General features: G+C 42.1%; 1 protein-coding gene, 1 long non-coding RNA gene, 1 other non-coding gene and 1 pseudogene across 3 annotated transcripts; 2 read left to right on the forward strand and 2 right to left on the reverse strand.

Moving 5' to 3' along the window:
- Positions 1-17,212: 17,212 nt before the first annotated feature.
- Positions 17,213-22,970, reverse strand: LOC130712730 (tyrosine--tRNA ligase 1, cytoplasmic-like; annotated as a pseudogene).
- A 1,935-nt stretch (positions 22,971-24,905) lies between these two features.
- LOC130712732 (uncharacterized) lies at positions 24,906-25,826 on the forward strand. Its single transcript, XM_057562552.1, has one exon. The coding sequence runs from the start codon at positions 24,906-24,908 to the stop codon at positions 25,824-25,826; it is 921 nt and encodes a 306-aa protein (XP_057418535.1).
- Positions 25,827-34,308: 8,482 nt separating this feature from the next.
- LOC130716306 (small nucleolar RNA R71) lies at positions 34,309-34,415 on the reverse strand. Its single transcript, XR_009011925.1, has one exon. It is a non-coding gene; the product is annotated as a small nucleolar RNA R71 (small nucleolar RNA).
- A 10,220-nt stretch (positions 34,416-44,635) lies between these two features.
- LOC130709928 (uncharacterized) lies at positions 44,636-46,738 on the forward strand. The gene is made up of 2 exons (XR_009010233.1): positions 44,636-44,889; positions 46,416-46,738. It is a non-coding gene; the product is annotated as an uncharacterized LOC130709928 (long non-coding RNA).
- The last annotated feature ends 25,351 nt before the right edge of the window (positions 46,739-72,089 follow it).

A 72,089-nucleotide genomic window follows, 5' to 3' on the forward strand; every position in this document is an offset into this window, starting at 1 on the left:
ACATCGTATGGTTCTCCTTCCTTGGGTAAGGCTAGTATTGGTGCGGTAGTCAGTCTCTTCTTCATTTCCTGAAAAATCTCTTCACATTTCTCCGTCCATGCAAAAGGTTGATTCTTCTTTGTCAACTGCGTCAACGGTGAAGTCAACTTTGCATAGTCCTTCACAAAGCGTCTGTAGTAGCCAGCTGTAAGACCTGGATTTACCGAGCAAGTTAATTTCCGACTCACGTGTAGGATCAGTGTAAGCGTGACAGGAGTTTGCTATTCGAGAAAGATTAATGAAGAAGAAAGTTCAGGAATTGCTTGAGGAATGTTTCATAGTTGTTTTAGGAGTTAGTGCGAGTCGTCTGCACACCTGCCTTATGGCAAGAGTGTCCAGAATAGGCTAATTTCGCTTTTAAAGCAACGTTTAAAAGAGATTTCAAATCCTTGGGAAAATAAAAAGTTCTCTTTATTTCAAATCCTTCGACCAGTGTTTCATTTCGGAACCCTGGAATGTACGCACGATAGTATTCACTTCTCGGATGTCCGACGACGCTAATTTCTTTGCTTCGAAACCCTAAAATCAATCACTGAATGAAGACTTTTTCTATTCGAAGCTTTTAACGAAGTTTCCGTCCGCGTTGTCAGATTTGTTTCGATGTTTCCAATCTTTCTTCAGAACAAAGTTTTGTCGTCTGACCTTCACAGCAAAAAGTAGTTTTTCGGGACAGATTAACTTACACCGCTTTTGGGATTTTAGAGATCGTTTTTCCCTAATTATAGAGATTTGTTTTGAGTTCTGGAATTCTGTATCCAGAATCTCTCTTAGAATTCACCGATGAACGTGCTTCAAAAATCGGAATCGCGAAATTTTCATTTTCCCGCGATTTCACCTTCCTATAAATAGTAAAAAAATCAAATATCTTCCACATTTCCCCATTGAAGCCGCGGATTGAGGAGAGAAAGGAGGAGAGGAGATTTTCGCCGAAACTTGACCGATCTTCGCGCAGTTCGTCCCTACTTCAAGGTATCGAGGTAACTAGCTTGATTCTTACCTCTGATCGTTCTTTTTGCTGCGTTTCTTTAGTCGTTTCTGTGCTCAAAGTTTCGAGCTTTTCGTAAAACTATCCGTTTTTCTTGATTTTTCGCTTGGGTTATCTTTTGTACTTGCCCAAGAGCCTAGAACACTCGCCGATATTCGCCGATTTTGATCGAGTTGTCAAGGATCTGAAAAACTGATTCAAAACCCTTTTTGCGCACCGAAACTTTAATGTCGAAAAGTCGCAATCCGACTTCGTGCCTTTAGGATTAGTTGTTACAAATGTCGTTAGGAACATCGCTGTCAAATTTGTTTTCCGAAGTGTTAACTTTGAGGTTTTGAGCTTTTATTTTGGACCAAAACGCCCCTGAATAGCCGTATTTCGATCCGATCGTCCGAAATTTTTTCCGATAGTTTTTTTGCCTTAGTTTTACCCTAAAACTACCTTGTAATCAGATTAGATCGAAGAAAAAGAGCCGGAGCTCTTTTCTCTTTTTGGCCGAGAGCATGTTATTAAAGGGGGGGAGTTTTTCGTTTTCGAAAACTTGTCTTTTCGTACCCGATTGTTGTATTCTGAAGCTTTAATGCTTTGTCTATCGTTAATTAGCTGTATTGTGATCGAGCTAATCGATTTTGTTTGGATTTCTGCTTTGTTTTCTCCGAGGTTCAGTTGAAGGAACTTTTGGTTTTTCAGAGCATTTGTGTGAAGAGAACCTTGACCAAGAGACTGGAGCAGCTGGAGGTTAGGGCAACTTACATATTAGCTAAGATTGCATGATAGGCGTCGATAAATTCGACTTATGTTTTACTTTGATATTGATTATGATGATGAATTAATGTTATTATGTTTTTCATGGCTTATGATATTGATGTTGTATTGAATTGTGCGTATTGACGCGACTTCGGAGCGAAGAATCACTGAACTGATTCCTTTTGATCTTTCGGGTTGAATGAACAACCCTAGGCAAGTCCAAACTCAAGGTTACATTTGGTGGGATTTTGGCAAACTTAGAATGAATAGAATCTTGGAAACTAGAGACCTTAGAGAACTTAGTCTTCAAAGAATTAAACTCATAACCTGACTAATTAAATTCGAAACGTTTTCATTAACGAATGAACCATAGGGAACCTAAAGGGGAAAATGATTGCGAAAGACGGGGAAATGTCGACAAGTCTTGAAGTACTGGGAATTGGCGAAAGCCACTGAGGCGATCTACGGTGATGATTGAAAGTCACCGAGTACTTTGGTACTCTTGTTGTTGGAGTTGTGTTGTATTGACCGACACTAAACTATTGGTTTTTGAAATTGGGTTTTAAGCTAAACGCTTGTGTTGTGAGGACGATTCGATGTTTGGCTAACCATATTGCATCATGCATCATTCGGTGAAGAACGAGAATGCTTCACCACTAGTGAAGAACGGGAATGCTTCACGAAGGTTGGGGAATTGCCTTCATCGAAGAACATCTGGGTGTATCTTCGGCATAGCGGGCTGATCCGACTATGCATGGGTTTGTAAGCGACACCCGAGCGGAAATGGTTAAACACTAGGCCGGTGTTAGGACTGACTCGATGGTGCCCATCCCAAACAACTATCCGGATCATATCGAATTGCATTTCACGCATACATTCACCCTGACTGGAATTGTGTGCTGTTTGCATTACTGAATTATTGTTAGAGCCGATAACTTGCTAGGAATATGTTTATATATATATATATAATAACATATATATATATCCCCCAATCATATGTTGTTTGTATATCTACTTTATTCCGTGAGTTGACCCTAGCGCCTTGGCTTTGGTTTCATGTTTGTGTTTGGGCGGTCGGCCTGCTGCCAGATGTCGACGGTGGATTGGGTTTCGATGGTCTCTCCCTCGGGGGGGATCAGGTTTGAGTTGGTTTACCGACATGCCCCCACCGCTTGGGTGATCTATCTTGTGGGTCATCAGGCGACGCACCGGGGAAAGGTCGTGGACGACCGGACTGACGAGCATGGACGTCTAACGAAGGAAGCTTTACGACGCATGGAGCTGAGCTTCAACTTGCCGACTTCAGTTCGCTGTGGACTAGGACTCTGACTCTGACACTTATGTCGATTACTACGTCGGGAGCGACGAGGAGGAGGAGGAGGAGCTTGAGCAGTACTGGGAGGGTAGGTTTAGGCAGGCGTCATATTTTGTGTAGAGCTCTGATTTGTTTTGCTTTTGGGACAGGGTAGGTTCCCGACGCGTGGCTTTTTGTGTGGTTCTCGTACTGAGGGATCACAGTGAGTCATTCGGACCATAGGGGTCTTTGTTTAGGCCATTTTGAGGCCGACTTCTTCTAGTGGTTTGTAATTATAATTTTCTCACTCACACTTCTGGAATCTGTATATATTTGCCTACGGGCACACTACTTTGAGGTCACTGCGAGTGCGCGTGACGATGACGTGCAGCTGAGGCTGTACATGTATATATGTTTGTACATCGTTTAGTTAGTTGCTGGGTTATGTCTTTATTTTCTATCGCCTTAATTAAAAGGAATCAAACGAAAAAAAAATTACCTGTTTTCCGCGTAAAGTTTATTTTTAGTTACTAAAGTGACACCTGGAAATCGGGGTGTTACATTGTGGTATCAGAGCTTAGTCGAGTCTTTTGGGAGCCTTTGGGGAATAGGTCTTCTGTGCTAGGTTGTGTGACTCTGTAAAGAGTAAAAACTTGATTGTCTGCAGAGCGATTTTCGCTCTAGTTGATTGCGTTACTACTTAATCTTATTGAATGGTTTGTCTAGTACTACCTTATGGTTAGTACTAATTGGACGTTTGATGAGATATAGGATGGTGGACCCTAACCGGATGGCGGAGGCAATAGCTACACTGATCGAGGCAATGATGAACCAGGCTGCAGAAGATGCTTACATACGCGCTGAAGAGACTGCACATGAGTATCACCAACCACTGATGCCGACGGCAATGTATCAACAAAGAGGAATGAACCGAACAGGAGCTGGGGGACCAATGAGGTCAGGTTTCCAAGGCTACAACTGAAGGGAGAGCTACCATCAGTAGGGACCGTATCAGCGTCCCGAAATCCTTCGACCAGTGTTTCATTTCGGAACCCTGGACTGTACGCACGATAGTATTCACTTCTCGGAAGTCCGAGGACGATAATTTCTTTGTTTCGAAACCCTAAAATCAATCACTGAATGAAGACTTTTTCTATTCGGAGCTTTTAACGAAGTTTCCGTCCGCGTTGTCAGATTTGTTTCGATGTTTCCAATCTTTCTTCAGAACGAAGAACGGGAATGCTTCACCAATAGTGAAGAACGGGAATGCTTCACTAGTGAAGAACGGGAATGCTTCACGAAGGTTGGGGAATTGCCTTCATCGAAGAACACCTGGGTGTATCTTCGGCATAGCGGACTGATCCGACTATGCATGGGTTTTTAAGCGACACCCGAGCGGAATTGGTTAAACACTAGGCCGGTTCAGTTCGCTGTGGACTAGGACTCTGACTCTGACACTGATGTCGATTACTACGTCGGGAGCGACGAGGAGAGGAGGAGGAGCTTGAGCGGTACTGGGAGGGTAGGTTTAGGCAAGCGTCATATTTTGTGTAGAGCTCTGATTCGTTTTGCTTTTGGGACAGGGTAGGTTCCCGACGCGTGGCTTTTTGTGTGGTTCTCGTACTGAGGGATCACAGTGAGTCAGTCGGACCATAGGGGTCTTTGTTTAGGCCATTTTGAGGCCGACTTTCTTCTAGTGGTTTGTAATTATAATTTTCTCACTCACACTTCTGGAATCTGTATATATTTGCCTACGGGCACACTACTTTGAGGTCACTACGAGTGCGCGTGACGATGACGTGCAGCTGAGGCTGTACATGTATATATGTTTGTACATCGGTTAGTTAGTTGTTGGGTTATGTCTTTATTTTCTATCCCCTTAATTAAAAGGAATCAAACGGAAAAAAAAATTACCTGTTTTCCGCGTAAAGTTTATTTTTAGTTACTAAAGTGACACCTGGAAATCGGGGTGTTACACCAGCAAGTCCAACAAAACTTCTGATGTCGCTTGCTGTCTTAGGTTGTTCCCATGACATGATCGATTCAATTTTGCTGGGGTCAACAGCCACACCCTGACTTGATATGACGTGACCTAGGAAATTAACCTCTTCCATCCAGAACTCACACTTCGAGCCATTAGCATATAGCTCCTTCTCCCGCAATACTCCTAGCACTTGACGCAAATGCTCTTCGTGTTCTTCTTTACTCTTCAAGTAAATCAGAATATCGTCAATGAACACCACCACGAACTTGTCCAGGAATGGCCTGAACACTCTGTTCATGTAGTCCATAAACACTACGGGTGCATTTGTAACCCCAAACGGCATCACGAGATACTCATAATGCCTGTATCGAGTTCTGAATGCGGTCTTCTAGATATCCGCCTCCTTGACACGGATCTGGTGATATCCTGACTTCAGATCTATCTTCGAGAAAACAACAGCACCCCGAAGTTGATCCATCAAATCATCTATCCGAGGCATCGGATAACGATTCTTCACGGTCACTTTGTTGAGTTGTCGGTAGTCCACACATAGTCAGGACCTTCAATCCTTCTTCTTCACCAACAGCACTAGTGCACACAAATGCACACAATCGTACACCTTGGGGCGCAAAAATGGATTCCAAAGCTCACTCGTCCTTCGATTGACATTCCATCAATCGATCTCAGAGTTCAAACATCTTAATATAATCAAACACTTAGTCTCAAGTATCACAACAATGATACTAACTACAGACAATCTCATAGCCAAACAAACATCATAGCAAACAAGTCTACCCTTAGTGCTCTGGTTTCTCAACCGAAGCTCTGATACCATAATGTAACGCCCCGATTTCTCGAGTGTCACACAGTAACCAATCACGTGTATTTTCACAAAGAATTTTCGCCGTTCATTTAATTAATCTTCAATTAATGACAAAAACTCAATTATTGCGAAACTCTTGAAACTTTACGAACGAATTTGCGGAATAAATAAGTCTTGCATTTCTGATTAAAAATAACCTTTAATTAAAACGAGGAAAATAATCCAAAAACATAACTCCGAATCCGAGGACGAAGCCCTATACTAAAATACATAACTGATCTCGAAACGGAAATAAATAAGGTTCCAATAATAGAGAAAAATAAAAGTAAAATCCGATGTAGCTCTCATAGGACACTCCCACATGTGAAAATCTCGACTCTACTCCTCATCATCGCTAGAAATGTAGATGACCTCCGAAGTCTCGGTAGCTCGACTCTTCCATGGATAAGCTAGTTCCCCCTCAGATCCGGAGAGCCATCCACACTGCCTCTTCTTAGGCGGACGTTCTTCACTCGCATCTGGAACAGGCTCCAATGCGGGCATATCTCCATAGTCATCAACTGGGCTAGCTTCCTTTGGCTCCGGTGGTGAAGACTCCACTATATTCTTCTCCTTAACAACGGTGACTCAGCTGTAGTGTCTTCCGAAGGATCTTCTTCCTCCTCGTCCTCCCAGGACTCGAGCGGCTTCTCCACGGTAGTCTGATCAAATCTAGCAGGCGGGTGAGGCAACATGACTGCCCCATCTCCAAGGGTCTTTCTCTCTACGACTCTCCCATGTATGTCCCTTCCTATGAGCTTCGCATCGCCGGCGTAGACTCTCCGGACTCCGGAACCGTCGGTCTCCCAGAGCCGGTCATCCTCAGGCTCACTCAGCACCATCTCCCAGATCACGATAGCTTCCACTGTCGTGGTGGTCACCATCTAACCCCCCCCCCTCCCCCCCTCGCCCAAAATAAAACAAGTAACAAACAAGCGGGGTCAGGTCAAACAGCAAATGCATATAATCATAATAAATAATCAACATTTATAAGGATTATTGTCTCTTATAGGATTTCATCATTGGTTAGTCAGTTAGGCTAACGGATTCCTCACTTCGCACAACCCACCAAAACACCTTGGCCAATCTCGATCATCCGCAGATGAACAATCACAAGGGGACCCACACAGTCAACCCAAGTCACGTGGAGACCTACCGGTCCATCTACAAATCACTCAGGGAGACCCACACAGTCAATCCCTATCCCATGACAAAATCATGGTTATCACGTGGAGACCTAACCGGTCCATCCACCAAATCACCCTCGCGTGCAAGCCCATCGTTCTCATGGACCATAGTCTACCTGACCTATGTCCGTTTAATTTAAGGTTCACTTGCAAGCGAGTTAATTCTCTTTCTCTTATATTGAGGCTCTAAGTCAAGTCATCCTAGAGTCTTTTAATCTCCTCACACAACTAAAAATATCAACACAACATTCACAGTGCATAAAAGGGAATTACAGCTAGGTGAGCGATCCTTTTTGTACAAATAACCAATTAAATAGTGTGAAGTCATTTAAGAATAGCCATATACATAAAATCATGCATATGATGTCACAACAGCACCACAAGGCAAGTACCAAGGCTCATGAAATCAAGCTTAACAGCATATAACTCACAGCATCTCCTAAACACATGTTCCTAAACAAAACTTCAAAACATTTTCGCAACTCAACATATTGACAACTAAAACAGAGCTACAGAATGCATCTTTCAACCAAAAATCACGTATGATACCTTTCTGGAAAGCTATTTTAAATATCTACAACTATCTAGTTAAAGATTTGTTCATTTGAGTCCTAGAAGTAGGTGATATTAGGCCTTAAAACTTACTGTCCGGAACAAGAAAAACAGCAGGTGTAACAGTTACAAAAAACGACCTCTAGACCACATTACTAAACCAAAAATTATGATGTTTATATGTCTGGAAAGCTATTTAGAAAATCTACAACTTGCATTTTAATCGCTTTTTCCTTTGACGACCAGAAATAGGTGAAAATGGGCTCTGAAGTCCGCTGTCCAGTACAGGAGACTGGCAGCGAAACTTCCACCTCTAGTTTAAGTTATAAACCCTTTCAGCCCAAGGCTTTAAGCTATGTTCCAGCAATAAAAATCAAATCACATAGGTCTCATATCATAAAAGTACAGCAATCAAACCTTCAACCCAAACCCTCATGCAAACCCTCAAAAATCAAGATTTTTCACAACCAAACATAGCAACAAGTCCCTAACAAACTACCCAAGTCCTAGGACCAGCCCTTACCTTGATTAAGAGTGATGAAATCAGAAGTAGGGTGATGAAGAAAGAATCAAAAGCTGCTGTCCAAGACCCTCTCTTCCTCCTCGCGGTCTCACTCTCTCTCGCGAACTCTCCCTCCTACGCGCAAGCTTCGAGCGGCGGTGATGGCGGCTAGGAGCGGCGGCCTCCTCCTTGTCTCTCTCGACTTCTCTCTCTTTTCTCTCTGTGTTCTCACGTGAAATTTGTATAGGGTTTCTAATTCTGAATGGTGATGAAAAATAGGGTTTTCCCCCTATTTCCCCATGCAAAACCGGCGGCCACACACCCTAGTGGGCTAGGGTTTGATTTTCTTCTCTTCACTTAAGCCCAAGCCTAATCAACCTTGACCCATTAATCAGCTCTTAATCAGGTCTGAAATCAATTAAAAACCTAGGCCCATTTACGTAAAAACACATGCTAAATCGGAATTAAAAGAAAAACAGCTCAATTAATTCGCTGGTACTGTACAGCCAGAACCCCCGTCACTATAACGCGAATATCTCGAGCTACAGATGTCGGAATGACCTGATTCTACTTCGAGAATTTTCTTAACTTAAAGGGCTACAACTCACATGAAGGACGTTTTCCCAAATGAGGTCTTTAAGTCCCTCTAAAAATTCACACAAGATGACAGCCAAAATCTGTCAAAACTCAAACTTAACCAAAATCTCATTTTATTCAATCCATCATCAAAGCATTACAAAAATAAGGTCTAGGGCCTTACACCAATGATGTGAGCACCTTGAGGTTTCTTGACAAGGTTCCAAACATCATTCTTGGAGAATTGATTCAATTCTTCTTCCATTGCCAGAATCCAGTCTTTGTCTTGAAGAGCTTCATCAATTGACTTTGGTTCAACTAAGGATACCAATCCCTTCAGACTAAGTAAGGTCTCCTCAGAGGGTCTGAATGCTGATCTGGTTCTGACTGGTTCATCTTTGTTTCCCAGAATCAACTCCTTAGGGTGAGAGACAACAATTCTGCTCTTCCTCTAAGGCTGTGAATCAGAGGGACCAACTTCCTCTGGAGAGTCTTCCTCTGGCTCAGCTTCCTCTGGAGCTTTGCCTTTATCAGAAACATTTAAACTCATATCTGCAAACTTTCAACTAGCTTTGACTGATCAGAGTCAAGCTTATCATCAAATCTAACATGAATAGATTCTTCAATAGTTTTAGCATCAGTATTGTAAATTCTAAAGCATTTGGAACGTTCAGAGTAACCAAGTAATAGACATTTAGAAGATTTAGAATCAAACTTCTGTAATCTATCCTTAGTATTCAGAGCATAGCAAACACAACCAAAAGGATGAAAGTAAGAAATGTTAGGTTTTACTTTCTTCCACAATTCATAAGGAGTCTTATTCAGAATTGGTCTGATAGAGATTCTATTCTGAATGTAACATGTTGGGTTTACTGCCTCAGCCCAGAAGTGCTTTGCCATGTCTGTTTCTTGAAGCATGGTTCTAGCCATCTCTTGAAGAGTTCTATTCTTTCTCTCAACAACCCCATTCTGTTGAGGAGTTCTAGGGCAAGAGAAATCATGTGCAATTCCACAGGAATCAAACAGACTCTCAAACTTGTCATTCTCAAACTCTCCACCATGATCACTTCTGACACGCATAATTCCGCAAGCCTTCTCGTCTTGCACTTGGGCAATAAAGGTAGAGAACACAGAATGAGACTCATCCTTGCGGGATAGAAATTTTACCCATGTCCAGCGGCTATAGTCATCAACAATGACCATCCCATATCTTTTGCCTTCTATAGACTCAGTTTTCACTGGTCCAAAAAGGTCGATATGCAGAAGTTCCAACGGCCTTGAGGTGGAAACAACATTCTTTGCCTTGAAAGAGACTTTTGTAAATTTGCCTTTCTGACATGCTTCACAAAGAGCATATGAAGAGAACTTCAGAGTGGGTAAGCCCCTGACAAGGTCAAGCTTACTCAGCTGAGAAATTTTTCTCATGCTGGCATGCCCTAACCGTCTATGCCATACCCATTGCTCTTCATTAACAGAAAGAAGGCACTTTACTCTCTGAGTTTCCAACTGAGATAATCTGATCTTATAAGTGTTGTTCCTCCTCTTGCTGTTAAACAGAACAGTGTCATCGATCTGACTTACAGCCCTCCAAGACTTTTGATTGAAGATAATATCAAAACCCTTGTCAGCTAATTGACTTATAGACAATAAGTTATGATTTAAGCCATCTACCAATAGAACATTATCAATGCATGGACTATTATCAACACCAATAGTTCCAAAACCAACAATTTTACCCTTCTCATTGCCTCCAAAGCCAACTTCGCCTCCAGGCTTAAGTTTTAGCTCTTGGAACATACGCCTTTCTCCCGTCATGTGATGCGAGCATCCACTGTCCAGATACCATGATTGGTGTTTCAGTGGAGCGATCAAGGATATCTCATTTTCATCGTCAGAGTCTGGATCTTCCTTTGATGCTGATTCAGAGTTAGTTGCTTCTTTTGACTCTGCTTCCTTGTTCTTGACAATAGCCATGAGTCCTTCAACAATTTTTCCATCAGAGTCAACATCCTTTGACTCTGATTCATCAAAAGTCACCATGAGGCCTTTCTTAGCTTTGAAATGCTTCTTTGGCTTCTTGTCCTTTTTCAGCTTAGGACAATCACTCTTGTAGTGCCCTGATTCTTTGCATTCAAAGCATGTGACTTCCTTTGATGAAGACTTCTTCTGACCAGAAGAAGATTCATTATTTCCTTTATTCTTTCCAGAGCCTTTGTACTTGCTCTGCCTGTGCTTCCAGATGCGGTTAAGCCTTCTGGAGATCAGAGTCAGCTCATCCTCATCAGAATCTTCATATGCTTCTTCAGATTCTTCTTCTTCTGCTTGTAGAGTTTTAGCCTTTTCAGATTTTGATTTCAAGGCTATAGACTTCTTCTTCTGATCTTGATGTTCAGCACGCTTCCGTTCATGACACTTCAGTATGCTTATGAGTTCTGCCAAACTCATCTGATCAACATCTCTTGTGAGCTCCAAGGAAGTTATCAGAGGCATCCAGCTTTTAGGAAGGCCTCTAAGAATTCTCATGACATGATCAGCAGTTGTGTAACTCTTGTTGAGAGGTCTAATTCCAGCAATGAGTAGCTGAAATCTGGAGAACATGTCCTCAATGGACTCACTGGATTCCATCTGGAAGGATTCATACTTTCTGATCAAGGCCAACGCCTTTGACTCCTTCACCTTCTTGTTTCCTTCATGGGTCATCTTCAAGGAATCAAAGATACCCTTAGCATACTCACGATCGGAGATCTTTTGATATTCTTCATAAGAAATAGCACTGAGAAGAATAGTTCTAGCTTTATGATGTAGTGAGTAAAGCTTTTTCTGCTCTGCAGTCATCTCTGTTCTGGAGATCTTTTTGCCATCAACATCAACTGGACGCTCGTATCCATCCACTATTGTAAGGCCCGAGTTTTTAAGTTCATGCTAAGTGAATAAACTTCTTATTCACGATTAGGGTTGATGTAATGTGAAGGGAAACCTGAACGAAAGTTTATTAAATGAAATATATTTATGAAGGAGAAAGTTCAGGAAAAGTTCAAGGATTTCATTATGATCGATAAAAGTTATAGCACGAACGTTTTACGCTTAAACCTAGGTCAGAAACCCTAGTATATAGCTAATTTCCACTTTTAGGCACGATGGCAGTTAATTCCAAAAATCTTCAGAGAAATATTAGAACTTCTCTTTTTCCATATATCACAATCTTTTCGAGGCGAAACTCTAGGATCTACGAACGTCCGATTCCAATCATCGGAAGTTTACCGAAACCGAATCCCTGGTATTTCAAAACCCTAGAATCACCCGACTATGGGGACTTTATCTATTCAGAGCTTCAAATGAATATTCTACACGCGTACACCCATTTCTCTTGATGATTTCAATCTTTCTTCCGAAGGAAGTTTTCTATTCCGACATTCGATGCAAAAAGCAACTTATCGGGTAAAATAGTTTTATACCGACTATGCATTAGTTGCCAAAAATACAAGGAGACCTCTTTATAGTTTTGGAATTCTTTTGCCAAAACATATCTATTAATTCACGGAGAATGACGCCGGAAAAATCAGATTCGCGAAACTTTCATTTTCCCGCGAATTTCCAACCTTTATATATAGCAAAGAAAGGAAGAAAAACTCAAATTCTCCTCCATTTTCTCTCTTCAAACCCGCGGCCAAGAACAAGGAAGAAGGAAGAAGAGTTTTTGTTCAAACCTTGCTTGATCGTCGATCAATCAGTTGCTGCTTCAAGGCTTCGAGGTATAGTCGCTAATCCTTACCTCTGATCGCTTTTTTCATAGCTTTTCTGTAGAGTTTTCTGAGTGGATAGTTTATGGGTTTTTGCAAAACTATCCTGAATCTTTCATTTCTGATTCTAAACCTCTTCTATATGTGCCCAAGATCACTTCTGCTGGATTAGATTTTCCGTTATGTCGCCGGAATTCCGCCAGAATCAATTTGAACCTAAAATACCCATTTTTGGAGTTTTTGGTGTAAAGCTTCAACCTTTATGCTGAAAACTATCGCCTTAGCTTAGTGCTAGTAGGATTAGTTGTCATAAACGTCGTTGGTGACGTCCCTGCAAAATTTGGTTCTTGGGATTTCAGTTTTGAAAATCCTAAGTTAAAAATCATGACCAAAATACCCCTGCGACAGTTTTTGATCCGATAATTTTTCCGAGTTCAGAATACCCTTAGTTACGGCTAATGAAAGCATAGGAACCAAGTTTGATCGAAGAAAAATCGAGCCCCATAATTGTGAAAAGTGGCCGAGCCTATTAGAGGGGGAGGAGGAAATTTCCTTTTCCGAAAACTTGTCTTTTCGCGCTAGATTATCGTACCTTAGAGTATAGATTACTTCGAGTAACCTTAGTAAGTATCGATAGCTTAGTTTACGATAGATTCTGATAGTATTCTGTGATTTTATTGTAAAGGTGCTTTTGAGGATTTCCCCGAGGACCAACACTTTGAGTGCGAGGAAGCACTAGTTGATCATTCTGGAGAACTTTCAGGTGAGGGCTTCTCACTGAATCTCTAGTTAATGCTTAGGGCCGATGTTTCGACATTGTTTACTGTTTATGCACTGGATTGTGTGTGATTGGAAAATGTTTTCTGAGGCTTCGGCTGACAATGTAGATGATTCATCTACTGAATGTTTTTGAGATTGACTTACATGCTATGTGCTATGTGGGTAATCTAGGATGTGTGGTGCATGCTTTATATGCTAAGTGCTAAGTGTTTATGATGCGATTTATTGATATATGACATGTTGTTGATTGTGATGATTTAAATATGCTCTGTACTGGAAATCTGAGATTCTGAATGGTGAGAATAGCGGGCAGGTCATGCCGATTTTATTTTGAGAGTTTTGAGAAAGTTTGATAGGACGAATGAGATTCGGGCCTTGTATAGGGTTTATGGATCGAGACATTCTCTGGAGTCATTTGGGGATTCGAAGATCCCGAGAACTTATAGGATTCGCGATAAGACTAAAGGGATAATTATTTTGTAAAGAAAACTCATAAGACATTAAACAACCTCTAAATCTTTAAGTAATGGTATAAATCTCGAAAGGAGGCTTTGGATGCAAATCATAGTTTTGGAAAACGAGAAGTGTCGTCGGATCCAAGTGTTGAGTCTGTTGTTGATGTGCTGTTGGAGCAGCGTTTGTTGTTGTGCTGTTGGAGCAGCGTTGGTTGTTGTGCTGTTGGAGCAGTGATGTTGTTGGGCTATCCTAGGGATAAGTCCGGGAAACCGTTAGTTTCCGAGAGTATGATACTCTGTGCTCGCTGAGCAGTTGTGACCATCGGATTGAGATGAGCCGGATGATTTGGAGATCATCGTGGGTTATGTGTTGGCGTGAAGTGTGTCTTTTGTCGCAGAATCGACTTTACCTTAGGGTAAGCTTTTAGAAACTTTAATTTACCTAGAACACGTGGCGACGTGTCGAGTGAGATCGGAGACGTTGGTTGACTAATCATCCTGCATTCATGCAACATTAATGGGGTATTAACACAGGACGTACTCTGGACCTCGTCGGATTCCAAAATGGTCATAAGACCCGGATTTCCGTGAAAGAGCGTTTGTAAACGTCTCTTGTAGCAGACCGAAATGGCAGACCTACGGGTTACGGCTGATCTGACTACCGCTGCTGTTGGAGTAAGAGGCACGCGGGCCGAAATGGTCCCACCGTGGCTGGTGCTAGGGCTGATCCGTTGATGTCCATCCGTTCCGGATTGCATATTGGTTGACTGGGTTAACCTGCATACATATCATGCAACATGCATACTAATTTAGTTGTTGAGTGTGATTGGTAATTGTTAAACCTATTTGGAACATGCTAATTGCTATTATTGCGTTTATGTTATTGTGGAACATGCAACCCTAGGAATGACATCTCTAGCTATAAGCCTAAGTGGCTATCTATTACTTGTACCTATTGGGTTTATTATCTACATAGTTCTTTAGAGTTGACCCTCGCGTCTTCTGTGTGTGTTTTGGCGGACAACGCCTTTTGTCAGATGAATATTGCGGATTGGTACACCATGGTCCACCCTTCGGGGGGGATTAGGTATGAGATGATCGATCAGGACGACCCCGGGTCGTGGGTGGTTGACCCCGCGAGCCATCGAGCGACGTATTCGGGGCGCATCATGGAGGATCACGTGGATAGCGGAGGACTTCTGAGGTCAGGAGTGTTGAGGCGATGCTCTATCAGCTTCAACTTGCCACCGGGCGTTCACTGTGGACCAGGACTTGGAGGACCACCACCACCACCATTGTCTTCAGACGAGGAGGATCCCTCAGAGGAGATTCCAGTGGGAGTGCCTTCGGCAGGGTCTAGTGCACCCACCGTTGCGATCATCGATGATCAGGGTTCGGGCCCTAAGCCCGTGAGTCCAGCATCGGAGCGCACTGCGGTTGTGAGGGGAGGACGGATAGGACTGGTAGACTTGGTCGTTCTGGATTCTGATTCAGACGACGATCATGCTAGCACATAGTTATGAGTGTTGGTATGAGCTCCTCGAGTTAGGATTAGTGTAGGAGTAGAGTTTTAGCTCTGACAGTCTTGCTTCATTTGTTACTTAGGGGACAGGGTAGATCCGCCTATAGCTTTTGTGTGGTTTCCTTACGGGAATCACAGAGAGTTGGTTGGACTTAGGAAGTCTTATTTTCAGGCCATTGGGTCAGCTGATTCTCAGTTTTGAGGGATAGTGTTGCGGGCACTTCACCTTTTCATTTGGTTTGTATATATTGCCTACGGGCGTTGCACTTTTCTTTCCGTCACTGGAGGTTACTCGTGACGAGGTTGCTACTACAGCGGGGGCTGTTTATATATTGTATATTAGTTCTGATTTTTGTTATTGTTGGGTTTTATTTAATTCCGTCTTGTCTTAGTTATTATTATAAAAGAAAAAATATTCACGTTTTTCCGCATTAAGTTTATTTTGGTTACTAAAGTGACGCCACCGAAATCGGGGTGTTACAACTATAATATCCCAGAGATCTGCATCAAAGCCCAGAAAAAAATCTTTCAATCCTGTCTTTCCAGTACTCAAATCTTTGCCCATCAAACATAGGAGGCTTTGCACTGTAGACATCTTTTTGCGCTTCAATGGTGGCAGCCATTTTAGTTTTTCACACCGGCCCGGATCACTGAACACTGTTAGGTGTGTTAATCAGAACTTGCGCTCTGATACCAATTGAAGGTATGAAAAACGATAGAAAGGGGGGTTTGAATAGCGTCTTAAGACTAAAAACTCGACTCACTTGAGATTTAAATAAATCTCTTCAACCACCAAGAATAAACGTGCTGAGATAAGAGATAAGGAAAGCACACAAATGATTTTATCCTGGTTCACTTGATAAATCCCTCAAGCTAATCCAGTCCACCCGTTAAGGTGATTTCTTCCTTCTTAGAATGAAGGCAATCCACTAATCAGAGTTTGTTACAACTGCACTTGCTACCTGCAAAGTGACTAACAATACACTGACTTAGCTATCACTAAGATTCACTTTCTTAGTCTTCTCTAGGATCCGATCAACCTTGATCTCCTAAAGGTAAATCAAACAACTGTTTGAAGGTTTTGGGTTTAAAAGGAAATGCTTCTTAGAAAGCTAATAGTAAACACACTTAGTTCTATTTGAAGAAAGATTGCTAAGAGAATATTTGAATATTGCTTGCGCGTGAACAAGTTTCTTAGGCCGCATCTTTCAATCTTCAGCCTCTTTATATACTCCAAGGATTAGGGTTTGGACGTTGCATGAAGATGCTACCGTTGGAGGGCAGATCTGGGTTTTCCAGGTTCTGTTGTGGCTGAATCAGTTAGGTAAGGTCGTCAGGAATGGTACAATTGCTTTTGTACTTTGGATAGCGACATTACCTTTATCCTTGTGAAGCTTGGTGATCAGAGTCAGAGGGAAGCTTGGATCCTCTGACCTTTGTACCTTCTGCTTCTGGACTGAGAGGAGAAGTACTTGGTCTTCAGAGCCAGCTTACTCTTGGACTTCATAATCTTCACTACTCAGCTTCTGACTTTTAGAGCTTCTGATCCTTCAGAGCTTCTGATCCTTCAGAGCTTCTGATCCTTCAGGGTGTCTGATTCTTCAGAGCTTCTAGTGAGCTGAATCCATATCAGAGCTTTATAATCTTCAGATCTTCTGAAGCTTGATCTACTGTTCAGATTGAACATTGTACGTGCGAAAGCGTTGCAGAGGTTACTCTTTGAGCATTGTGCTTCTAAATCATGTGAAATAGGACCAGAGTCTTGGCCTGTCATTAGAACACTCAGAAAACAACGTTGGAGTACCATAATTGTTCATACATAATAGTTAACATGTAATCATCAAAACATAGAGTTGTACTACTAGATCAAAACTTGATCTTACAGACCCTCCATATTTTACAACTCAAAAAGTGTGTTTTGTAACACGAAAATTGCATGGCCTTTTGGCAAATAATAAAATTAGACCAACGTCTTTCAATCCGCAAATTACTTTGTTACTCTGTAAGCCTGCAAAACAAAGAAAGCTTCAGCATACAACATATTCACAAACACAATGCAAAAAATATTGTTTGATAAATTTTACTAATTATAAACGAGGATAACCTTGACTCTTTTTAGTAGCTCTTTAGCATTGCAGTCCGTTCTAAAGTGTTCCCTTACAGGCTGCAGATACAAAGAAACAATCATTTAACCATATACCACAAATTAACAAATGAAATCAAGCTTTACTCCTCCACAAATAAAAAAAAAAATCAGATAACACCCCTACTCTTGCGCTGATCAAGCGCATGGATAATCAGATGATGCTATCAGTTTCACTGGGGTATATTATCCAGAGAACATGGAATGAGATATAATTGTAGTATATATGCACCAAAGCCATTCTTAAACGTTGTTTGTTCCAATGTAAAACACTAAAAACCTAGTACACAGCTAAAATTATGCTCTTAAAAAATTAGAAGTAGCAAGAATACAAGATGCATAGATAATCAAAAAATCACCTCCAGAATTTTATTCAATGACTTCGACAAAGCTGGTTTAAGATCAGCAGGATGTAACTCTTCACTTTCAAAGTCGGCAGCCAGCTCTTCAAAGCTTTGGAATGTCCTATATTGAATCAAAGCATGAACACATATCAACCAAACAGTTGTATAGCAGAAACGAACAGTTAGAAAAGACGTAGAGAAACCAGAATGATTTGATAAATCACTAATCTAGATATCATATGAAGTTCAAATGGGGGAACGGAAAAACTTACTTATTTCCACCATTATCTTCCTTACGCTCCACCGTGAACTCATTAAACCAGGGAAGGATGAGATATTTAATGTACTCCAAGCATGGGTTTCCGTCCACAATCTTTGGTGGGCAATAAGCCTTTTTTATTTTCACATTCACTTCAGCCTATGATATCCAAACACAAAGTTGGACAGTCATGAAATAAGCTTTTTTTCAAAGGAAAATTACAAAAAAACGTGCTCAGGAAAAAATTTATTATTATAGGAACAAATAGCAGCAATATTAATAGATATCTACAATTCAATAGTGCCCTATTAGCAACTTACCTCCTCGTCTTCCATGAAAACGGCTGATGATTGGTCACTTTTAGACATCTTCTCTTGTCCTTGCTGTAGACTAACATGTCTGCAAAGCACAATGGAATCAGTTAGTAAATAATACACAACTTCAATATACATTAGTTGAAAAGAAATTTGGAGGTTACGGTGTGATAAGAAAATTGGTTTTTTCTTCCTCTTAATATCATCACAATACTCTCTGGCAAGTACATTCACTTTCCGCTGATCCATTCCCAATTGGCAGATGTCAGCCTATTTTGAGACAAACATTTATGCATTATTTACAATGTTTCAAGCAAATTGATAAATATATAGTTTCAGAGATAACACAATATCGGAATAGTCAAACAATAAAAGCAATCACTGGAGCTTCGCCAGAGATGGTGAATGCTTCGTTTCTCGACCAAAACTTGACCACGAATAGTCGATTCTCTTCCTCTCTTCTCCAGGAACACAATGGAACAAAAATGAAGGTCTAACTCTCTCTGGTTTGAGAGATTCGAAGAGAAGAAGTTTCTGAACTTCCTCTCGGTTTTTCTCTTCTCTCAAGCTCTCATGGTGAAGGTATGAAAAACGGTAGAAATGGGGGGTTTGAATGACGTTTTCAGAATAAAACTTCCACCTTAAGATTTTAGCAAATCTTTCGAGACACAAGTGCTTAAGATAAGGGAATAGAAAAGCACACAAGGATTTTATCCTGGTTCACTTGATGAATCACTCAAGCTAGTCCAGTCCACCCGTGAAGGTGATTTCTTCCTTCTTAGAATGAAGGCAATCCACTAATCAGATAATTGTTACAACTGCACTTGAAACCTACAAGTGACTAACAATACACTGACTTAGCTGACACTAAGATTCACTCTCTTAGTCTTCTCTAGGATCCGATCAACCTTGATCTCCTAAAGGTAAACTAAACAACTGTTTAAGAAATCTTGTTTACAAAGAAATTGCTTCTCAAAAGCTTGTAGTAAACACAATGAATTCAATGAAGAAAGAATGCTTAGGAGATTTGAATATAGCTTGCGTGTGTGAGATTCTTCCAACCGCATCTTTCAATCTTCAGCCTCTATTTATACTCCAAGGATTAGGGTTTGAACTTTGCATGGGAATGCTACCGTTGGAGGGCAGATCTGGAATTTCCAGCTTCTGCTGTGGCTGAGAATGTTAGGTTAGGTCGTTAGGATAGTACATCTGCTTTTGTACTTTGGATAGTGACTTGACCTTTAACCTTGTAGACTTCTGATCAAAGGAAAGCTTCGGGTTGGAACTTGTGAAGCTTGTTGATCAGAGTCAGAGGGAAGCATGGATCCTCTGACCGTTGTATCTTCTGATTCTGAACTCAGAGGAGAAGTACTTGGTCTTCAGAGCCATTTTGCTTCTGGACATCAGAGTCTCCACTTATCAGCTTCTGGATCTTCAGAGTCTTCTACACCATCAGAACATCTGAACCTTCAGAGTGTCTGGGTTGTCAGAACGTCTGGATCTTCAGAACTTCAAGTGAGTTGAGTCCACATCAGAGCTTGATTAACTTCAGATCTTCTGAAGCTTTTCTACTGTTCAGATGGAACATAGAGATTGCGAAAGCGTTGCTTGGGTCACTCTTTAAGCACAGTGCTTCTGATTTGTGTGAGATTATGTCAAGGTCAGAGTCTGTTAAGAGCACACTCAGAAAACACGTTAGAGTACCATAATTGTTCATACTAAAACGTTAACTTGTAATCATCAAAACATAGAGTTGTACTACACGATCAAAACTTGATCTTACAATCTCCCCCTTTTTGATGATGACAAAACCAAGTATTTTGATGAAGAATTCTTAAACAATAAACTGAATTCACTCAGAGTTTAGAGAAATAGAATTAAACTTATCCTGATGTGAATGGTTTATTTTGCTCATTCTGAATCCAAGTCACAGCTTGATTCTGAGCTTAGCTCCCCCTGAATCTAAGACTTAATGAAAACATTAGTAATATCTGGATTCTGAGCTAAATAATATAAGAGTTCAGAGTGAAAAATTATGACATAGATGAATTGAAATAATCAGAGCGCATAAGTATTCAGAGTCAACAGTAGGGTATCAGAGTCAACTGAAATCACTTCAGAAGAAGTGAAATGTATTCCTTGTATTTGCCCAGTGGCATATCTATGGTCATAACAGTGGAACTCTTAAATTCTCCAAATAATAACTAAATCACACTAATCAGCATATACATCAAAAACTGGGTTATACTCCCCCTTTTTGTCATAAGCAAAAAGCTTGGGGTGTGAAAAACTTAGCTTGAAGTACAAGGTACTCCCCCTTAGAGAAGGTCTAGGGCTTGGCAGTGCGACGCAGAAGCTCTTGAAGTGCTTGATTCATGTCAATCAGGAGAGTCTCATGAGTGTTAAGACGTTGTTCCAAAATGTCAAGTCTGGAGAAACTTGGCTGATTCGAAGTAGATGGAACATCCTGAGCAAAGTGAGGAGCTTGAGTGGATTGAGAGGCAGCACTTGTGAAAGGCACTGGTGCAAGAACTTGACATCTGAGAGCTTCAGCTTCAGCCTGTAACCTTTCAGCTTCTTTTAGAGCTTCTAGCTTTTGTTCAGCTTCTAGGCGTGCAGCTTCTTCTGCTTGTTCTTTCTTCTTTCTTGCTTCCTCAACAACATCAAGTAACTCAACTCTTAGCTGTTGCTCATGCAGAGCCACTCTTCTGTTGAAACGTTGCCTGACAGCTTTAATCCTCTGATCCCTTTCAGCTGTGAGATGACTCATCATAATAGGAACTTGAGCAATTATCCAATCACTCAGATGATTCCATTCTTCAGCAACAGAGTCAGGATTCTCACTAAGGTCAGTGTGACCTTGTACATTGCGAATCATCAATGATGCTTCATGATTAAACACACTGATGCACTCAAGAAGGGAGTTTGGCTTGAGATATGTATAGGGAACAATTGAGAGATTGGTTTCAGGAGAAGTGGGGTGGTTACTGCTATTGGCCTCAGAAACACCTTGAGGAGAACCAACATCTAAAGTTTGGACATTTGAATTGTTGATTTCAAGGTTAGGCTGAGAGGTTTCAACCTCAGGGTTTGGAGATCTAACCGAGGAATGGTTAGATACTGAGTTTTCTGGTTCTGGTTGAACAGGTTCTTGTTGAACAAGTTCTGGTTGGATGGGTTGAGATGAAGGGTCTGCTGCATTCAGAGGGACAACTTGTATAGGATGATCTGTGTAAGGCCCTATTTTAGTTTGTTTTGTTTTTGAGAAAGATTGAATAAAATGAGGGTTTTGTTCAAGTTTGGAAATTGGCAGATTTCAACTGTCAACTTGTGTGAATTTTTAGAAGGTCTTAACGACCTCATTTGGGAAAACTTCCTTCATGAGAGTTGTAGTCCTTTAAGTTTAGAAAATTCGCGAAGTGGAATCAGGTCATTCCGATATCGGTACCTCGAGATATTGTAGTTTTAGTGACGATGGTTTTGGCTGTACAGTACCAGCGGGTTAATTGGAGAATTTTCCTTTTAATTCCTGTTTTAATCTTGTTTTTATTAAAAAGTGGTTTGGTTTTCTCATAAGTCAGACTGGTTTAAGTGAGTAATTAGTTGGGTTCAGGGTTTTACCCTGTTGGGCTTAGAAAGAAAAAAAATTCAAAACCCTAGCCCATGCATGTGTAGCCGCGGGTTCAATAGGGTTTGGGGGGAGGAGTTTTTCTCATTCACACAAAATCTGAATTAGAAACCCTTGGGCAGCACCTCCATCACGTAAAAACAGAAGAGAGAAAGGAGAGGAGAAGAGAGGAGCCGCCACCTTCCACCCTTACCGCCGGCCGCCGTCGTGAAGGGGAGCAAGAGAGAGTGAGATCACGAGAGAGAGGGAGAGGATTCGAGAAGGAGAAAGAGGGAGGGAACTTGGACAGCAAGGAAAAGCTTCTTCAAAACTTCATCTTTTTCTTCTTTCATCAAGGTTTTAGCAAGGTAAGGGCTGGTCCTAGGATTGGGTAGGTTGTTAGGGAATTGTTGCCATGATTTGTCGTGAAAGGTTTTTGTTGTTGGAGGGTTTTTGCATGAGGGTTTGGTTATGGGATAGCTTGCTGGACTTTTATGATCATGATGCTTGCTGGATTTTGCCATGAGATACCATGTGTTATTGTTTCACTATTTGCTATTCTTGCCTTAGACCTTGATGCTTTGTGAAGATCCCATGCAATACTTGCTAAGTTTGACATGAAATTTATTTGTCCAACGTGATGATTGAGATGTGTTAGGTTCTGAAACCTTTTCTTAGGGTGATTAAACAAGAATATATGACGTTTTGTTGCTGGAAAATGGCTTTGAAACTTTGCACCTGCATCTTCAAAATTTTAATTTAGGGCAGAAGTGACCCTTCCAGTTTTCTGTACTGGACAGCGGACTTCATGGCCTGATATCACCTATTTCTGGTCCTCAGATGAAAACGTGGTAAACTAAGAAGTTATAGATCTTCGAATTAGCTTTCTAGGCGTATAAAGAACAAAAATTTTGGTTTAGTAATGAGGTCTGGAGATCGGTTTAAGTTACTGATACACCTGCTGTTTTCCCTGTACCGGACAGCGAACTTCAGAGCCTAATATCACCAAGTTCTGGGTTTCAAAAGAAACAGTGTTAATGTAGAAAGTGGTAGATTTTCGAAATAGCTTTCCAGGCATGTATAGTATGTCATTTTCGGTTGAGAATTGAGTTCGGGTGATAGTCGTTAGTGATCGCTGTTCCTGCTGTTTTTTTTTAGAAAATGAATATGACAGTTGTTTCATAAAACTTGAATCTACTAGTTTTTGGGTTGGATGTTTTCTGAATTTGGAATATCTAATTTACTTGTATGGTATTGATGAATTTTGTTACTGGCTGGATTATTCTGTAAAAAAGGTCGCTCATCCAGCTGTAATTCCTTTTGGTGCAATGATTATTACTGTCATTTAAGTTGCATTATCCGCTGTTGAAAATATTAAGACTCTAGGTTGACTATTAGAGCCCTAACAAAGAGAAATGAGAACTTTATCGCTTGCAAGTAAAATGTGATGTAATTGGACATAGGTCTAGTGAAGACTGTGGGCCATGAGAACGATGGTACTGTTAAAGACAAACTGTTACTTGCACGCGAGGGTGTTTTGTGGGTTGTACGGTGTGTCCCCACGTGATTTGGTTGACTGCGGTCACCTTGTGATTCTGTGGACGGACGGTGTGTCCGGTGGACGGTGTGTCCCCCACATGAATGAGGGTTGTACGGTGTGTCCCCTCCGAGAATTGTTCATCTGCGGATGATCGTGAATATGGCCATTGGTGTTGAGGTGGTTGTGTGAATGGTGAGGTCGCTAGCCTAACTGAACTTAGGTGACTGACTGAGATATAACTTAAAGATTATGCTTATTATACCTTGTACATGTATATGTGAATGTTTCTATGAGAATATGAGACCTGACCCTTGCGCTACTTGTCTATGTGTTTATTTGGGGGGGGGGGGGTAGATGCCGACCTCTTCGACAGTGGAGGCGATCACGAGGTGGGAGATCGTTCTGGATAGACCATAAAAAGACCGACTCTGGGAGATTGACAATTCCGGAGTTCGGAGGATCTATGTCGGCAGTGCGGTACTCTTGGAGAGGAATAGTACAGGAACGATCATAAGGAGCCAGATTCTGAAGGATGGGTCAGTGATGTGTCCGCATCCTCCAGCAAGGTTTCAGAAGGACAAAGAAGAAGAAGACCCTTCGGAGGACACGGAGGAAGATCCTTCTGAGGACGAGACGGTGGAGTCACGCTTGCAGGTGGAGGAAAAGGTAGTGGAACCACCACCACCTGTGGCCAACTCAGAAGGTCGTGTGCAGCACGCTCCTGGGCGTTACGTTGTGGGACCTCGGAAGAGTGTGATCAGGCTAGAGCAGGCTAGGAAGAGGGCACGAGAAGCTGGAGCTGCTGTTCTTGAACGGAATCTGGACTAGGGTTTTTCCTTTCTATGGGTTTTGGGAGACCGTATCGGGTTATCAATTTATTTTCTCTTATTTTTGGATTTCACATTATTGTAGGGCATTTGCCCAAGGATTCGGTTATTGTATTTTTGGGTCTATTGCTACCTCTTATTTAATGAGTTATTTTCATTCAGAAATTACATGGTTTATTTATTCCGCACAGTTTCAAGAGTTTTACGTTGAATGAACCTTTCTCGTAAATTGAAGATTCTTTAAATGAACGGCGAAAATTCTTTGAGAAAATACGCGTGATCGGTTACTGTGTGACACTCGAGAAATCGGGGCGTTACATTGTGGTATCAGAGCTCCGGTTGAGAAACCAGAGCACTAAGGATTTTGGGCTTACGAGTTTCGGAACTCGTTGATGTTTTGTTTTTGATAAAGATGTTTTCAAAGCTTCGCGGTGAGATTGGGTAGACTTGAATGCTAAGATGTTTGCTTGGCTGTGATTGTCTGAATAGTATCATTGCCGTGATACTTGGGATAGATTATTTATTGTATACTTAGATATTTCTTTTAATTTGAGGTCACTGACATTGAGTTGTGGTTCTATTTCTAAGTAGGATTTCCATCATGCCTCCGAGACAGGACCCAACCAATGCTCAGCTTGCTTAAGCAATGGCTCAGCTGGCTCAGGTGATGACCCAGCAGGCTGCCACTGCTGCTGCCCAAGCCGCGGCGCAGCTTCAACGGGAAGCTGAAGAGAACACCGGGAGAGCTGAGGAAGATGCCAGAAGGGCACAACGGGCTGAGAGGGAGCTGGCACAGGACCAGATCCGCATGAGAAATGATTTCAATCGTCATGGACCACCTAAGTTCCAAGGCGAAGTTGAGCCCGAGAAAGCTGATCTTTGGATTCAGGAAATGGAGAAAATCTTTGAGGCTCTCCACACACCTGACGCTGAGAAGGTGAACTTGGCGACCTTTATGCTGAAGGGTGACGCTGAGTACTGGTGGCGGAGCGCCAGACAGCTGATGACTGCCAACAATGTGGCCATCACTTGGGAGTCTTTCAAAAGGGCTTTCATGGAGAAGTACTTTCCGGAGACTGCCAGGCAAGACATGGAGAATCAATTCCTCAACCTGAGACAGGGGTTGATGACCGTAGGGGAATATGCTGCAAGACTGGAGACCCTGTCCAAACACTTTCGCTTTTTCCAAGTGCAAGTGGATGAATCATACCTATGCAACCGATTCATGAGAGGTTTGAGGAATGACATTGAAGAATCTGTGAGGCCATTGGGAATCAGAGTCTTCCGACAACTGGTCGAGAAAGCTCGTGAAGTGGAGTCGATGAAGAATCGTCAGAGGGGCAAGTATGACAGCGGAGGTCTGATCCGTTCTGGGCAGAGGCCGACCGGAAGGTTTGAGGGACAGAGGCATGCTGGTAGGTTTGACGGGGGCAAGGCTCCGATGAGGAAGCCTTACCAACGCCCTACTGACAGGGTACCATTTGCTGGAAGGAATGTGGCACGTGCTCCTAGGGACGATGTCGTCTGTTACAAGTGCAACCAGAAGGGACACTACTCGAATGAATGAGGGAAGGAGGTTGTGTGCTGGAAGTGCCAGAAACCAGGACATGTTGAGAGAAACTGCCCTGATGCTACTAAGGTCGAGCCAGTACTGAATGCTGCCAGGGGAAAGCGACCTTCTGCTCCAGGTCGTGTGTTTGCAATGTCTGGGGAACAAGCTGCTGTGACTGATGATCTTATCCAGGGTACGTGTGTTATCGCTGGAACTTCTTTAATGGTGTTATTTGATTCTGGTGCTACACACTCATTCATTGCTGAGGAGTGTGTGAAAAAGTTAGGATTGCTAACTGCTAGTTTACCATTCGATTTGGTGGTGTCGACCCCTGCCGCCGATCGATTAGTTACGCGCACGGCATGCTTGCAATGTCCGTTGATTTATGAGGATCGGAAGTTCCTTGCGAACCTCGTCTGTTTGGGGCATAAAGAGCTCGATGTGATTCTGGGGATGGACTGGTTGGCACAGTATCACGTTCTGTTGGATTGTGCTAATAAGGTCGTAGTCTTTCCGGATTCTGGCGTTACGGATTACTTGAATTCGTACAATTTGGGAAGGGGTTCACCAGCATTCGTGAACTCTATCGTAGCTGAGGCGAAGAACGACGGCGACGTACACAACATTTTGGTGGTGCAAGATTTTGTGGATGTGTTTCCAGAGGATGTGCCTGGATTACCGCCAGTGAGAGAAGCAGAGTTCTCCATTGATATTATGCCCGGTACAGGACCGATATCAATGGCGCCTTATCGGATGGCACCAGCAGAGTTGGCGGAGTTAGCAAAACAGTTGGAGGATCTCACTTCCAAAGGATTTATCCGACCAAGTGTGTCGCCATGGGGAGCACCAGTGTTGTTGGTGAAGAAGAAGGACGGAAGGTCCAGATTGTGTGTGGATTACCGACAACTCAGCAAGGCGACAGTGAAGAATCGTTACCCGATGCCTCGGATAGATGATTTGATGGATCAACTTCGGGGAGCTGTCGTTTTTTCGAAGATAGACCTGAAGTCAGGGTATCACCAGATCCGTGTCAAGGAGGCTGACATATAGAATACCGCATTCAGAACTCGATACGGGCATTATGAGTATCTCATGATGCCGTTTGGAGTTACAAATGCACCGGCAGTGTTTATGGACTACATGAACAGAGTGTTCAGGCCATTCCTGGACAAGTTCGTGGTGGTGTTCATTGACGATATTTTAATTTACTCGAAGAGTAGGGAAGAACACGAAGAGCATTTGCGTCAAGTGCTAGGAGTGTTACGAGGGAAGGAGCTATATGCTAACGGCTCGAAGTGTTACTCTTCTCTTTTCAAAAGATGCATGAAGTAGGTTGTCGGGTCCTTTTCTTGGAACTAGCTGGGATTCCTTTATCCCCCTGTTTTTGTGAAGTATTCCTTGTTGAGAGCACTTGTTTGGGAGCATTTCTTGCGCTTGAGGGCAAGCGAGTGTTATTTACGCTCGAGGGCGAGCTGTCGTTGAGTAAAGTGGTGTGATGACCCTATTTTAGTAGTGTTTTTAGGGTCATTTCTTTGTTTGTTTTGAGTCTTTTTGTTGAGTCTCATGTAGTGTTTCATGCATTCTCATGCATTTTTATCTTTTCTTGAGTCTTTGTTTTGTTTTGGTAATTTTGTAGTTTTATAGGGAGTTTTCTTGCATTTTAAGTTAAGTTTAGGACTTGCATGATTTTCTTTTGTTTTATGAAGGACCTCTTGTGCTAATGAGCTCTTTGAGCTTCTAGATTTTTCCTTGTCTTTGTGGTTAAGTATGCAGATCAAAAACTGAAGAAGAAAGAAAGCCAAGAAGCATGGAATTGAAGGAAGACTTAAAAGAGGAATTAAAGAGGAGTTACAGAAGCTGAAAAGGCTGTTCAAGGCGAGCTTGAGCGCCTAGGCGCTGGGAATTGGCGCCTAGGCGCTAGTGCAAAATATTGGAGGGCTATGAATTGGCGCCCATGCGCTGGGAATTGGCGCCTAGGCGCGAATTAGGTCCAGAAGCATGTTTTTTAACATGCAATTGGCGCTCAGGCGCTCTGAATTGGCGCCTGAGCGCCCAGACTCGTATTCTTTGTGTATAAATAAGGTTTTAGGCCATTTTCTTTGGGAGTTAGACATTTTTACTCATTTTTTATCAAGTTTGAGAGCTGAGGAGAACTCTGGGGCCAAGGGAGGCTTCCAACTTTTCATTACATTTTCTGCATGAATTCTCTAGCCATGAGTGGCTAGTTTCTTTTTTGCTTTGGGTTAAGAGATTCTATGAAATTTTAGTTTGTTAAACCCTATCTCTATGCATGAGTTCTTGATTCAATCTTGTATTTCAATTCCTTATTGCATGTTTAGCTTTGGTGCACCTTTGCTATAGACTAGATTATAATCAAATGGAAGTTTGTTATGATTTAGGGACATGAATTGAAGTAGATCCTTCTATACTTGCTTCTAGGCATAGAGTGAGGGTAGGATTTTGTTGGCCTGAATATACATGCTATCATACCTCTTATGAATGTTTAAGTACACAAGGAATTGGGCTTAACTTTCAATTTGAGAGAATTACTTTTGTAACACCCCGATTTCGGTGGCGTCACTTTAGTAACCAAAAGTAAACTTAATGCGGAAAAACGTGTATATTTTTTTTTTTCGATAATAACTAAGACAAGACTGAATTAAATAAAACCCAAATGCGAAAGGTAATAAAACTAATATACAATATATAAACAGCCTCCGCTGTAAGTAGCAACCTCGTCACGAGCAACCTCCAGTGACGGAAAGAAAAGTGTAGTGCCCGTAGGCAATATGTACAAACCAAATGTAAAGGTAAGTGTCCGCAACACTATCCCTCAAAACTGAGAATAAGCTGACCCGATGGCCTGAAAATAAGACCTCCTAAGTCCAACCAACTCTCTGTGATTCCCGTAGGGAAACCACACAAAAAGCTATAGGTGGGAAACTACCCTGTCCCCAAAGAAACAAATGATGTTCAGAGCTAAGACTCTACTCCTACACTAATCCCATCTCGAGGAGCTCACACTAACACTCATTCCTACATGCTAGCGTGATCGTCGTCCGAATCTGAATCCAGAACGACCAAGTCTAGGTACATCCTCCGTCCTCCGCTCGCTATCGCGATGCGCTCCGATTCCAGCATCCCAACTCTAGTTCTCCCCGAAGGGTGAACCGTCGTGAACCAGCCCGCCAAAGACATCTGACAAAGGGCGTTTGTCCGCCAAAGCACACACAGAAGACGCGAGGGTCAACTCCAAAGAATTATGTAAATAATACCACCAATAGATATAGATAAGAGAATAGCCGCTTAGGCTTATAGCTAAAGATAACATTCCTAGGGTTGCACATTCCACAATAACATAAACAACAACGATAACATTTAGCATGTTCCAAATAGGATTAACAAATAACAATCACATTCGCCAACTAAATTAGTATGCATGTTGCATGACCTGCAAATGACGGTTAACCCAGTTAATCAAATGCATTCCGGAAACGGATGGACATCAAACGGATCAATCCTAGCACCAGCAACGGTGGGACCACTTCTGCCCGCGTGCCTCTTACACCAAACAAAGGTATGGACAACAACGAGTCAATCCTAACACCAGCAACGGTGGGACCATTTCCGCTCGCGTGCCTCTGGGATGGACATCAACGGGTCAATCCTAGCACCAACAACGGTGGGACCATTTCTGCCCGCGTGTCTCTTACACCAAACCAAGGTAGCCAGATCAGCAGTAAACCCGTAGGTCTGCCATTTCGGTCTGCTACAAGAGTCGTCTACAAACGCTCTTACACGGCATTCCGGGTCTTATGACCATTTTGGAAACCGACGAGGTCCAGAGTACGTCCTGTGTTAATACCTCATTAATGTTGCATGAATGCAGGATGATTAGTCAAACAACGTCTCCGAATCTCACTCGACACGTCGCCACGTGTTCTAGCTAAATTAATGTCTCTAAAAGCTTACCCTAAGGTAAAGTCGATTCTGCGACAAAAGACACTTCTTCACAACAAAACACATGTAACTCATGATGATCTCCAAATCATCCGACTCATCTCAATCCGATGGTCAAAACTGCTCAACGAGCACAGAGTATCACACTCTCGGAAACTAACGGTTTCCCGGACTTATCCCCAGGATAGCCCAACAACATAGCTGCTCCAACAGCACAACAACAAACGCTGCTCCAACAGCACCACAACATCTACATACTCGAAGCCTCTCAACTTTCTCAATACTGGGATCCGACGACACTTCTCGTTTTTCCAAAACTAAGATTTGACTTCCACGCCTTCCTTTCGAGTTTATTATCATTAATTAAAGATTTAGAGGTTGTTTAATGTCTTATGAGTTTTCTTTACAAAATACTATCCTTTTAGACTTATCGCAAATCCTGTAAGTTCTCGGGATCTCCAAATCCCCAAATGACTCCAGAGAATGTCTCGATCCATACACATCATAACAAGGTCCGAATCTCATTCGTCCTATCAAACTTTCTCAAAACTCTCAAAATAAAATCGGCATGACCTGCCCGCTATTCTCACCATTCAGAATCTCAGATTTCTTTGCAAAAGCATAATTAGATCATCACAGTCAATCAACATGTCATATATCAACATATTAAGCAATAACCACCTAGCACTTAGCATATAAGGCATGCACCACACATCCTAGATTACCCACATAGCACATAGCATATAAGTCAATCTCAAAAACATTCAGTAGATGAATCATCTACATTGTCAGCCGAAGCCTCATAAAACATTTTCCAATCACACACAATCCAGTGCATAAACAGTAAACAATGTCGAAAGCATCGACCCTAAGCATTAACTAGAGATTCAGTGAGAAGCCCTCACCTTAGCCAATTTCCATACTAAGGTGCAACTCCGATCCGATTACATCTTTGTTTGCCTGCGTCGGCTCGATTCCTTCCATTGTGTAGCTTCGAAGCAGGGTGCTTCCGTTCATCGTACGAAAATCAAGTTTCTAAAACTTGTCGGCAAAGAGTCGCCAGAGAAAGTTGCGGCTCACGGGGTTGACGGAGGAACTGTCGCCGGAGACACAAAGGAAGGTTGTTCCTTCATCTTTTCGCGGCCAGAAACTCAACGGCGCTGTCCGTTTCCCCAAAGAGTCGACGGTTTGCCCAGAAAGTTCAGCCGAAGGTCGACGGTGGTTGTCGGGGTCGTCGAATAAAATGACCCAAATACGAAATTGAAAATAGGGTTTTGCTCTCCTCACGGCAAGGCTCGTAGCAGTATCCTCCGTTTTTCCATCGGTCACCGGAGTTGATCGGAAAAAGCTCCCAAAGGCGGCAGCGGCGGCGGTCGACGGCGACGGAACGACAATCCGGAATATGGGTTTTGTGGTGGACACCGCAAGGGTTCCAACGGTACTAACCTCGCTGTGAACGGAGGTCCGAGTACACCGGAATCGAAGGTCGAAGTTTGCGATGTCGGCGACGTCGGCGCGTCGTTATGCTCTATTTTCACGTCTTGCTTCCTCTGTTCTTGTTCATGGAGCTCGCCATGGTGCTCGCGGTTGGTGGCTGTTGCTTGCGACCTTGAACCAGAGGTGGTGGCTCGCGTGGAAGGTGGTGGTCGTGGCGTTCTCGTTTGTGGCCATGGAGAAAGAAGCTTGTGATGATGGCTGCTGTTCTGTTTTGGGTGGAGACAATGATCCATGGTGGTGTGAGTTCTTGGTTGCCACCATGAGAGAAAAGAAAGAACGGTGATGAGGAAGAAGAAACATGGTGTGCGTGGACAGCAAAGGAGAGGAAATTGGTGATGGTGTATGGGATGATGATGAAGTGAAGTGGATGGTGATGTGTGGGTGCTGAACGTGAAGAAGAACAGGGAGTATGGTGCTACTTGGTTGAAGGTGAAAAGGATATATGGCATGGTGATTTTGGTGAAGAACAAAATGATGTGGGTGTTGGCAGCAGAAAAGAAAAGAAGCTTGGTGATGAGAAGATTGATGTGTGTGGGTTCTGCACAAAGAGGAAGAAAGGGTCAGTCATGGTGGAGAAAAAAACGTTGATGATGAGAGGAATGAGAAGGCATGGTGCTGGTTCCATTGAGAGTGAGGGATGCACGATGGTGGTGGGAAGAAAATAGAAAGGGTGTGTGTGCTGCAGCTTTTGGAGAATAATAGAAGAAGAAGTAGAAAGAAAAGGAGAAGGGACATAATATATATAGAAGAAGAAGTAGGAAATGGGTCAAGGAAGAAATGAAGAAAAAGTGTAATGAGAGAGAGAGATGTCGACAGAGTGAGTGAGGGAGGATAAGGAGGTTTAGATATTTAGGAAAGATATTTGTAAACTGGTATAAATTGATTTAGACACTGAAGAATTTAGCTCACAAAGTTAAGAGAAAAATAGATAATGGATATATAACTATACTAAAAATTATGAGAAACTTTATGAAATAGTAAAATATAAATTATGATCACTTTGAACAAATTAAAATGATCCATGAACCAAGAAATGAGTAGATATTTATCAAAGATCGGATAAGGATGAATAGATATTTATCAAAGATATTTTGAGAAGATATTTTGTAAATCGGTACAGATTTGTTTAGATATCGGAGGATTTAACTCATAGAGTTAAAAAAAGAATATAAGAGTGATTCCGATTTCTTCCTACTGATTCCAACGTATTTTAGACACGATATTATCCCCGCTGAATCTTCTAATTCTTCAAAGAAATATCAGTATGATTTTTGGTTTTCGAGGCTTGTTTTTAATGCTATATATAGAGGTTGAAAAAACGCGGGAAAATGAAAGTTTCGCGAATCTGATTTTTCCGGCTTCATTCTCCGTGAATTCTAAGATAGGTTTTGGCGACATAAATCCAAAACTCAACAGAGGTTTCCTGGTATTTTAGGTGACTAATGCAAAGTCGGTGTAAAAATATTTTACCCGATAAGTTACTTTTTGCATTGAATGTCGGAATAGAAAACTTCCTTCTGAAGAAAGATTGAAATCATCAAGAGAAATGGGTGTACGCGTGTGGAATCTTCATTTGAAGCTCCGAATAGAAAAAGTCTTCATTGTCGGTTGATTCTAGGGTTTCTGAACTATCAGGGATTTAGTTTCGGCAAACTTCCGATGATTGGAATCGGACGTTCGTAGATCCTAGAGTTTCGCCTCGAAACGCTTGTTATATATGGATTAAGAGAAGTTCTAACATTTCTCTGAAGATTTTTGGAATTAGTTTCCATCGTGACTTTAAGCGTAAACAAGCTATTTACTAGGGTTTCTGCCCTAGGTTTAAGCGTATAATAATCGTGCTATAACTGATATCGACTTTGATGCAATCCTTAGACTTTTCCTGAACTTTCTCCTTCATAAATTTATTTCATCCGATAAAATCTTGTTCAGGTTTTTCCTTCACGATACATCAAGCCTAATCGTAAATGGAAATCTCTTCCACTTATTCTAAGCTTAAAAACTTGGGTCTTACATTACTTTTGTGAGGAATCAACTAGTAAGTACATAGGCTATAACAACAAGAGTTAAATCAAGGTTTCACATGCATAGGATAGGTGGACTAAAGTGGATTAGATGATCAACAACCCAAGGCAATTTACTATTCTTTGTTATTTCCAACATTTGCATCATTGCTCTTTTGCAAAACCTCTGTCACCATCAACCAAAACCAATTTCTGAATTTTACTGCTTTAAGAACTTGCAAACTTTAGACTTAAATCAACAAATCTCACTCACAATCCCTGTGGTTCGATATTTTAAAACCCGGAGGTATTCGTACACTTGCGAATTGACCAACAAGTTTTTGGCGCCGTTGCCGGGGATTGTTTGTGGTTTTCGGTTTAAGTTAAAGAGTTTGTTTGTTTGTTTTACTAAGCATTGCATTGAATAGGTGTTACTAACCTTTACTCTGTTTTTGTGATTTCAGTTTATGCACAGTAGACTTGGTTCGGATCCACTGCTGTTTGATCCAGAGCCAGAACGCACCCTCCATCGTCGACGAGCTCAACAAAGAGCTGCTGAGATAGCCGCCATGGCTGCCCATATGACGGAGGAGGAGATGCAAGCCCACATTGAAGAAAGAGTGAATGAGGCTATTGCTCAAAGACTTCAAGAGCAAGAATTGGAGAACGCCAATCATTCTCTTAGAGACCTCACCTCGGCTGCCATGAGCTACGATTATCCAGGCAGCATAGTTTCCCCCGATGGCACGGGAAATTTTTAGCTGAGGCCGGCATTCATTAATTTGGTGAGCCAAAATCAGTATGGTGGAGGTGCTCTTGAAGATCCTCATGCACACATGGAGCGGTTTATCCGCAATTGCAACACCTACAGAGTTCAGAATGTTTCAGCGGACACCATCCGCTTGAGTTTATTCCCTTTTTCATTGAGGGATACTGCTGAGGAGTGGTTGAATTCACAGCCCCAAGGTAGCATTACATCTTGGGAAGACTTGGCTGAGAAGTTCACCACAAGGTTTGTTCCAAGAGCCCTCTTGAGAAAGCTCAAGAATGACATCATGACTTTTACTCAATCCACCGATGAGAATCTCTATGAAGCTTGGGAGAGGTTCAAGAAGCTCTTGAGGAGGTGTCCTCAACATAACCTTACTCAAGCTGAACAAGTGGCAAAGTTCTATGATGGTCTCCAATATTCTTCGAGGTTTGGTTTGGATGCGGCTTCAAGCGGTGAGTTCGATGCCTTACTTCCACAAGTGGGGTACGAATAGATTGAAATAATGGCTATAAGAGCCATGAACTCTAGTAATGATCGCCAAGCCCGAAGAGGAGTCCTTGAGGTTGAAGCTTATGATCAACTTATGGCCTCCAACAAGCAACTCTCCAAGCAAATGAATGAGATTCAAAATCAAATGAAGACTACCAAGATTGGTGGTCGAGTTGCCAAGGTGGAGTGTGTGACTTGTGGAGGGCCACATGACAGCGAATAATGCACAGAGACTAGACCGGATGAGGAAGTGAAGGCTATGGGTCAAGCTCAGAATGACCCATTTTCAAATACTTACAATCCAAGATGGAGGAATCACCCTAATTTTTCTTGGAGGCAAGGTAGTAGTGGGCAAGGAAATGGTTTTCAAAGACAATTTCCTAGCCAAGGATTCCAAGGCCAAAGCTCAAGACAACCTCAAGAGCGAGGAGAAGGTGAAGGGAGTGGTTCCAAGAAAAGCTTAGAAGAGTTGGTGGAAACTTTCATCAACCGGACTGAGAATAATTACAAGAATCAAGAGGCGGCTATCAAGAATCTTGAGAATCAATTTGGCCAGCTGGCCAAGCAAATAGTCAAGAGACCTCAAGGTAAATTTCCCTCCGACACTATCCCCAATCCTAAGCAAGAAAATGCCTCTGTTGTAGCCACTAGAAGTGGGAGAGTGATGAATGAATTGAAGAAAAAAACAGAGGGAGAAAAGAGAGAGGAGATAGTGGGAGGAGAAGTAGTTGTGCCTATTAAGGTGAGAGAGGAAGTTGATCTTACTCCTGAAACTAGCAAGGTTCCGTTCCCTAAAGCATTGGCTAAGAGGAGCTTAGATAAAAAGTTTTCAAAATTTGTTGATGTTTTCAAAAAGCTCCACATTAGTATTCCTTTTGCCGATGCTTTGGAACAAATGCCTATATATGTTAAGTTTATGAAGGATATTTTGCATAAGAGAAGAAAGTTGAAGGGAGTAGATGAGACGGTGTTGATGACGGAGGAATGTAGTGCCATTTTGCAGCGGAAGATGCCAAAGAAAAGAAGGGACCCCGGAAGTTTCACTATTCCGGTAGAAATTTAAGGCATGGCGGATGTGGAAGCCTTGTGCGACCTTGGAGCGAGTATCAATTTGATGCCGCTCACCATGTTTGAGAAGCTGAACCTAGGAGAGGTTACCCCAACCATGCTCTCCTTGCAAATGGCGGATCGATCCCTTAAGACTCCATATGGGATTGTGGAGGATGTAATGGTGCGGGTGGACAAGTATGTGTTCCCCGTGGACTTTGTTGTGCTTGATATGGAGGAGGATGAGAAGATTCCTCTCATCCTTGGTCGACCTTTCTTAGCTACTGGTAGAGCTAAGACTGATGTTGACAAGGGTCACCTCATTCTCCGTGTTGGTAAGGAAAAGGTACGGTTTTCTGTTTTTAATCCTATGATTGAGACTAACCATGACAATGACTTTGTCTGTGATGTGATTAGAAGCAGGTCAGAGGTTTCGGAAGAGACCCCCAAAGTTAATGCCCAAATTGATGAGTTCCATCCGGCTCTCATCAAGCTTGTTAGTGGTAACAAGTATGGGGGGTCCAAGTACGAGAACTTACATGCTCATATGGTGAAGTTTACCCAAGCTAGCACCCTTGCTAAGATTGAGGGTGTTTCAAGTGATGAAGTGAAGATTAAACTCTTCCCTCATTCTTTGACGAGGGAGGCTAGAGCTTGGTTCGATGAGCAGAAGGACATAGCCTCATGGGAGGATCTACTTCACAGATTTTGTGCAAGGTTTCTTCCTTGCACTTGTGGTTAATCAATGGAAAGGAATTTCCTTCCTAACACCATCGGAAGGAGAGTCCACCTAGGACTATAACCTAGGGCTAAATGGGAGACAACCCATTCTTTTAATTTTGTTATTTTCTATCTTTTAATTTTGTAGTATTTTAGGGGTTTAATTTCAAAAAAAAAAAAAGTAAAAATTTTGTGAAAAAACTGGGCTGAGCGCCTAGGCGCCAATTCATGAGCGCCTAGGCGCCAATTAGTGGCAGAGGCACTGCCTCTGGACCTGGCTTGAGCGCCTGAGCGCTCCCCTCGAGCGCTCCTGTACGTATTTTGCCCACTTTTTGGGTTTTAAAACCCCAACCTTTTCATTTTCCCACTCTTTACTCTCATTTTCCCATAAAAAAACGCACCCCACTCTCTCCATACCCCATTTCTACTCCTCATTTCTCACTTGCACACACTTTAGCTCTTCCAATTGCTTCCAAGTTCTGCATTGTTTCAAGTTCCTTTCACTTGCACCCACTCACTCTCAAGTCAAGGTAAGTTCCATCTTCCACTTCCCATCATCATAGTTGGGATTTTGTGGTTTAGTGTAGTTGAGTTGTTGCTTACAAGGTGTTTGTTAGATTGCCTCATTGAGTTCTCTTAGTTGATTTTTGGCAAGTGCTTCAGTGGTGATCTTTGCTTCTTTGCCAAAGTCACTAAGAGACTTGTTGGGTGCTCTTAGGAAGTTTAATTTTTTATTTTTGTACAAAGTTTCTTCTTTCATGTCTTTTTATTATTGAACTAACATCTCTAACATTTGTGGCTTGTGTATGGGCTAACAATTTTGCAGATGCCTGTAAAAAGAGCAAGAACCAACACAAGAGCTGCAGCTTCTTCCTCCACCTCTCGGAGCTTTGATCGTTCCCGGTTCCTATCAGCGATTAAGGAGGAGTTTTACCGATCTCACCTAGCACACAAGGAGTGTGTGAAGGAGCGGGGAGTTCTTTATCGGGAGGGAAGGAGAGACCTCTTGGGCATGCAAGAAGCCATGGAGATTAGGAGGTGGAAGAATTGGGTCAACCCCATTCCGTTTGCTTGTGAGGTCATGGTTAGGGAGTTCTACGCGAACACCTACTGTGCCAATCAAGAGGACAGGTCCGGGCCACCGGTGAATTCATCTTGGTTCAGGGGAGATGTGATTGATTACAATCCAGCAGTCATTCGCAGGCATCTTGGTCTCCTCACGGAGGACCAAGAGAAGGAGTTTTTCCCCGAGAAGGCCACCTATCATGAGCTCTTAGAGGAGAAGTCACCGGAGATCTAGGAAGACATGAAGGCAGTGATTGTTAGGCCTGGGCGGGACTGGGAAGCAGTTGATGATGAGATCATTTTTGTGCGGAGGAAGGATATGACACCGCTGGCTAGAGTTTGGGCTGAATATTTGCAGGATTCCCTCATTCGTAGCTCTAACAAATCTAAAGTTAGAGAGGTTACAATGGTTGCCATCTACTGCATTGTGAGAGGCCATCCTATGGACGTGGCCACCATCATTGCTAGTCGGATTTATTCCCTCTACAACGGGAGTTTAGATAAGCATCGGCCCATTTTTCCTCACTTGATTTGCTCTTTGATTCATGCAGTGAGGGACAGAGCTAGGAGGCCAGTCCATGTTATTGAGAAGAGGTTGCATGTGGCACCTCTGCTCAGTAAGGAGAGGATCACTCAACTTTATAAAGAATGGACGGCAAGAATGCCTCAAGAGGAGGAAGAGGAAGAGGATCCTGAGGAGCCAGCGGAAGAAGATGAAGAAGAAGAGGAAGAAGAAGAGGAGGAAGAAGAAAATGTTGAGGTGGTAAATGAGGTGGTTACTCCACCACATGCGGACCCTTCTCCTGCTTGGATGGAGGCCGCTTTCGGGCGAATGTTTTTGAGGCAAGATCGCCTACACAGGGATCTTGACCTCCATTGGAGGGGAGGTAGGACATCAGACCCCAGGTACAATGGGCCCATGGATTTTAATACCTTGGAGCAGGGGATGATAGACTTGAGCTTCATGCATGATGTCGGTGTCCATCCGAATTATGGCGATGGAAGGGGTGACTGTAAGGCCCTAAGTTCAATTTGGAACAATTTTATGGAAGTTTGAATAAAATTGAAGTTTTAGTTAATGTTTGATAGCTGGCAGATTAGAACTGTCAATTTGGGTGAATTTTTAGAGGGTCTTAACGACTTCATTTGGGAAAACTTCCTTCATGCGAGTTGTAGCCCTTTAAGTCTAGAAAATTCTCGAAGTGGAATTAGGTAATGCCGACCTCTGTAGCTCGAGATATCATCGGTTTAGTGACGATGGTCCTGGCTGTACAGTACCAGCGGATTTAATTGATTTGTTTCCTTTCAATTCCGAGTTTGATCGTGATATTACTAAAAAGGGCTGAGGGTTTTGATTAGTTTCAGACCTGAGTAAGTTCTTAAGTGATGGGGTCAAGGGTTTTGACTTGGGTCGGGCTTGAAGGAAAACAAACCCTAGCCCAAGAGAGGGAGAGAGGGGACGCGGGCTATGTAGGGTTTTGGGGGGGAAAGGGGTTTCTTTTCACACTATTCTGAAGAAAGAAACCTGGTGCACTTCTGAAACACGTAAAACAGAGGAGAAAGAGTGAGAGAAACTTTCCCCTTGCACCCTAGCCGTCACCGTCCCAAGCCCCACCACCGTCGACGTGTTCGCACAAGAGGGAGAAGGAGTTCGCGAGCGAGAGGGAGAGAGGAAGGTCACGCGTGGGAGAAGAGGAGAGAAACCAGAACCTTGCTCTTCAATTTCATCTTTTCTTCAAGCCTAAGGACAAAGGTAAGGGCTGGTCCTAGGATTGGGTAGATTGCCTAGGGTATTTGCCATGTTTTACTATGAGAAAAGCCATGAACATGATTGCTTTTGCAAGAGTTTTGTGTTCATGATGCTTGCTGTTTTTTTCTGCCTTGAGATCTTGATGTTTTGCTTCTGATTTGAGATGAAATGTTGATGCCATGATTCTCCATTAATCATCACTACAACTACCGTTTCTTCTATGACTTTGCTTGATTAAAATGATTGAAGATTTATATGCTTAGATCTGCCTTTTGTGCTAGAATTGATGGTTATCTTGGTTCTGGAAATTTAAGCATGATATATGATATATGATATGTGGTTCTTGCTGCTGGAATATGGCTTAAAACTCTGGGACTTGAATGGTTGAAAAATTAATTTGAAGGCAAAAGTATCTCTGCCAGTTTCCTGTACTGGACAGCGAGTTTTGGAGCTTAATTACACCTAATTCGGGGTCTCAAATGAAAAAGGGATAAACTGGAAAATTTTAGATTTTCGAATTGGCTTTCTATGGATATAAAGAACATAATTTTTGGTCTAGTAATGAGGTCTGGAGGTCGATCTTAGTGACTGTTGCACCTGCTGTTCTTCCTGTACCGGACAGCAAGCTTTAAGGCCTAATATCACCTAAGTCTGGATCTCAAATGGAAAAGTGATAAACTATAAAAGTGTAGAGTTTCGAATTATCTTTCCAGTCATGTATCATGTGAATTTTGTGGCTAAGTATTGCGGTCTGTAGACCATTTTTAGTACACGCTGCACCTGTTGTCCAAAAACACTAAATTTGAGAAATTGTTGGAAATGTTAGTAACATGTGATTAGGGACCTTTGTGAGATTTTTATATGATGATATCTGTAAACTGAGCCTCTGGAATTTGTAAATAATTTGTGAATTTGGGAGGCCTTGATTATTTCTGTGCTTTGCATGAAGTTTAGTTGTGACTTGTTTAGGAGGTCGCTCACCCAGCTGTAATTCCTCCTAGCGTGACTGTTATTTCTTGACGTTGTAATCTGATACGATATTAACTCATAAGACTCTAGGATTGACATTAGAGCCTTAAATACCAAGAGAATGAATTTATAACTCGCTTGCCAGTAAATGTGATAAAACGGTCATAGGTCTAGTGAGACTATGGACCATGAGAACGATGGTACCTTGCACGCGAGGGAGTTATTTGGGTTGACTGCGGTCTCCCGTGAACCTTGTGGGCCGGTGTGGCTTCACGTGATTTGGTTGACTACGGTCACCGTGAACTTTTGTGGATCATTGCGGCTCCACGTGATTTGGTTGACTGCGGTCACCGTGATAACCGTGCCTCTGCGGAAGCACGAAGATGGCCATGGAAGTTTTGGTGGGTTGTGTGAAGTGAGATTCCGTTAGTAACTGACTCTTTCCCATAAAAGACATATAATGTACTTATATTATATATGTTGTTGTTGATTTTGTCATTATCATTCTTTTGTTGGACCTGACCCTGCTTGTTTGCTATGTGTTTATTTGGGAGGGGTAGATGGTCGTGAAGAAAATGGCGACGACTCAGTCTTGGGAGTTGATGCTACGTGACGAGCCACTACAAATGACGACTACACTTCTGATGACGACTACACTTCTGATGAAGAGGAAGAAGATAAAGAGGAAGGGGCCAAGGATATGGTTGGGTTGTGAGACATCCATTTTTCTTTTGGGTTGAGAGTACCGAGTTTTGGAAGTATTGAACCATTACTTTATTTTAGTTGAGATAGTTTAACTTGATGTAATTTACTTTGAAGTTTTCTTCCGGATATTTATTTCATACTCTTTTCAATGATTAATAAAGTTTGAGGTTTACGTTGATGATTATTTCCGCAAGTTTGAAATGGTTAAGTTTCGAGAATTTTGTAAAATTGAACTTTTATCATTAATTCAAGATTAATAAGTGAATCGACGAAAACTCTTTATGAAAATTGGTTAATTAGTTACTGTGTAACACTCGAGAAATCGGGGCGTTACATTGTGGTATCAGAGCTCCGGTTGAGAAACCAGAGCACTAAGGGTTTTGGGCTTACGAGTTTCCGAACTCGTTGTGTTTTTGTTTTTGATAAAAGTGTTTTCAAGGCTTCCCGGTGAGATTGGGTAGACTTGTTTGCTAAGATGTTTGTTTGGCTGTGAGATTGTCTGTAGTTAGTATCATTGCCGTGATACTTGAGACTAAGTGTTTGATTATATTAAGATGTTTGAACTCTGAGATCGATTGATGGAATGTCAATTGAAGGAAGAGTGGGCTTTGGAATCCCTTTTGCGCCCCAAGGTGTACGCCTGTGTGCGTTTGTGTGCACCTGTGCTATTGGTAAAGAAGAAGGATGGGAAGTCCAGATTGTGTGTGGATTACCGGCAGCTGAATAAGGTGACAGTGAAGAACCGTTATCCGATGCCTCGGATAGACGACTTGATGGATCAACTTAGAGGAGCGGTGATCTTCTCGAAGGTAGACCTTAAGTCGGGATACCATCAGATCCGAGTCAAGGAATTGGACATCCAGAAGACCGCATTCAGGACCCGATACGGGCATTATGAATATCTTGTGATGCCGTTTGGGGTTACTAATGCACCCGCAGTGTTTATGGACTACATGAACAGAGTGTTCAGGCCATTCCTGGACAAGTTCGTGGTCGTGTTCATTGATGATATTTTGATTTACTCGAAGAGTAAGGAAGAACACGAAGAGCATTTGCGTCAAGTGCTAGGAGTATTGCGGGAGAAGGAGCTATATGCTAACGGCTCGAAGTGTGAATTCTGGATGGAAGAGGTGAAGTTCCTAGGTCATGTCATATCAAGTCAGGGTGTGGCTGTTGACCCTAGCAAGATCGAGACAATTCTGTCATGGGAGCAACCAAAGACGGCAAGCGACATCAGAAGCTTTGTTGGGCTTGCTGGCTACTATAGGCGATTCGTCAAAGATTATGCAAAGTTGACTTCACCGTTGACCCAGTTGAAGAAGAAGAATCAACCGTTTGCGTGGACGGAGAAGTGTGAGGCTAGTTTCCAGGAGTTGAAGAAGCGGCTGACCACCGCACCCATACTAGCTTTACCTAAGGAAGGAGAACCTTATGACGTGTACTGTGATGCGTCACACAATGGGTTGGGTTGTGTAATGATGCAAGATAAGAAAGCAATTGCCTATGCTTCAAGGCAGTTGAAGACTCATGAGAAGAACTACCCTACACATGACTTGGAGTTGGCTGCCATAGTTTATGCTCTCAAGATTTGGAGACACTATCTCTATGGCAGTACGTTCACGATCTATAGCGATCATAAGATTATTTGATCAGAAGGATCTGAACATGAGGCAGCGGAGGTGGATGGAATTCCTTCAGGACTATGAGTTCACTCTACAGTACCATCCGGGGAAAAGCAATGTCGTAGCCGACGCTCTCAGCCGGAAGGCTATACATGTGTCCTCAATGATGGTCAAGGAGTTAGAACTGTTGGAGGCTTTCCGAGATCTGAGCTTGAACGTTAAGCTCGCACCAGGAAGACTGAGTTTCGGAATGGTGACGGTGTCAAGTGGACTTTTGGAAGAGATCAAGTCTAGACAAGAGACTGATGAAGGGATAGCTGAGTGGCGAGACCGTGTGACTCAGGGAAAGGCACCAGAGTTCTCTATTGGGAACGACAATATTCTGCGATGCAAGGGACGGATATGTGTGCCTAACGATGCAGAGATGAGAAGATTGATCCTGGATGAAGGACACAAGAGTAGACTGAGTATCCATCCCGGAATGAACAAGATGTATCAGGACTTGAAACTTCACTTCTGGTGGCCTGGGATGAAGAAACAAGTGGCTGAGTATGTTTCTACTTGCTTGACATGTCAGAAAGCGAAGGTAGAGCATCAGAAGCCCGCAGGGAAGCTGCAACCACTAGATGTCCCAGAGTGGAAGTGGGACAATATTTCTATGGACTTCGTGACGGCTTTACCTTTAACTCGGAGGAAGTTCGATGCAATTTGGGTTGTTGTTGATCGTTTGACAAAGACCGCTCATTTTATCCCGATCAATCTGAAGTACAAGGTGGAGAAATTGGCGGAGATTTATGTGGCTGAGGTTGTGCGTCTACATGGTGTACCGACCAGCATCGTGTCAGACAGAGATCCGAGGTTTACCTCTCACTTTTGGGGAGCCTTGCAGCAGGCCCTCAGAACTAAGTTGAGATTGAGCTCTGCCTATCATCCGCAAACCGATGGGCAGACAGAGAGGACAATCTAGTCGCTGGAAGATTTGCTACGGGCCTGTGTGTTGGATCACAAGGGCAGTTGGGATGAGATGCTGCCATTGATCGAATTCACTTACAACAATAGTTTCCATGCGAGCATCGGCATGGCACCTTACGAAGCTTTGTACGGTCGGAGGTGTCGTACGCCCTTATGCTGGCATCAAGATGGGGAAAATTTGGTGATTGGCCCGGAATTGGTGCAACAGACCACCGAGGAAGTCAGGAGAATTTAGGAAAAGATGAGAACCGCGCAGAGTCGCCAAAAGAGTTACGCCGACAACCGACGGAAGGAGTTGGAATTTCAGGCCGGAGACCATGTCTTCTTGCGGGTTACCCCGACGACAGGTGTCGGAAGGGCAATCAAGTCCAAGAAGCTTACTCCGAAGTTTATTGGGCCGTACCAGATCACAGAGCGAGTTGGACCGGTGGCGTTCAGGATCGCCCTACCACCGTTTCTATCCAACATCCATGACGTTCTTCATGTGTCACAGTTGCGGAAGTACATGACAGATGATTCGCATGTGATTACGCCAGACGACATACAGCTGAGAGATGATCTGACAATGGAGGTGCCACCCATCAAGATCGTCGACCGAAGCATAAAGCGCTTAAGAAACAAGGAGGTGCCTTTAGTGAAGGTCGTGTGGAACCAAGAGACTGGTGACGCGACCTGGGAGTTTGAGGATAAGATGCGGGAGTCACACCCCGATTTATTTGTAAACCCTTAAGTTTCGAGGGCGAAACTATTTTAAGGGGGGTGGTATTGTAAGGCCCTAAGTTCAATTTGGAACAATTTTATGGAAGTTTGAATAAAATTGAAGTTTTAGTTAATGTTTGATAGCTGGCAGATTAGAACTGTCAACTTGGGTGAATTTTTAGAGGGTCTTAACGACTTCATTTGGGAAAACTTCCTTCATGCGAGTTGTAGCCCTTTAAGTCTAGAAAATTCTCGAAGTGGAATTAGGTAATTCAGACCTCTGTAGCTCGAGATATCATCGGTTTAGTGACGATGGTCCTGGCTGTACAGTACCAGCGGATTTAATTGATTTGTTTCCTTTCAATTCCGAGTTTGATCGTGATATTACTAAAAAGGGCTGAGGGTTTTGATTAGTTTCAGACCTGAGTAAGTTCTTAAGTGATGGGGTCAAGGGTTTTGACTTGGGTCGGGCTTGAAGGAAAACAAACCCTAGCCCAAGAGAGGGAGAGAGGGGACGCGGGCTATGTAGGGTTTTGGGGGGGAAAGGGGTTTCTTTTCACACTATTCTGAAGAAAGAAACCTGGTGCACTTCTGAAACACGTAAAACAGAGGAGAAAGAGTGAGAGAAACTTTCCCCTTGCACCCTAGCCGTCACCGTCCCAAGCCCCACCACCGTCGACGTGTTCGCACAAGAGGGAGAAGGAGTTCGCGAGCGAGAGGGAGAGAGGAAGGTCACGCGTGGGAGAAGAGGAGAGAAACCAGAACCTTGCTCTTCAATTTCATCTTTTCTTCAAGCCTAAGGACAAAGGTAAGGGCTGGTCCTAGGATTGGGTAGATTGCCTAGGGTATTTGCCATGTTTTACTATGAGAAAAGCCATGAACATGATTGCTTTTGCAAGAGTTTTGTGTTCATGATGCTTGCTGTTTTTTTCTGCCTTGAGATCTTGATGTTTTGCTTCTGATTTGAGATGAAATGTTGATGCCATGATTCTCCATTAATCATCACTACAACTACCGTTTCTTCTATGACTTTGCTTGATTAAAATGATTGAAGATTTATATGCTTAGATCTGCCTTTTGTGCTAGAATTGATGGTTATCTTGGTTCTGGAAATTTAAGCATGATATATGATATATGATATGTGGTTCTTGCTGCTGGAATATGGCTTAAAACTCTGGGACTTGAATGGTTGAAAAATTAATTTGAAGGCAAAAGTATCTCTGCCAGTTTCCTGTACTGGACAGCGAGTTTTGGAGCTTAATTACACCTAATTCGGGGTCTCAAATGAAAAAGGGATAAACTGGAAAATTTTAGATTTTCGAATTGGCTTTCTATGGATATAAAGAACATAATTTTTGGTCTAGTAATGAGGTCTGGAGGTCGATCTTAGTGACTGTTGCACCTGCTGTTCTTCCTGTACCGGACAGCAAGCTTTAAGGCCTAATATCACCTAAGTCTGGATCTCAAATGGAAAAGTGATAAACTATAAAAGTGTAGAGTTTCGAATTATCTTTCCAGTCATGTATCATGTGAATTTTGTGGCTAAGTATTGCGGTCTGTAGACCATTTTTAGTACACGCTGCACCTGTTGTCCAAAAACACTAAATTTGAGAAATTGTTGGAAATGTTAGTAACATGTGATTAGGGACCTTTGTGAGATTTTTATATGATGATATCTGTAAACTGAGCCTCTGGAATTTGTAAATAATTTGTGAATTTGGGAGGCCTTGATTATTTCTATGCTTTGCATGAAGTTTAGTTGTGACTTGTTTAGGAGGTCGCTCACCCAGCTGTAATTCCTCCTAGTGTGACTGTTATTTCTTGACGTTGTAATCTGATACGATATTAACTCATAAGACTCTAGGATTGACATTAGAGCCTTAAACACCAAGAGAATGAATTTATAACTCGCTTGCAAGTAAATGTGATAAAACGGTCATAGGTCTAGTGAGACTATGGACCATGAGAACGATGGTACCTTGCACGCGAGGGAGTTATTTGGGTTGACTGCGGTCTCCCGTGAACCTTGTGGGCCGGTGTGGCTTCACGTGATTTGGTTGACTGCGGTCACCGTGAACTTTTGTGGATCATTGCGGCTCCACGTGATTTGGTTGACTGCGGTCACCGTGATAACCGTGCCTCTGCGGAAGCACGAAGATGGCCATGGAAGTTTTGGTGGGTTGTGTGAAGTGAGATTCCGTTAGTAACTGACTCTTTCCCATAAAAGACATATAATGTACTTATATTATATATGTTGTTGTTGATTTTGTCATTATCATTCTTTTGTTGGACCTGACCCTGCTTGTTTGCTATGTGTTTATTTGGGGAGGGTAGATGGTCGTGAAGAAAATGGCGACGACTCATTCTTGGGAGTTGATGCTACGTGACGAGCCACTACAGATGACGACTACACTTCTGATGACGACTACACTTCTGATGAAGAGGAAGAAGATAAAGAGGAAGGGGCCAAGGATATGGTTGGGTTGTGAGACATCCATTTTTCTTTTGGGTTGAGAGTACCGAGTTTTGGAAGTATTGAACCATTACTTTATTTTAGTTGAGATAGTTTAACTTGATGTAATTTACTTTGAAGTTTTCTTCCGGATATTTATTTCATACTCTTTTCAATGATTAATAAAGTTTGAGGTTTACGTTGATGATTATTTCCGCAAGTTTGAAATGGTTAAGTTTCGAGAATTTTGTAAAATTGAACTTTTATCATTAATTCAAGATTAATAAGTGAATCGACGAAAACTCTTTATGAAAATTGGTTAATTAGTTACTGTGTAACACTCGAGAAATCGGGGCGTTACAGTGACCATGACCCCATGGAGTGACGTTGTTGAGGTATTCCTACTCTTAGTTTAGGTCATGCATCTTTAGCATATTTTTCAATTTATAGACTTTGTTTTTCTTTTTATCATACATTGTTAATTAGCTTTTTGTTTTTGGGTCTTTTACTTCCCTATACTCACATGCTTTTAGCTATAGTTTTGCTTCCCTACTTGTGCTGTTTTGAAAATGCTTTTGTGAATATTTGTTGTTGTTTTTGGGGATGAGTGATTGCATGTGGGGAAGAGAGGAGGAGACTTCGGTCTTCCGAGTGTTTCTTGAGAAAGGAGTCGAGGTGAGTCCATTAAGGGTCTATCTTTGACCCTTCACCATAGAAATTCCCTGGAGGATCCTGACTCACTTGCAATTCTTGGTTCTGCGTTAATTTCACTCATAGCATGCTTAGTGATTTCTGTTTTATTCTTGAGACTTGTAGGATTTCTTGAGATTCTGAGTTTGTTGATTGAACATTACCTTTAGTTGTCCCATTTAAGCTTAATTGGAGAATCTTTTTGTAGCCAAAAGTTTGGGATGGATGTTTGGTTGGAATATTGGGGAGTGTTGGTCCTTGTTTCATTTATATGGAGCAGGAAAATGTGAAATAGTCTCTTGCCCCAAATTAAAAGTTTGAAAAAGAAAAGAAAGAGCTCCTAAACAAAAGTTGGAGTTGAAAAAAAAAAAGAAAAAAAAAAGAGTTTAAAAAGTGGGTGCAGGAGACTTGTAAAAAATGTTTGTTGTGAAAAGCCCCGGGGTTATTAGAAGAGGACCACACTCAATGTGCTTGAAAGCCTAGTTTTCCCTTAGCGACCAACCACCATCATGTTTTACCTAGCCAAAGTTTCAACCCTTTTGGAAGTCTCTTTGAATATTTGCATGTTTGATCTTTGTTGCTATCGAGTGAATGACATTCAGGACCTATGAACTTGCTTGTGTGCTCAGTGCACTAAATTAACATCTCATCCTAGGATTTTTAGTTCTATATGTTTCTCGTCAATGGACTCTACACTCTTCTCTTTTCAAAAGATGCATGAAGTAGGTTGTCGGGTCCTTCTCTTGGAACTAGCTGGGATTCCTTTATCCCCCTGTTTTTGTGAAGTATTCCTTGTCTAGAGCACTTGTTTGGGAGCATTTCTTGCGCTTGAGGGCAAGCGAGTGTTATTTACGCTCGAGGGCGAGCTGTCGTTGAGTATAGTGGTGTGATGACCCTATTTTAGTAGTGTTTTTAGGGTCATTTCTTTGTTTGTTTTGAGTCTTTTTGTTGAGTCTCATGTAGTGTTTCATGCATTCTCATGCATTTTTATCTTTTCTTGAGTCTTTATTTTGTTTTGGTAATTTTGTAGTTTTATAGGGAGTTTTCTTGCATTTTAAGTTAAGTTTAGGACTTGCATGATTTTCTTTTGTTTTATGAAGGACCTCTTGTGCTAATGAGCTCTTTGAGCTTCTAGATTTTTCCTTGTCTTTGTGGTTAAGTATGCAGATCAAAAACTGAAGAAGAAAGAAAGCCAAGAAGCATGGAATTGAAGGAAGACTTAAAAGAGGAATTAAAGAGGAGTTACAGAAGCTGAAAAGGCTGTTCAAGGCGAGCTTGAGCGCCTAGGCGCTGGGAATTGGCGCCTAGGCACTAGTGCAAAATATTGGAGGGCTATGAATTGGCGCCCAAGCGCTGGGAATTGGCGCCTAGGCGCGAATTAGGTCCAGAAGCATGTTTTTTAACATGCAATTGGCGCTCAGGCGCTCTGAATTGGCGCCTGAGCGCCCAGACTCGTATTCTTTGTGTATAAATAAGGTTTTAGGCCATTTTCTTTGGGAGTTAGACATTTTTACTCATTTTTGATCAAGTTTGAGAGCTGAGGAGAACTCTGGGGCCAAGGGAGGCTTCCAACTTGTATTTTTCTCAGGTTTTCATTACATTTTCTGCATGAATTCTCTAGCCATGAGTGGCTAGTTTCTTTTTTGCTTTGGGTTAAGAGATTCTATGAAATTTTAGTTTGTTAAACCCTATCTCTATGCATGAGTTCTTGATTCAATCTTGTATTTCAATTCCTTATTGCATGTTTAGCTTTGGTGCACCTTTGCTATAGACTAGATTATAATCAAATGGAAGTTTGTTATGATTTAGGGACATGAATTGAAGTAGATCCTTCTATACTTGCTTCTAGGCATAGAGTGAGGGTAGGATTTTGTTGGCCTGAATATACATGCTATCATACCTCTTATGAATGTTTAAGTACACAAGGAATTGGGCTTAACTTTCAATTTGAGAGAATTACTTTTGTGAGGAATCAACTAGTAAGTACATAGGCTATAACAACAAGAGTTAAATCAAGGTTTCACATGCATAGGATAGGTGGACTAAAGTGGATTAGATGATCAACAACCCAAGGCAATTTACCATTCTTTGTTATTTCCAACATTTGCATCATTGCTCTTTTGCAAAACCTCTGTCACCATCAACCAAAACCAATTTCTGAATTTTACTGCTTTAAGAACTTGCAAACTTTAGACTTAAATCAACAAATCTCACTCACAATCCCTGTGGTTCGATATTTTAAAACCCGGAGGTATTCGTACACTTGCGAATTGACCAACAGACCCCAGCAAGATTGAATCGATCATGTCTTGGGAACAACCTAAGACAGCAAGCGACATCAGGAGTTTTGTTGGACTTGCTGGCTACTATAGACGCTTCGTGAAGGATTACGCAAAGTTGACTTCACCGTTGACTCAGTTGACAAAGAAGAATCAACCTTTTGCATGGACGGAGAAATGTGAAGAGAGTTTCCAGAAGATGAAGAAGCGATTGACTACTGCACCGATACTAGCCTTACCCAAGGAAGGAGAACCATATGACGTTTATTGTGACGCTTCACATAATGGGTTGGGTTGTGTAATGATGCAGGAGAAGAAAGTGATTGCTTATGCTTCGCGACAACTGAAGATTCATGAGAAGAACTATCCTACGCATGATTTGGAGTTGGCTGCTATAGTGTATGCTCTCAAGATTTGGAGGCATTACCTGTATGGCAGTACGTTCACGATCTACAGTGATCACAAGAGTCTGAAGTATTTGTTCGATCAGAAAGATTTGAACATGAGACAGCGAAGATGGATGGAATTTCTGCAGGACTACGAGTTTGACCTACAGTATCATTCGGGGAAAACCAATGTTGTAGCTGACGCTCTTAGTCGAAAGGCTATGCATGTATCCTCGTTGATGGTCAAGGAGTTAGAACTGCTGGAGGCGTTCCGAGATCTGAGTTTGGATGTGAAGATAGCTCCAGGGAAGCTTAGCTTCGGGATGGTGACGGTGTCGAGTGGACTCTTGGATGAGATCAAATCGAAGCAAGAGACCGATGAAGGATTACTTGAGTGGCGCGAACTAGTTACTCAAGGGAAGGCACCGGAGTTAGCTATCGGAAACCATAACATACTGCGTTGCAAGGGACGAGTTTGTGTACCCAATGACGCAGCTATGAGGAGGTTGATCTTGGATGAAGGTCACAAGAGCAGGTTGAGCATTCATCCGGGGATGAACAAGATGTACCAAGACCTGAAACTTCATTTCTGGTGGCCCGGGATGAAGAAGCAAGTAGCCGAGTATGCGTCGAAATGTTTGACTTGTCAGAAGGCTAAGGTGGAACATAAGAAGCCAGCAGGAAAACTACAGTCGTTGGAAGTTCCAGAGTGGAAATGGGATAGCATCTCTATGGACTTCGTGACGGCGTTACCCCTAACACGAAGGAGATTTGATGCAATTTGGGTAGTGGTTGATCGACTGACGAAGACCGCTCACTTCGTGCCGATCAATCTGAACTACAAGGTGGAGAGACTAGCAGAAATCTACATTGCAGAGATTGTTCGTCTGCATGGGGTACCATCTAGCATTGTGTCGGACAGAGACCCGAGGTTTACCTCACGTTTCTGGGGAGCTTTGCAACAAGCTTTGGGAACCAAGCTGAGATTGAGTTCCGCTTATCATCCACAGACGGATGGGCAAACCGAAAGAACTATTCAATCCTTGGAGGATTTGCTAAGAGCTTGTGTGCTAGATCATAAAGGAAGCTGGGATGAGTTGTTACCGCTGATTGAGTTCACCTACAATAACAGCTTTCATGCGAGCATCGGGATGGCACCTTATGAAGCTTTGTATGGTTGGAGGTGTCGTACGCCTCTGTGCTGGCCTCAAGATGGGGAGAACTTGGTGATTGGACCTGAGTTGGTTCAGCAAACCACCGAAGAAGTGAAGCGAATCCAAGAAAAGATGAGGACCTCGCAGAGTCGTCAGAAGAGTTACGCTGACAATCGAAGGAAAGAGCTGGAATTTCAAGTTGGAGATCATGTCTTCTTCCGGGTTACCCCGATGACAGGTGTCGGAAGGGCGATCAAGTCTAAGAAGCTTACTCCAAAGTTCATTGGACCGTACCAGATAACGGAACGAGTTGGGCCAGTGGCATATAGGATTGCGTTGCCGCCTTTCCTATCCAATATCCATGATGTACTCCATGTGTCACAGTTGCGGAAGTACATGGCTGACGATTCTCACGTTCTTGAACCTGACGACATTCAGCTAAAGGATGATCTGACGATGGTGATGCCACCCATCAATATTGTCGACAAGAGTACCAAACGTCTGAGGAACAAGGAGGTGTCCTTGGTGAAGGTCGTTTGGAATCAAGCGACAGGCGATGCCACAAGGGAACTAGAGAATAAGATGCGGGAGTCACACCCCGATTTGTTTGTAAACCCTTAAGTTTCGAGGGCGAAACTATTTTTAAGGGGGGTGGTATTGTAAGGCCCTATTTTAGTTTGTTTTGTTTTTGAGAAAGATTGAATAAAATGAGGGTTTTGTTCAAGTTTGGAAATTGGCAGATTTCAACTGTCAACTTGTGTGAATTTTAGAGGGTCTTAACGACCTCATTTAGGAAAACTTTCTTCATGAGAGTTGTAGCCCTTTAAGTGTAGAAAATTCTCGAAGTGGAATCAGGTCATTCCGATATCGGTACCTCGAGATATTGTAGTTTTAGTGACGATGGTTTTGGCTGTACAGTACCAGCGGGTTAATTGGAGAATTTTCCTTTTAATTCCTGTTTTAATCTTGTTTTTATTAAAAAGTGGTTTGGTTTTCTCATAAGTCAGACCGGTTTAAGTGAGTAATTAGTTGGGTTCAGGGTTTTACTTGGTTGGGCTTAGAAAGAAAAAAATTTCAAAACCCTAGCCCATGCATGTGTAGCCGCGGGTTCAATAGGGTTTGGGGGGAGGAGTTTTTCTCATTCACACAAAATCTGAATTAGAAGCCCTTGGGCAGCACCTCCATCACCTAAAAACAGAAGAGAGAAAGGAGAGGAGAAGAGAGGAGCCGCCACCTTCCACCCTTACCGCCGGCCGCCGTCGTGAAGGGGAGCAAGAGATAGTGAGATCACGAGAGAGAGGGAGAGGATTCGAGAAGGAGAAAGAGGGAGGGAACTTGGACAGCAAGGAAAAGCTTCTTCAAAACTTCATCTTTTTCTTCTTTCATCAAGGTTTTAGCAATGTAAGGGCTGGTCCTAGGATTGGGTAGGTTGTTAGGGAATTGTTGCCATGATTTGTCGTGAAAGGTTTTTGTTGTTGGAGGGTTTTTGCATGAGGGTTTGGTTATGGGATAGCTTGCTGGACTTTTATGATCATGATGCTTGCTGGATTTTGCCATGAGATACCATGTGTTATTGTTTCACTATTTGCTATTCTTGCCTTAGACCTTGATGCTTTGTGAAGATCCCATGCAATACTTGCTAAGTTTGGCATGAAATTTATTTGTCCAACGTGATGATTGAGATGTGTTAGGTTCTGAAACCTTTTCTTAGGGTGATTACACAAGAATATATGACGTTTTGTTGCTGGAAAATGGCTTTGAAACTTTGCACCTGCATCTTCAAAATTTTAATTTAGGGCAGAAGTGACCCTTCCAGTTTTCTGTACTGGACAACGGACTTCATGGCCCGATATCACCTATTTCTGATCTTCAGATGAAAATGTGGTAAACTAGGAAGTTATAGATCTTCGAATTAGCTTTCTAGGCGTATAAAGAACAAAAATTGTTGGTTTAGTAATGAGGTCTGGAGATCGGTTTTAGTGACTGATACACCTGCTGTTTTCCCTGTACCGGACAGCGAACTTCAGATCCTAATATCACCAAGTTCTGGGTTTCAAAAGAAAACGTGTTAAACTAGAAAGTGGTAGATTTTCGAAATAGCTTTCCAGGCATGTATAGTATGTCATATTCGGTTGAGAATTGAGTTCGAGTGATAGTCGTTAGTGATCGCTGTTCCTGCTGTTTTTTTTAGAAAATGAATATGACAGTTGTTTCATAAAACTTGAATCTACTAGTTTTTGGGTTGGATGTTTTCTGAATTTGGAATATCTAATTTACTTGTATGGTATTGATGAATTTTGTTACTGGCTGGATTATTCTGTAAAAAAGGTCGCTCATCCAGCTGTAATTCCTTTTGGTGCTGTGATTATTACTGTCATTTAAGTTGCATTATCCGCTGTTGAAAATGTTAAGACTCTAGGTTGACTATTAGAGCCCTAACAAAGAGAAATGAGAACTTTATCGCTTGCAAGTAAAATGTGATGTTATTGGACATAGGTCTAGTGAAGACTGTGGGCCATGAGAACGATGGTACCGTTAGAGACAAACGGTTACTTGCACGCGAGGGTGTTTTGTGGGTTGTACGGTGTGTCCCCACGTGATTTGGTTGACTGCGGTCACCTTGTGATTCTGTGGACGGACGGTGTGTCCAGTGGACGGTGTGTCCCCCACATGAATGAGGGTTGTACGGTGTGTCCCCTCCGAGAATTGTTCATCTGCGGATGATCGTGAATATGGCCATTGGTGTTGAGGTGGTTGTGTGAATGGTGAGGTCGCTAGCCTAACTGAACTTAGGTGACTGACTGAGATATAACTTAAAAATTATGCTTATTATACCTTGTACATGTATATGTGAATGTTTCTATGAGAATATGAGACCTGACCCTTGCTCTACTTGTCTATGTGTTTATTTGGGGCGGGGGGGTAGATGCCGGCCTCTTAGACAGTGGAGGCGATCACGAGGTGGGAGATCATTCTGGATAGACCAGAAGAAGACCGACTCTGGGAGAACGACAATTCCGGAGTTCGGAGGATCTATGTCGGCGGTGCGGTACTCTTGGAGAGGAATAGTACAGGAACTGTAAGACCTGGATTTACAGAACAAGTTTAATTTCCGACTCACGCGTAGAATCAGTGTAAGCGTGACAGGAGTTTGATGTTTGAGAAAGATTAATGAAAAAGAAAGTTCAGGAATTGCTTGAGGAATGTTGCGTAGTTGTTTTAGGAGTTAGTGCGAGTCGTCTGCACACCTGCCTTATGGCGAGAGTGTCCAGAATAGGCTAATTTCGCTTTTAAAGCAACGTTTACGTGAGATTTCAAATCCTTGGGAAAATTAAAAGTTCTCTTTATTTTTCCTTCGACCAGTGTTTCATTTCGGAACCCTGGATTGTACGCACGATAGTATTCACTTCTAGGAAGTCCGACGACGCTAATTTCTTTGCTTCAAAACCCTAAATTCAATCACTGAATGAAGACTTTTTCTATTCGGAGCTTTTAACGAAGTTTCCGTCCGCGTTGCCAGATTTGTTTCGATGTTTCCAATCTTTCTTCAGAATGAAGTTTTGTCGTCTGACCTTCACAGCAAAAAGTAGTTTTTCGGGACAGATTAACTTACACCGCTTTTGAGATTTTAGGGATCGTTTTTCCCAAATGTTAGAGATTTGTTTTGAGTTCTGGAATTCTGTCGCCAGAATCTCTCTTAGAATTCATCGATGAATGTGCTGCAAAAATCGGAATCGCGAAATTTTCATTTTCCCGCGATTTCACCTTCCTATAAATAGTTGAAAAATCAAAATATCTTCACATTTTCTTCCATTAGAGCTGCGGATTGAGGAGAGAAAGAGGGGAGGAAGATTTTCGCCGAAACTTGACCGATCTTCGCGCAGTTCGTTCCTACTTCAAGGTATCGAGGTAACTAGCTTGATTCTTACCTCTGATCACTGTTTCTACTGCGTTTCTTTAGCTGTTTCTGTGCTCAAAGATTCGAGCTTTTCGTAAAACTGTCAGTTTTTCCTGATTTTTCTGTTGGCGTATCTTCTGTACGTGCCCAAGAGCCTAGAACACTCGCCGGTATTCGCCGATTTTGATCGAGTTGTCAAGGATCTGAGAAACTGATTCAAAACCCTTTTTGCGCACATTTCGAAACTTTAATGTCGAAAAGTCGCAATCCAACTTTGTGCCTTTAGGATTAGTTGTTACAAATGTCGTTAGGATCATCGCTGTCAAATTTGTTTTCCGAAGTGTTAACTTTGAGGTTTTGAGCTTTTATTTAGGACCAAAACGCCCCTGAATAGCCGTATTTCGATCCGATCGTCCGAAAATTTTTCCGACAGTTTCTTTACCTTAGTTTTACCCTAAAACTACCTTGTAATCAGATTAGATCGAAGAAAAAGAGCCGCAGCTCTTTTCTCCTTATGGCCGAGAGCTTAGGCAAGGGGGAGGGGGAGTTTTCGTTTTCGAAAACTTGTCTTTTCGTACCTGATTGTTGTATTATGAAGCTTTAATGCTTTGTCTATCGCTAATGAGTTGTATTGTGATCGAGCTAATCGATTTTGTTTGGATTTCTGCTTTGTTTTCTCCGAGGTTCAATTGAAGGAACTTTGGGTTTCTCAGAGCAATTGTTTGAAGGAAATTTAGACCACGAGGCTGGAGCAACTCGAGGTTAGGGCAACTTACATATTAGATAAGATTGCATGATAGGCGTCGATAAATTCGACTTATGTATGATTTTGATATTGTTTATGATGATGATTTATTGTTATGATTGTTTTCATAACTTATGATATTGATGTTGTATTGAATTGTGCGTTTTGACGCGATTTCGGAGCGAAGAATCACTGAACTGATTCCTTTTGATCTTTCGGGTTGAATGAACAACCCTAGGCAAGTCCAAACTCAAGGTTTGAGACTTAGCTATCGTTCATATACTTAGACTTTCCCCGGGGGTTACATTTGGTGGGATTTTGGCAAACTTAGAATGAATAGAATTTCGAAAACTAAAGACCTTAGAGAACTTAGTCATCAAAGAATTAAACTCATAACCTGACTAATTAAATTCGAAACATTTTTATTAACGAATAAATATAGGAAAACCTAAAGGGGAAAATGATTGTGAAAGACGGGGAAATGTCGACAAGTCTTGAAGTTTCTGGGAATTGGGGAAAGCCACTGAGGCGATCTACGGTGATGATTGAAAGTCACCGAGTACTCTAGTACTCTTGTTGTTGGAGTTGTGTTGTATTGACCGACACTAAACTCTTGGGTTTTGAAATTGGGTTTTAAGCTAAACGCTTGTGTTGCGAGGACGATTCGATGTTTGGCTAACCATATTGCATCATGCATCATTAGGTGAAGAACGGGAATGCTTCACCAATAGTGAAGAACGGGAATGCTTCACAAGTGAAGAACGGGAATGCTTCACAAGTGAAGAACGGGAATGCTTCACGAAGGTTGGGGAATTGCCTTCATCGAAGAACACCTGGGTGTATCTTCGGCATAGCGGGCTGATCCGACTATGCATGGGTTTGTAAGTGACACCCGAGCGGAAATGGTTAAACACTAGGCCGATGTTAGGACTGACTCGATGGTGCCCATCCCACTTGAACTATCCGGATCATATTGATTGCATTTCACGCATACATTCACTCTGACTGGAATTGTATGCTATTTGAATTATTGAAGCATTGTTAGAGCCAATAAAATGCTAGGATTATTTATATATATATATATCAACATATATATCTATACCCCTGTCACATGTTGAGTGCATAATTACTTATTTCCGTGTGTTGACCCTAGCGCCTTGGCTTTGGTTTCATGTTTGTGTTTGGGCGGTCGGCCTGCTGCCAGATGTCGATGGCGGACTGGTTTTCGGTGGTCTCTCCCTCGGGGGGATCAGGTATGAGTTGGTGGACCGTCATGCCCCCACCGCTTGGGTGATAGATCCTGTGAATCATCGAGCGGCGTACCGGGGAAGGGTCATGGAGGACCGGACAGACGAGCGTGGACGTTTGACGATGGGAGTGCTACGACGCATGGAGCTGAGCTTCAACTTGCCAACTTCAGTTCGCTTTGGACTTGGACTCTGACTCTGACACTGATGTCGACTACTACGTCGGGAGCGACGAGGAGGAGGAGGAGGAGCTTTGAGCGGTACTGGGAGGGTAGGTTTAGGCAGGCGTCATATTTTGTGTAGAGCTCTGATTCGTCTTACTTTTGGGACAGGGTAGGTTCCCGATGCATGGCTTTTTGTGTGGTTCTCTTGATGGGGAATCACAGAGAGTCTGTCGGACTATTGGGGTCTTTTGTTTAGGCCATTTTTGGAGCCGACTTTCTCTTGGATGACTGTACTTGTGATATTTCTTACTTACATTACTAGTTCTGTACATATTTGCCTACGGGCACACTACTTTGAGGTCACGGCGAGTGCGCGTGACGTTGGCGTGCAGCTGAGGTTGTACATGTATATATCATTGTTTATCGGTTAGTTTAGTTGCTGGGTTATGTCTTTATTTTCTATCACTTTAATTAAAAGGAATGAATCGAAAAAAATATGACCTGTTTTCCGCGTAAAGTTTATTTTTAGTTACTAAAGTGACACCTGGAAATCGGGGTGTTACAGGAACGATCATAAGGAGCCAGATTCTCAAGGATGGGTCAGTGATGTGTCCGCATCCTCCAGCTAGGTTTCAGAAGGACAAAGAAGAAGAAGACCCTTCGGAGGACACGGAGGAAGATCCTTCTGAGGACGAGACGGTGGAGTCACGCTTGCAGGTGGAGGAAAAGGTAGTGGAACCACCACCACCTGTGGCCAAGCCAGAAGGTCGTGTGCAGCACGCTCCTGGGCGTTACGTTGTGGGACCTCGGAAGAGTGTGATCAGGCTAGAGCAGGCTAGGAAGAGGGCACGAGAAGCTGGAGCTGCTGTTCTTGAACAGAATCTAGACTAGGGTTTTTCCTTTCTATGGGTTTTGGGAGACCGTATCGGGTTATCAATTTATTTTCTCTAATTTTTGGATTTCACATTATTGTAGGGCTTTTGCCCAAGGATTCGGTTATTGTATTCTTGGGTCTATTGCTACCTTTTATTTAATGAGTTATTTTCATTCAGAAATTACATGGTTTATTTATTCCGCACAGTTTCAAGAGTTTTACGTTGAATGAACCTTTCTCGTAAATTGAAGATTAATTAAATGAACGGCGAAAATTCTTTGAGAAAATACGCGTGATCGGTTACTGTGTGACACTCGAGAAATCGGGGCGTTACAATCTGGGTCAACTAGACGTTCTGGTCTAGGTCCAGGGTATCTCCTTGGGCTAGGTACAGTATGGTAGTACTCAGGAATGGCAGACTCTTTTTATTTCGCAATTTGATCAAATTTGCGAATGGACTTAGAGTTATTGGAGGGTGAGGAGTCAGCAACATTAGTGGGAAAAGATACAGAGGGACAGGGAGTTGTGGTTTCTGTATCAGTTGTTTTGCGACCCTGACGATCTGATGCTCTAGGGACAGAGTGATCAGAGGTTCTGGGTTCAGGTCCAGATTGTTCTAAGATGATGGGTTCAGAGGTTTGTGGGTTGTATTGAATGGTTATAGGTGAGGTAGGTTCAGAGGGTCTTGGCGTCTGAAGCATGTTCCAAAGAGGAGCTTCTTCATGAGAAGGTTGGAAAAATGAAGATCTAGGTGAATTGGGTGGAGAAGTGGTTTGTTCAGCTGGTTGGGACTCTGGAATAGGAGTGAGTGGGGTGGCAGTTCGATTAAGAAGTGCAGAAATAGGGAGTGCATCAAGTGAATTTAAATCATCATCAGTATCTGTAACAGCAGACTTACTTGATGATCGCACTGCAGACCGAGTAACCCTGGCAGAAGCCTCAATTCTGGTTACTTCAGCAGCTGGTTCCACATGTGTTGGCTTCTCCACAATCCTTACTTGCTTCTTTTTCTTCTTTGGTGGAGGAGCATCATCATCATCACCATCAGATGGAGCATCTGGCTTGGTGGGTTCCTCATGCTTTCTCTTGGGCTTGTCAGCCTTCTTCTTCTTCTGATAAACACCATCAGAAGGATCAGACTCTTCAGAGGATTCCTCACGAACCATTTTTCTTTTCTTCTTCTTCTTGGGAGGAGAATCAAACTCTGGAGCTGGTGGCAGGGTTCTGAAGAACTCGTCCACATCTATTTCATAACCTTGTTGCCTCAAATCATCTATATAACACAAGATAGCAGTTGGATCATCTGCTTGAGACCATAGAGGATAATCGATAAGAGGGACTCTTCTCTGTCTAACTTCATCAGAGGTGTCTTCATGAGCAGGTGCAACCTTTGTCTTGATCAATCCCATCTTCTTCAAGGATGTGGAGGGGAAGACATCACCAGCAACAGTCGACAGATCCTCTGTGCATCCTGCTGTAATCAGATCTTCTATCAATTTGCTCTCAATGAAGAGGTCTGAGAGCAGTCTTCCAAAAGGAATGTATCTGATGACAGACTTTAGAGAAGCAGTGGTTCTGGATTTCCTGATACACTCTTTGAGGTAAGAGAACAGGAAGAAGGGAAGGCATATCTTCTTGCGATCTTGGATGAAGAACAACATCACTTTCTGACAAAAGTTGATGTAGTCTGGAGAGCTTCCCTTGGGTCTCTGATTGATGCAATGAAGCAGAATCTTGTGCCAGATCCTCAGCTTAGGATGAAGTTCCACTACCTTGTAATCACTCTTGCCAGGCTTATAGTTTGTGTAGAGAGCCTTGTTGGTTCCTTCCTTGGTCTTGGGTTTCACCTTTGATTCTGTCAGTTGAAATCTGTAGCCTGTGCTAGTGTGCTCACCCAGAAGATCAACAATCGACTTCTCTGTGATAATGATTCTTCTGCCAGCAATGTAGGAAACCACTTGATTGTCATCACAGTCGGCATGTTTCCAGAATTCCTTTACTAGCTTGACATAGACTGGACCACGAAGCCTATTGAAATACTCTTCCCAGCCTTGAGCTTGAACTTCAGGACGAAGATCATACCCATTTGCAGCAATGTTGTCAAGGTCGAATCTCCATTCAGCAAGAACCTGGAGTTCATCAGGAGAGTAGACACATGTAACGGCACATCCCCTTTGTGCGAGAGGAATCATCTGCCCTTGAGCTTGAGCTTGAGCTTCTGGTTGATTTCTCTAATTTGCAGAACCCGATTGACCGGTAATTTGACCTACTACCATGACTGGAAATCTTCTTCCGTCCTCAGTTTCACCTCTGTTTGATTTCACCATCCTTGAAGGGTTGAAGGTTTGGGTAGAAAAGAAAGGATGAATGAAGAGAGAGAGAGATCGTGGGAATAAGGGTTTGCAACCAAAGAGAGAGAGAGAGAGTAAATCCGTAAGTGAAGGAGAACGTGTGTGTATAGTGGGTTTTTGAAAATAACCGTTGTTGATTAAAAAGCAATGTAAAATCAACGGTTAAAAATTAAAGATATCATAGCAACAGTTAATACACGTATCACACGAAGGAGAGAAGCACATCAACACTCATTACGACAGACTGTCAGCACGGGCACAAGGAACGATGTATCATAGCTACTGACACACGTTTACTGTCTCAGCTTCAGAGTGAGCACCAATGGGTACTTAAACTCTGATGGAGTTACCTTCTGAACTAGACATCTTCTGATACAGAAGCATCATAGTCAGAGGTTCTGATCCATCTTCATGCTGGACAAAAGTCCATATTCAGGTTTTTCAGAATGAAATTAAATCTATCCTCTGCTAAGGGCTTTGTAAAGATATCTGCCCATTGATGGTCAGTATCAACAAACTTCAGAAGAAGTACGCCCTTCTGAACATAATCTCTAATAAAATGATACTTTACCTCAATGTGTTTTGCCCTTGAGTGTAAGATAGGATTCTTACTCAAAGAGATTGCAGCAGTGTTATCACAATAGATTGGGATATTGCTATCAAGGATTTGATAATCCTCCAGCTGATGTTTCATCCAGAGCATCTGAGTGCTGCAAATTGCGGCGTAGATATATTCTGCTTCTGCAGTGGATAGTGTAAGACCCAAGTTTTTAAGTTTTGCATAAGGGAATAAAATACAAGAGTTTATTGGATGAAATAAATTTATGAAAGAGAAGGTTCAGGAAAAGTCCAAGGATTATATCAAAACCGATAAAAGTTATAGCACGACTAACGTTCGCCTAATCTTAGGTCGAAGACCCTAGTGAATAGTTAATTTATACTTTAGGACACGATGGAAACTAATTCCAAAAAAACCTCAGAGAAATATTAGAATTTCTCTTATTCGTCTATAAACAAGTATTTCGACGCGAAACCCTGGAACGTACGAACGTCAAATTCCAATTCTCGGAAGTTTGCCGAAACGGAATCCCTGATAGTTCGAGAAACCTAAGATCGACGGACGATGAATACTTTTTCTATTCGGAGCTTCAAATGAAGATTCCACCCGCGATTGCCTACTTCTCTCGTTGTTTCATATCTTTCTTCAGAAGGAAGTTTTCTCATCCGACATCCACTGCAAAAAGTAACTTATCGGGTAAAAAGGTTTTACACCGATTTTGCATTAGTCACCTAAAATAGAAGGAAACTTCTGTTGAGTTTTGCATTTCTGTCGTCAAAACCTATCTTAGAATTCACGGAGAACGAAGCCGGAAAAATAGGAATCATTCTTATATTTTTATTTTAACTCTATGAGTTAAATCCTCCGGTATCTAAACTAATCTGTACCGGTTTACAAAATATCTTCTCAAAATATCTCCCTAAAATATCTATTCGTTCTTATCCAGTCTTTGATAAATATCTATTCATTCTTATCCAATCTTTGATAAATATCTATTCGTTCTTATCCAATCTTTGATAAATATCTATTCGTTCTTATCCAATCTTTGATAAATATCTATTCGTTCTTATCCAATTTCTGATAAATATCTATTCAACCTTATCCGATCCTTGATAAATATCTACTCATCCTTATCTAATCTCTACAAAATATCTTTACAAAATATCTTTACCAAAATATCTTCTCAAAAATATCTATCCATCCTTATCCATCCACCAATGCATCCTTATCCAAACTTTGCAAAATATCTCCATTTCCTTCACTATATATAGGTTATAAGCTACAAAATGAAAATTTTGCAAAACTCACCCATTTCTTTCCCCAAAACCGCGGCCAAGAGAGGAGAAGAGGAGGAAGTTGATCTTCGCGAATTCTTGCCCGTTTGCTTCACCGATCGTTGCTAATCGAAGACCTTGAGGTAGGTAAACTATATCTCTCTTCTGATCGTCGTTTCTGTCGACTTCTCCTAAGTCTTTATGTGTCCAAAGTTTTGAGGTTTTTGGAAAATTGTCCAAATAGCTTGATTTCTTTGTCTAAACATCTTCCCTACGTGCTCAGGAGCACTTCTGTAGGATTAGTTTTTCCGTAATGTCGCCGGAATTCCGCCGGAATCAATTTTACCTCAAATACCCATTTTGGGGCAAAGTCTCAATCTTTTAGCTTAGAACTCTCGACTTGGCTTAGTGCTAATAGGATTAGTTGTCATAAACGTCGTTGTTGACGTCCCCATCCAATTTATTTTTCAAAAATCCAGTTTTGAAATTCTGAGTTAAAATAATGACTAAACTACCCCTATGTCAGTTTTCGATCCGAAAATTTTTCCGAGCTTAGATCCGCCTTAGTTACGACTTATGTTAACCTAGGAACCAAGTTTGATCGAAGAAAAATCGACCCTCCCAATTAGGAAAAGTTGCCGAGAGCTATACCAAGGGGGGGAGGAAATCCGACTTTTTCGAAAACTTGTCCTAACGCGTTAGATTGGCGTACCACGGAGTTGTAGTGTTCCGTGTGACCCTAGGACTTATTGTTTGCTGAGTTTCTGACTCATTGTGATTGATTTCTGTGAAATTTCTTTAAGGCTCGTTTGAGGAATTCAGAGGACTTGAGGAGGAAGATCGTGAAGGAAAGTTCAAGGAGCGAGCTGGAAAATCAACAGGTGAGGGCTACTCTCTGAATTACTAGCTAATGCTTTAGGTGTCGACGAATTCGACTTGATTTATGTGTTATGCACTTAATTGCTAATTGCCTGAAATGATTTCTGAGGCTTCGGCCGATCTTGTAGAGTACTTGATGCCATGATATTGTGTGCTAAATGATTCACATGTTATGTGCTAAATGGTTAATCTAGGATGTGTTGGAATATGCTGTTTATGTTTATTGATTGAGCTGATTTATTTATGTTACTCCACTTATATCTGTTATGCTTCAGAGTGAGGATAACGGGCACGTCATGCCGATTTTACTTTGGGATTTTGGGAAAGTTTGATGGGACGGACCGAGGTTCGTACCCTATTATTGTTTTATGGATCAAGACCTTCTCTAAGGAAAATGAGTTTGAAAATGATATTGGAAAAACCCCATTTGAATTCACGTAAGAACTTGGGTTGTTCTGTCTAAGGCAAGAACGGCTTTTAATGAGGCATTGTGCCCGGCCAGCTTACCTGGGAACTTCTCGGGCCATTACTTGGGTGATGATGGACCTTTTGTTTTGAGACCTTCTCCAGGGAATCATTAGAATTATGGGATCTTTGAAACTAATAGGATTAGAGACGAAACTTAAACAATTTCATAATGAACCTCCATAATGTATTAAACAACCTCAAAACCCTTAATATAATGATAAAAGACTCAGACGAAAGTTTAGGGCTCGAATATTAGTTTTGAAAAATAAGAAGTGTCGTCGAGTCCAAGTCTTGAGGAAACTTACAAGTTTCCGAGTATGCTTATACTCTTTCGCTCGATGAGCAGTTTAATGTTTGGCTATCTAAAGTTTAGCCGGAGACTATAAGTTTCCAAGTACTTCGGTACCTTTTCGCTCGATGAGCAGTTTATTGATTGGCTATCTAAAGTTTAGCCGGGAACCATGAGTTCCAAAGTACATTCTTCTTCTTTTGATTAATTCATTTTGTCGCAGAATCGACGTTTGCCTTAGGGTAGGCTTTTTAGAGACAATAAGTTAGCTAGAACACGTGACGACGTGTCGAGTGAGGTCGGAGACGTTGTTTGGCTACTCACTTGCATTCATGCACTCATTTTGAGGTTAATACACGGCGGATTACCGGACCTCGGTGGATTCCAAAATGGTCATAAGACCCGGATTTCCATATTTAGGACACTACGGTGGTCCTTAGTAGCAGACGGAATGGCAGACCTACGGGTTCACTGCTGATCTGACTACTTTTGTGTGGTGTAAGAGGCGCCCGAGCGGAATGGTCCCACTTTGGCCGGTGTTAGGGCTGACTCGATGGTGTCCATCCTTCTTCCGGAATGCATTTTGTTACCCAGCATTGCATTTCATGCAACATACATGCTGACTTAGTTGCTGAGTGTGATTGGTACCTGTTTATCCTATTTGAGGCATGCTACCTGTTATTATGATCTTTTATATTCATTGTGAAATATGCAACCTTAGGATGTTATCCCTAAACTTATAAGCCTGAGAGGCTAAATAATTATTATCCTATATATCTGGTTTTATTATTTATATAATTCTTTGGAGTTGACCCTCGCGTCTTCTGTGTGTGTTTGGGCGGACTACGCCATTGTCAGTTGAGTATGGCGGACTGGTACGAGACGGTCGTCCCTTCGAGGGGGACCAGGTTTGAGATGTTGGACCAAGACACCCCGGGCTCATGGGTGGTCGACCCCGCCGGCCACCGAGCTATCTATTCGGGGCGAATAATGGAGGATCGCATTGACCGGATACCAAGCCTGACGCTCGGAGTTTGGAGGCACTACACTGTCAGCTTCAACTTGCCACCGGGTGTACACTGCGGGACTGGGCGGCAGCTGTTGATTTGGGATAGGGTGCAGAACCCGCGCGACCAGCTGTGGAGACCGATGCAGTCATCGACATGGTCGTCTTGGATTCAGATTCAGACGACGATCTTGGGGACGCATAGTTGGGATTAGTGTAGGAGAAGCGTCTTGGCTCTGATGTTCAGTCTTTCGTTTTGGGCAGGGTAGGTCCCCGACCTTTAGCTTTTCTTGTGGTTCTCTTTACGGAAATCACAGAGAGTTGGTTGGACTAGGGGGTCTTGTTTTAGGCCATCTGGGCTGACTTATTCTCATTTTGAGGGTTTGTGTTGCAGACACTTAACCTTTTCTTTTGGATTGTACCTTTTGCCTTCGGGCGTTACTCTATTTTGTTGTCCGTCACTGGAGGGTTACTCGTGACGTGGTTTACTACTTACAGCGGGGGCTGTAACTATTATTGTATATTAGTTTTGTTATCTTCTGTTGTCAAGCTCTATTTCTTTCAGTTTTAATTTTGTATTATCGAGAAAAAAAAATATTCACGTTTTTCCGCATTAAGTATTTCTTTTGGTTACGAAAGTGACGCCACCGAAATCGGGTGTTACACTGTGGTATCAGAGCTTGTCGAGTCTTTCGGGAGTCTTTGGGGAATAAGTCTTCTGTGCTAGGTTGTGTGACTCTGCAAAGAGTAAAAATTGATTGTCTGCCAAGCGATTTTTCGCTTAGAATTGATTGAAGTTATTGCTCGATCATATTGTATAGTTGTGCCAGAGACTATCTTATGATGAGTACTAACTGTTTGTTTGACTAAGCATAGGATGGTAAGCCCTGACCGTATGGCGAAGGCAATAGCTACCATGATTGAGGCAATGATGAATCAGGCTGCTGAGGATGCTTACAGACACGCTAAGGAGGCTGCACGTGAACAACCTCAACCGCTAATCGAGGCGTCCCAATACCAGCAAAGTAGGTTGGACCGAGCTGGAACTGGAGGACCAGTGAGGTCAGGTTCTCAGGAGTACCGTCAGTTGGGGCCGTATCAGCATCCGAAGGAGAGGGGTTTTACCCCAAGATCTTTTAAGTCTTCGACTACTGCCACTCCAAGGGCAGGAAGCCAATCAGCACATCCTGAGGTGACATGTTTCAGGTGTGGAAAGAATGGACACTATGCTAATGCATGTCTGGACCAAGGGCCTCGATGTTTCAATTGCAACCAGATAGGGCATTTGGCCGTGAACTGTAAGACGTTTCAGGCGGGACCGTCTGACAACAAGATGAAGGGTAAACTTCCTGCCATATCTAAAGGGGCGAGGAAGCAAGTAACGTGTTACAGGTGCAAGAAGGTGGGGCACCACTCTAACAAGTGTCCAGACGGGAGACCTCTATGTTTCAACTGCAATCGCCCGGGGCATCAAGCCAAGGATTGCAATGTAACCTGGGTTGAGCCATCTGTGCCTACGGTAAAAGGAAGACATCCTGCTGCACGGGGAGGAGTCTATGTCTCGTGCGGCGAGGGAGCTGGTAGACTAGTCAGAGGAGAGCGTACAAACGATGGTAACCTTCTAACTATTCTTTCTCATTCTAGTATAATACACTCCACTACTCTCGTAGCACATGCGACGCACCAATTTTACTTATATTGTTTAAGCTTTGACTTTATAGTTAGTACGCCTAATAATACTTTATTTGAACGTTGCTCGTGTTTAAACTATAGAAGTTACACGAGGTTTAGAATAACACGTTAAGCCTAGAAAGTAGTCTTGCACCGATGCGTTTAACAAGAAGCTAGAAGCTGAAGGATGAACCTCAGAGAGATTCCGTATGGATAGAATACGTATGATGTGGAGAGTGTGTAGTTTCGTAGCGGCATAATTGGGGATTTAATATCAAGATCTTTGTGACTACTGGATGATAGGAACTCATTGACTGTTCCAGTGGGTTTTTCTAAATCTTCACCTTCGATGAATTAGACCTGATCAACTGAATATTGAGGGGGTGATATTAGGAATCAGAACTGGCAATGGACTTTGATAGATGGATTGGTAAGATTAATTTGATTGGATCGAGGATTAGTTGAGTTGGGAAGTAAAGTTCTTGTTAAGCAATTGATTTCCTTTGGGAAGGAGTTATAGTTTTAAGAAATGGATATTCATTTAAGAAGTATTGAAGAATTAAAAGACATTGGAGGTCCAAACTTGGTGAAAGTTTAGGTTCTAAGTCTATGAATTCTTGTCTTAAGTGCGTAGGACTCAAGGTTTGTCAGGTTTTGATCAAAAGACTAAGAATCAGATTAATTGGAGGACGATCTAGTTACGGAAATAATGAGTTAGTATGAAGATGAATAGTTGAGGTTGTTATATGTGGACAAATTTCTTAGAGTCTAAGAGTGAATGGAACTTGGTTATGGATTCCGATGTTACATGCTGGGGTTAGCAAGTGATTTTTACTAAGTTGAATGAGGATCTTATGGTTAAGATTGACCTTGGGAGGTGAAAATCATGTTCAAATAAGATATTTAGTGGTGTTAGCATTAACGATTGTAGTTAAACCTCAGAATGTTGAGAGATAGGATGATAAATGACTAGTTAAGTTTCCTGAGGTACAATTATGATTTGATCTTCTAGGGAATAAGTTCGGATTTGGGGGAAGTGTTAAGGATTTTAGGTAAGTGTAAAGTGGTTTGTGAATAAGTGAAGGTTGGTTTTATGGTTCAAGTAAGGGAAGTCTCGAAAAAGGGGAGATGACAATAATGGATTGTAAGATATTAAGATGGTGATTAGCTTATAAGTTGCTGATGAATGGATGTTAAAAGGGATTGGGTCTAGCGATGCACAAGGTATTAAGACTCAAGTCGAGTTTTAATTTGAATGATGAATAAGTAGAAGATTGATTTCATGGTGCGAATGAGGATAGTTACGAAGTTGGAACTGACGTTAAGAGATTGGTAGACTCCAAGGGAATAAGTTCGTCTATGAGATATAGAGCGATCGAGTTAAGTTTCGAATCATGAGTAAAGATCACGAGGACAGGTTGAACATCCACTCTGGAATGGCGGAGGTGTACTGGGTTTAAGCAGAATATCGGACGAACGAAAGGAAATGAGCAAGTGGTTAAGGCTGTGCGATTGCACAGAGTGCCAACCAATACTATTTCCAACATAGACCCGACACGAGGGGTCGAGCCGGATGACATAGAGCTGAAAGATGAACTGTCTTTCGAAAAGCGCCGCCAATTAGCTATGGTGACAATCATTTGGAACAAGGACATAGGCGATGCTACATGGGAGCTTAAGGAACAGATCGAGGGACAGTATCCGGAATTTTTACTGAACCATAAGTTTCAAGGTCGAAACTTTCTTTTTGGAGGGTAGTAATGTAAGATCCAAGTTTTTAAGTTTTGGATAAGGAAATAAAATACAAGAGTTTATTGGATGAAATAAATTTATGAAAGAGAAGGTTCAGGAAAAGTCCAAGGATTATATCAAAACCGATAAAAGTTATAGCACGACTAACGTGCGCCTAATCTTAGGTCGAAGACCCTAGTGAATAGTTAATTTATACTTTAGGACACGATGGAAACTAATTCCAAAAAAACCTCAGAGAAATATTAGAATTTCTCTCATTCGTCTATAAACAAGTATTTCGACGCGAAACCCTGGAACGTACGAACGTCAAATTCCAATTCTCGGAAGTTTGCCGAAACGGAATCCCTGATAGTTCGAGAAACCTAAGATCGACGGACGATGAAGACTTTTTCTATTCGGAGCTTCAAATGAAGATTCCACCCGCGTTCGCCTACTTCTCTCGTTGTTTCTAATCTTTCTTCAGAAGGAAGTTTTCTCATCCGACATCCACTGCAAAAAGTCACTTATCGGGTAAAAAGGTTTTACACCGATTTTGCATTAGTCACCTAAAATAGAAGGAAACTTCTGTTGAGTTTTGGATTTCTGTCGTCAAAACCTATCTTAGAATTCACGGAGAACGAAGCCGGAAAAATGGGAATCATTCTTATATTTTTATTTTAACTCTATGAGTTAAATCCTCCGGTATCTAAACTAATCTGTACCGGTTTACAAAATATCTTCTCAAAATATCTCCCTAAAATATCTATTCGTTCTTATCCAGTCTTTGATAAATATCTATTCATTCTTATCCAATCTTTGATAAATATCTATTCGTTCTTATCCAATCTTTGATAAATATCTATTCGTTCTTATCCAATCTTTGATAAATATCTATTCGTTCTTATCCAATTTCTGATAAATATCTATTCAACCTTATCCGATCCTTGATAAATATCCACTCATCCTTATCTAATCTCTACAAAATATCTTTACAAAATATCTTTACCAAAATATCTTCTCAAAAATATCTATCCATCCTTATCCATCCACCAATGCATCCTTATCCAAACTTTGCAAAATATCTCAATTTCCTTCACTATATATAGGTTATAAGCTAGAAAATGAAAATTTTGCAAAACTCACCCATTTCTTTCCCCAAAACCGCGGCCAAGAGAGGAGAAGAGGAGGAAGTTGATCTTCGCGAATTCTTGCCCGTTTGCTTCACCGATCGTTGCTAATCGAAGACCTTGAGGTAGGTAAACTATATCTCTCTTCTGATCGTTGTTTCTGTCGACTTCTCCTATGTCTTTATGTGTCCAAAGTTTTAGGGTTTTTGGAAAATTGTCCAAATAGCTTGATTTCTTTGTCTAAACATCTTCCCTACGTGCTCAGGAGCACTTCTGTCGGATTAGTTTTTCCGTAATGTCGCCGGAATTCCGCCGGAATCAATTTTACCTCAAATACCCATTTTGGGGCAAAGTCTCAATCTTTTAGCTTAGAACTCTCGACTTGGCTTAGTGCTAGTAGGATTAGTTGTCATAAACGTCGTTGTTGACGTCCCCATCCAATTTGTTTTTCAAAAATCCAGTTTTGAAATTCTGAGTTAAAATAATGACCAAACTACCCCTATGTCAGTTTTCGATCCGAAAATTTTTCCGAGCTTAGATCCGCCTTAGTTACGACTTATGTTAACCTAGGAACCAAGTTTGATCGAAGAAAAATCGACCCTCCCAATTAGGAAAAGTGGCCGAGAGCTATACCAAGGGGGGGAGGAAATCCGACTTTTTCGAAAACTTGTCCTAACGCGTTAGATTGGCGTACCACGGAGTTGTAGTGTTCCGTGTGACCCTAGGACTTATTGTTTGCTGAGTTTCTGACTCATTGTGATTGATTTCTGTGAAATTTCTTTAAGGCTCGTTTGAGGAATTCGGAGGACTTGAGGAGGAAGATCGTGAAGGAAAGTTCAAGGAGCGAGCTGGAAAATCAACAGGTGAGGGCTACTCTCTGAATTACTAGCTAATGCTTTAGGTGTCGACGAATTCGACTTGATTTATGTGTTATGCACTTAATTGCAAATTGCCTGAAATGATTTCTGAGGCTTCGGCCGATCTTGTAGAGTACTTGATGCCATGATATTGTGTGCTAAATGATTCACATGTTATGTGCTAAATGGTTAATCTAGGATGTGTTGGAATATGCTGTTTATGTTTATTGATTGAGCTGATTTATTTATGTTACTCCACTTATATATGTTATGCTTCAGAGTGAGGATAACGGGCACGTCATGCCGATTTTACTTTGGGATTTTGGGAAAGTTTGATGGGACGGACCGAGGTTCGTACCCTATTATTGTTTTATGGATCAAGACCTTCTCTAAGGAAAATGAGTTTGAATATGATATTGGAAAAACCCCATTTTAATTCACGTAAGAACTTGGGTTGTTCTGTCTAAGGCAAGAAGGGCTTTTAATGAGGCATTGTGCCCGGCCAGCTTACCTGGGAACTTCTCGGGCCATTACTTGGGTGATGATGGACCTTTTGTTTTGAGACCTTCTCCAGGGAATCATTAGAATTATGGGATCTTTGAAACTAATAGGATTAGAGACGAAACTTAAACAATTTCATAATGAACCTCCATAATGTATTAAACAACCTCAAAACCCTTAATATAATGATAAAAGACTCAGACGAAAGTTTAGGGCTCGAATATTAGTTTTGAAAAATAAGAAGTGTCGTCGAGTCCAAGTCTTGAGGAAACTTACAAGTTTCCGAGTATGCTTATACTCTTTCGCTCGATGAGCAGTTTAATGTTTGGCTATCTAAAGTTTAGCCGGAGACTATAAGTTTCCAAGTACTTCGGTACCTTTTCGCTCGATGAGCAGTTTATTGATTGGCTATCTAAAGTTTAGCCGGGAACCATGAGTTCCAAAGTACATTCTTCTTCTTTTGACTAATTCATTTTGTCGCAGAATCGACGTTTGCCTTAGGGTAGGCTTTTTAGAGACAATAAGTTAGCTAGAACACGTGACGACGTGTCGAGTGAGGTCGGAGACGTTGTTTGGCTAATCACTTGCATTCATGCACTCATTTTGAGGTTAATACACGGCAGATTACCGGACCTCGGTGGATTCCAAAATGGTCATAAGACCCGGATTTCCATATTTAGGACACTACGGTGGTCCTTAGTAGCAGACGGAATGGCAGACCTACGGGTTCACTGCTGATCTGACTACTTTTGTGTGGTGTAAGAGGCGCCCGAGCGGAATGGTCCCACTTTGGCCGGTGTTAGGGCTGACTCGATGGTGTCCATCCTTCTTCCGGAATGCATTTTGTTACCCAGCATTGCATTTCATGCAACATACATGCTGACTTAGTTGCTGAGTGTGATTGGTACCTGTTTATCCTATTTGAGGCATGCTACCTGTTATTATGATCTTTTATATTCATTGTGAAATATGCAACCTTAGGATGTTATCCCTAAACTTATAAGCTTGAGAGGCTAAATAATTATTATCCTATATATCTGGTTTTATTATTTATATAATTCTTTGGAGTTGACCCTCGCGTCTTCTGTGTGTGTTTGGGAGGACTACGCCATTGTCAGTTGAGTATGGTGGACTGGTACGAGACGGTCGTCCCTTCGAGGGGGACCAGGTTTGAGATGTTGGACCAAGACACCCCGGGCTCATGGGTGGTCGACCCCGCCGGCCACCGAGCTATCTATTCGGGGCGAATAATGGAGGATCGCATTGACCGGATACCAAGCCTGACGCACGGAGTTTGGAGGCACTACACTGTCAGCTTCAACTTGCCACCGGGTGTACACTGCGGGACTGGGCGGCAGCTGTTGATTTGGGATCGGGTGCAGAACCCGCGCGACGACCGATGCAGT

Source organism: Lotus japonicus, chromosome 4 (assembly GCF_012489685.1).
Source record: "Lotus japonicus ecotype B-129 chromosome 4, LjGifu_v1.2".
Classification (NCBI taxonomy): domain Eukaryota; kingdom Viridiplantae; phylum Streptophyta; class Magnoliopsida; order Fabales; family Fabaceae; genus Lotus; species Lotus japonicus.

Bases quoted from the DNA above. Each gene is read 5' to 3' on its own strand.
- LOC130712732 (XM_057562552.1), top strand. From the start codon at position 24,906: ATGGCTCAGCTGGCTCAGGTGATGACCCAGCAGGCTGCCACTGCTGCT.